The sequence below is a fragment of the Sander vitreus genome, chromosome 16 (assembly GCF_031162955.1).
Source record: "Sander vitreus isolate 19-12246 chromosome 16, sanVit1, whole genome shotgun sequence".
NCBI lineage: Eukaryota > Metazoa > Chordata > Actinopteri > Perciformes > Percidae > Sander > Sander vitreus.
This window is the reverse complement of record NC_135870.1, coordinates 26139871-26200818: the sequence shown is the minus strand read 5'-3', so window position 1 is coordinate 26200818 and position 60948 is coordinate 26139871. Positions and strand designations below refer to the sequence as shown.

Below are 60948 nucleotides of genomic sequence, written 5' to 3'. Positions count from 1 at the left end.
TTAAGGTCTCCAAATAGGGTATGTAACATTGGTTGGGCTGAAAATGGCCCGTGTGCTGTTCTGTGCGCCCTAATGCAACCCTGTGAAATAGCCCTAGAATGAAACGAGAGGTTTTCTGTCTTTTATGGTATGCTCATGAATATTTAGATGAGCTGCGCGCTGATTGGTACCAACCAACGAGCGAAGCTGCGGAGCAAAGACGTAACATGACCAACAGCACTCACTTAAAGCTACATTGTGTAAGAATTTCTCCCATCTAGCGGTGAAATCGTATATGACAACCACCTGAATATTACTTTCTAGCCCCTCCCGTTCCGATCCATTCCGATCGCGTTTTAACTCCTATACGGTGGCCGTATTATTCCAAGAAGTACAACTTCATCCGTGAGTGTTCCTTCCAGTGTAATAATAGTTTTACGTTTTTGTTATTTTGGTACCATTTCATTGCTAACATCAGCTATCAGGTTCCCAAACGAATGCAAGCTAATGTTAGTAATGTATCAGAGTGAGCCTCCATCTTCAACAGGCTTTCAAATCTGCCGGCAGATCAAGTAATCTCCCCCTGGCATTCGTCACGGTGCCACTGAGTGTAAAAGCGCGAAAGGCGGAGGTATGTCCCTCTTTGGCTAATGTATTTTAAAGATGGAGGATACATACATACGACTCGCTCTTATGTATTCTGAATGATTCTGAATGGCAGATTCTACACTTACGAGAATACTTTGATTAGTTTGTGGAAGTAATTACACATGAATATGCACATATTTGTGAAAGAACAAAGTTTTTTTTTTGCTAAGAATCAACTCAAAACATTACACAATGGAGCTTTGAACATTAAATATCATGGCTATTCTCCGAGTATATGTAGCTACGTACTTCCGAGGCATTAACATGGCCCTGACAAAAAACAAGCTAAAGCAACTGTAAAACTAAATAAGATATATATTATATATATATATATATATATATAACTCAAAAACTTAAACAAATAACAATGAAATTGAGAAGTCAAAACTAAAATAAAACCTAATTGAAAATTAAAACTCTAATAACCTTGGTTCACATTTTACACTTCTATACGGTAATAAAAAACAGTGATGTCAGTCAGTGCGTTTACATCCACAGCAATAACCTAGTATTAGTAACTCTACCTCCAGTACAGTAGCTCGCCAAGCATTTTCCTATTGGATGTTACATATATTAAGTCTTAAAATACTTGTATTCCTTTTTTTACAATCATTACAACACAGTATCCTACTGTATCAATCAAAAGACCCTTTAATAAAGCCAAAATTAGTCTATAAATTGAGTACCACTATGGAGAAATAATTCCTGTGAGCTCATATGAATGAACTGCTGTCCTCTGTTGGTCAGAATGTACAATAAGTGTCATGTCACACTGTTTACTCTACTGAAGGTTTTACATTTTAAAAAGTTTAAAATTTATTTTTTAATTTAATAAGTCATAATAATAATAATAATATTATTATTAGGCTCAAACACCAAAGCGGTGGAACCCTATTGTGTTTGTGCCAGTTTATTAGTATTATTATTATTTGAGTCATTATAAGAAAATGTGCCATTTTGTGTCCCTCAACACAGAGCTGCTCTGTAAATCTGCATAAACAATAAAACATTAAATGAAATGCTTTAAAAAATAGTAAATTGAAAATCAAACATTAAGAATGGGAAGTGGCACGTTTTCGTAATTGGAGCTAGACTAGCCTAACATAGAAACCTGAAACTTGTCACCATAACTGAAAATGATGTGCAAATGCTACACAAGAAATATAAGACGAATCGGCCACGTGGTGGTGCTGTAATTAATGCCCAGAAAAATGGGTTTTGCAAAGGCAATGTGCTCTAAAAAAGCTACTTGGACCATGAAAGTCCACAATTATGGATTTGTTGCTAATTTACATAATGTGATACAGTAATATGAATAGACTTTGGTCAATTTTGATTCTATTAACACTGTAAGAAAGCTTTTTTTGCACATCTCTTTTGTCGGGCAGGTGCGTAGGATATGATCAAAAGTAGCAGATCAAAAGCTTAGAGAAGAGTCCCGCACACTGACCATTACGCAAGCAATAATTTATTTAGAAAAATACAACGTTTCGGTCTTAGACCTTCATCAGGTAAATTCACACCTCAACCATAGTCTTAAATAGTTTGGTTGACTAACCAGGACCAATCAGGTCCGGCTCTTGAATGACGTCACTCCCATCACGGACTGTGAACAGGAAAAGGCAGAAAAAATGCCACTCAGTACATTTAAAAACAATGGATAATCAGACCAGTTATGTTATAGGCTCATAATCAATGCATTGTCATTAGGCCAATATTTTTCTACACTTCAGAGGGGACACAGTCCATTCAAAAGTGGATCATTACATTGGTTAAGTTACATTGTAGCAGTCCATATGCACCCGTACAACGAACAGTTCCTGAGGATAAACTAATAAGGCCTAACATTAAGGCCTTTTGGCGATAGCGTCTGCAAAGTAAATATCCAATATGCCTCGCGTCTTTATAGTAGCAAGTCGTGGTTGCCCCCCCCCCCCTTTTTGGAAGACTGACTTGTTCAATGCCACAAAAGCGCAATGATTAGATGTCATGCTTATGATCATTAAAGTGTACTGCGACCGGGTAATCCCGGTCGTTTCTGCGAATACGTTCGCTTATGTTCGCTAATGCGTCTCCTTGGCTTATATCTCGCAAAGTCAGCGTGAACTAGAAGATCTCTGAGATTCTTCTCACGTTTGTATACGAAGAGCGGCAAGTCATTCACAACATGTGAGAGTTCAGGATCTGATTTTAGAATGTGCCAATATTTTTTTTTTAAACTGGACGTATGGTATGTGAGAGAGGAGAGTAAGTAGTGATACAAGTGACAGAAAAAACGCTTTTCTTTTTTCTTGCTTTTCTTTAGCAAGTCTGACCGAGATATATTCAGGGCTGTTTTGTAAGATTTGTCAACCCATTCTATTGGATAACCTCGCTGTACAAATCTGTCTTTCATGTCATTTGTTTTTCCATATAATCCTCAGTGGTCTCACATATTCTTCTAAGTCTTCTGAGTCTAAAGTATCTATCTGTACCATTTCCAAATTCTGAACAAATGTGTGTTTTTTTCGACATTCATGACAAATTTGCATAATTAGGAGCACAAATAGACCCCATGCTTGTACCAGACTCCTGTAGATAAAAGTCCCCATTAAACATGAAATAGTTTTTCCTCATCACAAAAGCAGTTAGGTTGATTAAAAACTCACTAGGTGGAATAGCAGTGTTATCCCGGTCTTTTAAGTAAAAGTTCAAAAGCTTCCAGGCCACAATCGTGCGGTATGTTTGTATAAAGGCTAGCAATAGGCTAGCAATATTCTATTAATACCAACATTTGTTTACAGGACTGAGCTACACATCTCTACTATAAATGAGCAGGATGTGTGAAAAAACATGGCCAATATCAAAGAAGCAGGAAATTGGCCATAACCAACGGTTTGTCCAATCATCATACATTTTGGAACATATCTTCAGTCCATATTGAGGAATAGGTCTTCACAGTGATTTTGAGCTCAACCCATAGCGGACAGAATTTTCACCAAAATTGGTGCATTTGTTTGTTTGTCTGGGGTCAAGTATTTTCTTTCTTTTTTTGTAAGATTATTTTTTGGGCATTTTAGGCCTTCATTATATAGGACAGCTGAAGATGAGGGAGGGGAGAGAGAGAGAGAGAGAGAGAGAGGGGAAATGACATGCAGCAAAGGGCCTCAGGCAGTGGTGTAGTCTACGTGATACGCAGGTATACGCAGTATACCCACTACGAAAGCTCTTGGATTTCCGTATACCCACTTAAAAATGCTCAATGACATGCAACGACATACTTTCCATTATATTTTTGACATATTTAGAATTGTCATCTGTGTTTTTTTTTATCTTTGCATAGGCTAAATAAAGGAATTTCCACCGTAAATTGGTTCATAAAAGTGTATCATAATGCAGGAAATGAAGTCTTTGACGCTCAAAATTTCCCTGGTGGAGGGCACCCCCAATATGATATGCCCCCTCCATGACCCATATATATATAATACAGTATACCCACTGCAATACATTAGACTACACCACTGGCCGCAGGTCAGAGTCAAACCTGCAGCCACTGCGACAAGGACTGAGCCTTTGTACATGAGGCACACGCTCTACCAGGTGAGCTATCCAGGCACTTTTATGCCTTAATAGTCTTATGTTGCTAATACAAATAATTATTCACAAAAAAATATTCATTAGGTCTTAAAATTTCAAATATTATCATGAATGTTGCCACATTAATTGATAAGAGTATAAGCAACAAATGTAGGATTTTTTGTTTTTCAGATTTTTAAGATAATTAAATTCAAATTCAAATGGTTAAAAAGAAGTAAAAACTATTAAAAGGGACATTTTTGACAACACTGGCAGGCAGGGAGAGCCTCCCTGTTAAGGATCACCTGGTTTTATGAGCATTCAATTACACACCTTTACCTGTGGCACTGCGTCACTGACCAGAACTCCTCGCGCCCACTTCCGCAGCTCACCTGCGATATCCTCCCTGAATACCACGCGTGTTGTTTTTAAAGCTATTTATTGTAGTTTAGGCGTTTGACGTGTCGGACCGGTCCGGCAGGTTTGTGCGGTGGCAAAGCAGGTGAGGCAGCGGGGGAAGAAGGGCGGGGAGCCGCCGCCGAGCTCTCTACAAGCAGGAAGAAGAGGATAACATGGTGCGGTGACAAAACGCCTGGACACAGACTGAGAACAGGATTCAACTTTTTTTTAATTTTTTATACATATAAATCTGCGAAGGACACGGAGTAAGTTCAGTTTAATATATAAATGTGCTTGAGTGTGTTTTGCTTTGAGGTTTTAGGCTTAATAGTGTTAACACCGAGAGCAGATGAGTTTTTCAGCTGGGCGGCTGCTGCTCAACACACCTTTCCTATCAAAAGAGCATTCGCTGTTTGTAGGCTAGTTTCTTTGCGGCTAAAATATGAGCTCAAAACGTTCACTTTATAAAGTGAACTATAAATAGTTTGTGGTATAGTTGGTAATTTTACCCGCCTTAGTGCCCTGGCTCTGTCTTGAAATACGTTTTTCCTACTATTTTCTAGGCTACCAGTTTCTTGTATTTTGTCCATTTTGTCCATGTTCAATGAGTTTAGATAAGTAGCCTATTAAAACACTTCTCCGCCAATACAAATCACACCAGTACAAAGTGCATCGTTAAAACTGAACACCACAGCCTTCACGTTATCAGCACTGTTGTGTTAGGATGCGTTAGTTTTAGCTAGGTGTAGGTCTACCTAATAAACTGCCAACTGAGTGTACAATATATAGCCTAGGTCTACATAAAGGAATGCAGTGGCAAAAGTAGTGTTATACAGTAATGGAACAACTAGACTAATGTTTTTTTCTCGCCCTTCAAAAAGTAGCTAAGGGAGTAAGGAAAAATGTCAAGTACCAAAAGTTAGCATTGAATATCTGTTCAGATTCATAATCTGTTTGCTTATTAATTCAATTCAACTACATTTTATTTATAGTATCAAATCATAACAAGAGTTTTTTCAAGACACTTTACAGATAGAGTAGGTCTAGACCACACTCTATAATTTACAAAGACCCAACAATTCCAGTAATTCCCCCATTATTATTGAACAAATAGTTCCTGATTTAAAAGTAAGCTAATTTTAGACTGTATTGTACTTGTACAAAGCTCTCATATGACTGCTTGTGTTAAGACAACATTTAACATGGGAGAACGTGATCTTATTTTGTGAAATTTAAGACGTACCTCTTTTTTTTTTCCTCAAAGTATTGTTTTGGTAGGCCTATTGGTATCAGGTAATGTCAGCACTATTTAAAAGGATACCCAGCCCCACAGTTCCAGGGTTGCTGCTCAAGGCTTTACCATGATGACTACGGATAACATATCATTTGTTAAAAAATAATCTTCATCTGTTTTGCGCTTATACATTTTTTTTGAAAGGGAGGATAACATTGCTTTAGTTTGATTGCTCACTTAGGAAAAAAAGTTTTTCTTCTCACATCTTTAGGATGGGTGGATGGATGTATGGTGCCCCGGAAGGGCCATGGAGGAAGATATTTTATATGGGAAGAAAAAAACAAACAACTGTTGTGTTCTCTAGCAAAAGGTTTACGTCGCGCACACGTTTGGCTATGTCCTTTTTCTGCTGTGAAAATTTGTCCCCCTAGAGTGTGTTTTAATGACCTGAATCAACATTGACCACGGCTGCTGTTTTTTGTTCCGACTACAAACTGTTTACAGCCACCTCTTGATCTAAGGGAGCTACATCTTTCATAGGAAAAGGAGAGATTTTTTTGAAAACAGAAGCCTGTAAGACTTCCAGGTAGGTTGTGAAACACACCCACATAGTCTCAGTTGTAGCTGTTTTAACACAGCGACAGCTTCTTGGCGCATGTGTCTCACCAGCCTCAATGTTTTTGCCATAAACAAGCAATGGAGCTCTTCTTCTACAGCCGAAGAAGGCTTGAGTCCTTTTGATTAGGGAAATGCCCGTCTCCTTATGAAAATGATAGACCTTGAAACCAGTGACAGAGAATTTGAATCGTGACTTGAGAGGCAAATGGATTGATGGGTTGACTGCGGTTATGGCGTCATTGTTTCTTCTGTATGTTTTTCCATACGGAAGGTTCAAATACTGGATCTGTTTGGCGCTGAAGCTTTCTGTTGGCAGTTCAAATGTGGATTTCTTGTTTTCTTTCTACTTTATTTTGTAATTTTCCATGTTGTATAAGGGTCTCAGTTTCTATTAAGGATCTGTTTTGAAATCGCCTCAGAGCAGATCTGTGTGGAACATTCATAAACCCAACCAAGCATCAGTATTTGTACCAAGGGTTTAAAAAAAAAAAGGTTCAAATTAATGAAATTAGCCTGTGGAGTTATACTAATTATATTTTGAATATTTGAACTTCTGTCCCCTCTTTAGCTAGCGTATTATCATGGTTATTGGCACATTACCACCACCAACTAGGGAATAGTGTGAAACAGAAAAACAATCACCCTTTAGCATCTGTATGGTATTTCGCTTGCTTGACACACTGCTGTTTAGCTTTTTAGCCATGCAACTATTGACAATGGCTTTGTGGTGTGTGTTTTTTTTTTATTTATTTATTTTTTTTAAAGTGCTGATACAGGTTAGTGTTGCCCCGTGAGGTAGCAATGTTAGCAGGTTTTTCACAATACGGTACCTGATGCTGTGCAGCTCCATGGCATGGTTCACGGTCAATACATTTAGGACATTTTAAATAATTTGACCCAAATTTCATCAAAGTTACAATATTGTGGGTCCTACATTATGACTTTCTGATGGGCATGTCTTGTATATTGGTCCCTGTGTCAAAATCTAGGGGGCCAGTAGGAGCCCAATATTTATTTCTAATACGTTACTTTTGCCATAGTTGACCAACAGGAAACACGGGGAGATACTGGGGCATGCTGCCACATTCAGTGCTAAATGGCTTACGCTCCATAGCACAAGACCAGGGGATGCTTGATGAAGGTGTTTTTAAGAGGTTTTGTTTTCACCCTTTTCAAATTAATTGACAAACTAAGGAATCTCTGGCTCGATAAAGGTAGCCTATTTGGTATGGTTTTAGGGTAAAATGAAGTATTAATTATGCAAAATAGACCCAGTTATCAAAACATTGATCCATAGTACCACTAACAACACCCCCCCCCCCAGGCACCTTTTTAATCCAGCCACAACCACTTCCGTCAAACGTTTTTCGCATAAGCTCTGCTGAGGTTTCAGCCAACAGTGAACTCATATGTACTGTAAGCACAACACACTGTAGGCAAATTAGAAGTCAAATACAAAACAATTTGACTGCAAAGGGGATGATAGTTGTTGCTGGGGGCGCAATGCATAATTTCACTTTGTAAATGTCATTTATCATATCTGCCGAGGTGATACATAAGGACTGGCTTCAGACTGACATGAGAAAATCTAGAGAACGTCCTCATCATCCAGAGAGAGGTTGAACCTCTAACTCTGGCAGTATAGGTGCCTTGCTCAGGGACGGCCTGTTTATGGATTCATTTTCTGGACTCAGCTGTTAGTAAAATACCTAATAATCTTAATCAAGATTTGACTCGCTTTATTAAGCTCCATTAACACAGAGAGCAGTGATTTTATATTTACTAGTTCTGAAGCTACGGCAGGTAGACATGCAGCTTCGCCAGTATGAGGATTTGTAACTATTTCTGCCTTTCCCCCCCTGTTAACCGCATTGAAAATGGGATATTTCTGACTTTATAGACTAATAGAATAATTGATTAACAAACCGCTGTTTTCAGAGAAAAATCACTAAAAACCCACTGTAGACTGGGAACATGCAACTTTTGTATTTCTTATAACTGAGCACGGCCTCACACTAATGCCTTTTTACACTTATCTTCACTTACCCAAATACTGAAGATAAGATAATGGCTTAAGTGAAGTTTTCAGAGAGAGTACAAATAGTTGAATATGATGGATAAAGGAGATAAGTGGCAGATTGTTTTGGGGTTTACTACTCTATGTGCAGAGTCACTGTATTCAATGGCAATCCAGCAGAGAACAGTCATTCTTTTGGTTTTACCAATTGTTTGCCATCAGCTCAAACGGATTCCCGGCAGGTGCTGCAGAAACCTGACTCTGCATTAATGTAACTGATAGCATCTGTTCTGACTGGCTGGGATTCTTTCTTTCTTTCTTTCTCTCTCACTCACTCACTCTCTCACACACACACATCAAGGACAGAGGTGGTCAAAATCAAAACTTAAGAATATTTGTTCAGGCAATGGAACAAATGGCACAGAAAATAGTAGTAGTAGTAGTAGTAGTAGTAGCAGTCCTCCTCCAAAGATTGGTGAGCGTAGCAGCTTCAGTTGATTATAATAGACGCACTCTGCTCCATGTATTTCGACCGTAGTTTGGGTTGACCCTGCTACATCAGCTGAGCAATAATGTACAGCAGACTAGGGCAGGTGGATTTAATCTTTAAATATTATGACTTTAATGTCCTTAAATTATGACTTTAGTCTTGTAATTTTACAACGGTTTCTTCACTAAATAATACGACTATTCTCCAAATATCAGAACACAGATGGGTTAAGATGTATTTGGAATGTGCAGAAAGTTTTAAACATGAAACACATAAGCTATCACAGTCCAGGGGTTCATAAACAAATTAAAATGAAATAATGAATCCTTAACGTGAACAGGTGTCACGTGCACATTTTAAAGAGGTAACTTCCCCAAACAACACACACACACACACCATGACATATTACTCTGCTGTAAGCCCAGACCTCTGTCACAAAAGGTACTCATCCTGAAAAATATTAAAATGGTAAAATATCTTACTTTTCCTACAATTACCAGCTCTTGCTTCCATAAAGGATCCCTTTAGTTTGTTTTCTGTTCTATCCTTAAGTTTTTCAAAAACTATCCCACAGATTTCCATGAAATTTTGTTAAAAATTTGAAGTGGAGTAGGACCTCCTGCGCTCTTCCTCTCTCCTCTCTGCCCAGCCCCTCCCATCATACAAGCGCTAGTCATTCATTTCATTCCGATGCCGTTATATGAGGAGACATGGTAAAGCCCTTTGAGATTGCATACAGTGTTTTAGGGTTCTAGCTATAGCTACATGAACTTGAATTAGCTGCAGCCATGAGCTGCGTTTAGCAGAAGGCTAAACTACCTGCTCCTCTGCCATGTTTACGTTCCCTATCACACTAGTTCGGATGGCAGCAGCAGGCGGTGCCGCAGACGCGGCCTCTGGTTCTTGTAGAAGGCTAACAAGGGCCCGCCGAACAAGAGGCTGCCGGAGGCAGTGTTAGAGGAAACATAAACATGAAGAAAAAAACGAGCCAGTATTCGTGCTAGGCTGAAGCTAATCTAAATAAACGATTTTCCACTTCAGGGATTGTTCTGCTTTTTTTGTGTTGGCATTCTAAACTCCAGTGGATTTCTGAGGACTATGGTTAACTGCTCCTCAGATCTCTGCAGGGTAAATCCAGACAGCTAGCTAGACTATCTGTCCAATCAGAGTTTTCTGTTGGACGACTAAAACAACTTTTGAACGTACACATGTTCCACCAAAACAAGTTCCTTCCGAGACTATTTTGCAGAGGCACCGTCATTGCGTCCGGGACTCAGCACCGCCCAAGACAATTGCTCTGGTTTAAATGCCAATAAACCAGAGCACGTTTTTCTCCCATCCCGCAATGCTGTGTGGACCAGAGCCGTATATTGGAGAGAGTTTGGCCAACTAGGGAATTGAATGTTCTGAGCTATCCCGTTATGCGATTAGTTCCGAGGTGGTCACGTGTTTCGTGGACTCCATGTTGGTTACCAACATTCATCTGATTCCCATTGACATAGTGCAGGGAATAGTGGAAACATTTAATAAATTATTAAAAAAAATGACATAAATCACTGAAAAAATGTCCAACTGTTGCACGTTTAGCTACAATGAAAGACCGGGAAGCTCCCCGCGTGAACCAAAAAGGTGAAAAGGATGGGTGCGGAAGGTGAAAAGAGCAAACTGGAGGGCAAGTGACTACTCGTTTTTGTGTGAGGTAAATGTCAATTTCTCTCTTCGACTTATGATAACAAATGACATCGGACAAACATAGTAATACCATCGTTAATGTGTACCATGCTGTCAAAAAAGTTCTAACACTGCTTTAGAAATGAATGAAGTTTGAAGTTAGCCATGCCTTATGCTAACGTTAGCTTTTTCGCTAGCACTCCATGGACCTAAATGCTTAGAAATGCTTGTGATCTTGCCATAGTCATGACTTGAATTTAAGGTAGTCTGACTTCAGTTCTCATCTGTAACTCGGATGTAATATACTGTGACCACGCAGTATTGATGATTTAGATCACCAAATGGTATTAATACATAACTTTGCCTCGGTTACTACTAAGTTATTATTGCTAGCATGATAACGTTATGGTCCTGTCCTACCGCAATTTACACCTGACCAAAACACACTTTTTACCTGTATGCTGTCGGTCGCATTATCATTGTCTTATCGTGTATTTTGTCAAAAGACTGTCAGTAACTTTGTTAAGAGTTCAGGGCCCCATTTCAGAAAGCAGGTTTAGTGAAAACTCCTGTTTGTTAACCCTGAGATGAGGGAAACTCTGGGTTTTCTGTTTCAGAAAGAGAGGTAACTCCTCCCTCTGACACAGCGCTCATTCATTTCCTCATTCATTTCCTCATTCATTCATTCAGTCTGTATCGGGGCACTTTTAGCGCATTTATCGGCATGAATAAAAACAATTGTATATTAACCATGTTAGGCAGACTATAAAACGTATTTTTGTTTCTAAAAACATGGCATTTCCTTGTGTCGACGATCCCGTTGATGAAGAAGCTGCTTTACTTTGCAGGGTGGTGTTGGGAGATGATAATGAAGCCCCGACATTTTAGTTTTCAGATAACTTCCTATTTGAGCGGTATCGTTTTTCTTCCCATGCAGCCTAGGCTACGTAACCTGATCGGTCCTCATATCACTAACGTCACCCATGTTAGGGCATGCTCTATATTCCAGCAGATTATTTGTGTCACATAAATGTTTTTTGAAAACGGCAGTTTTCTTTACAACGTTAGTGATGCGGAGCATTTTAGTAAAGCCACTGTAGCGCCAACAGAAGAATGTGACTCGCTCTGAAACGTGTTTTTAAATGTTTTGTAGTGTTCCCTGGACACAAACCAGTAAGAGCCATTAAAAAGGAGTTCCACAGGATTGCAGGTGAATGATGTAAACCCTTTGAAATAAGAGTATGAATTATAATTCTGTTAATGATGATGCTGCAGCCTCAGTGGGATTATTAGGCCTAGTACTTTTTCACCCGCAGTATTGCACCTAAATGAAATAGATTATAGGTTCAATACCATTTCACCAGTAATATTAGGCTATACTTATGATTTAAATATGATATACACTAAATTGGAATATTTACTCTAGCAGCAATTTTCTCCCACGCAAATTCTCTCTTTTGCAGCAACCGCTGTTTTTTTTTAACTCGCTGTTTGTGCGCATGAGTGTTTACGCCGACCTGTTTGTTTATGGTTGTTACCATGGTGAATCGTAGTATCATGGCTCCATTCATGCTGCCTTTTTATTGTGGTGGTGCACGCGCGTGAACCTACTCTGAGTTGATTGAACCAACTCATATCGGCTGTTCTGAAACCGAAAACTCAGTTTCCAATCTCAGGGTAAATCAACTCAGAGATCAGGGTTAGACTCAGAGTTTGTCAAACCTCCTTCCTGAAATGGGGCCCAGTTGCTAGTCATGACGTTTTTGGAAGTACAGAAATCGTGTGTTTGTAGCACAACTAAGTTACTGAATGCCCTTCTGTATTCGGCCTGTCTTGCTCCTGTCACTCACTACAATGGGCATTTTTAGAGGCCCATTTACGATATAGAAGGAAAATATACACTGGAATATTTCCGTAAGGGCCTTTTACATATTGACAAATGTTGATCATAACATGTATATGCCTGTTTATGGTGAAAATAAGCGTTTTATTTCAAGCTAGCACACTCGCCCCATAGGGTTACACTGTAGAGTCATCTGACGATGGTATCCAATATGCCGCCCATGATTTGAGTTGGCCAAACTCTCTCTAAATATACGGCTCTGGTGTGGACTAGCTAGACCCTCCTCCGCAGCGCTGTGGAGGAAGGTCTGGCTATGCGAGACTAGGCTGAAACTAACCCCAGCAGACCAGCTCTTCCAACTGTTTTCACAGCAAATGAAAACTGGGCAATAAACTGGACTACCTTTTTACACGATTGTGTTCCTCTATGTACTGTATAGATGGATGGCAATAAAGTCTCTTATCTAATAGGTTAACTCTGAATTGGCTGCAGCCCTGAGTCTTTGGCTACGGTTAGCAGAACTTTCTCCGAAGGGACGTGCAATAGGAACGCGCTCTCTCCAAAATGACCTGTGATTGCCAAAGTCTCCTGTCAGAGCCTAGATATTCTAAAGCCTGAAAACGGAGCCAAGGAGAGAATACAGAAGCCTTGTTTTTTCTCAGACCACTTGAATTACAATATGCTGAAAGATAAGGATTTTTTTTGCCCAAGGACGCCAAAAATGAACTGCCTAACCCAGCTTTAAATGGCTGTAACTCAGTGGCCATGAGGTTTTGTCAATGAACCACTAACCTGTCCCCTAAAATATTAAAAAATGGAACTTATGTCAACGGACTATGATAGAAAAGTATTTTTTTTTTCTTTCCCCTTTTTGGATTAGTTTTATTAGCCAGTAAGTTTGTGGAAAACTGCCTTCATAGATCACAGGAAAGATGAAATACAAAAAGTGACCACATATATTTAAAGAGCTTATAGGAAATAGGCTTTTTTCTTTCTTTACAGGAGTGTTGGAGCTAGGAACTCTGAAATAGACTACAGATCCACACTGTGCTTGCAGTGTTTTGGTCATGACTTCCCTCCATAAGTTTTTCTTTTGAAGCCTCCGACTCACCTCAGTGGTCTGAGCGAGAGCTGCACCTCCTCCCTCCTCTCAGGTTTCACTGTCGTCGCTCAGGTATGCTCTCTTTTGTCCCTCCCCCCCCAGCCTGCTCTTTGTTGTTGCCATAGCGCAACCCTGGCATGAAACCAATAGACCAAAACCTGTTTTTCGAGACGTTGCTCTGCTGCTGCCGCCCTCCGGGTGGTTGGTTTTTGGAAGGTGGGCAGAGCAGTAAGTGTTGAGACCTCACGAGGAAAAAGGATGAATTTTTCTTTTTTAATGAGGCTGTTTTGAGGCTCGTTGGATATCTCAGGCAGTGTAATTTCTTCATTTATTTCAATACTTGCCGTTAACAGTAACCAGTAAATTTTTTTCTTATAAAGTTTTTCCCCATTACATTTCCTCGTCTTTTTAGTTCACTAAAGGTTGCAGCTTATCGTTTTTGTAGCAGTGGCTCTGCGATAGAAAGAATCCGACTCTTTGATGAAAGGTTAGCGGTATAAGCCTGCCTACATAAAAACTTTAACTATGACTCAAGGTGCTTTTTTAGTAAGACTTACGTTTTTGGTTCTGGGTTTATTTTGGTTAAATTTAGCAACTATGATGCCATGTTTTGCTCCCTACTATTTACACTACCGGTCAAAAGTTTGGGGTCACTTACAAAATTTCCACTCCATTCCAGACAGAATACCAGCTGAGATCAGTTGCATTGTTTTTTTAAACAGGGCAGCAGTGTTCAGATTACATTATGTGCTTACATAATTGCAAAAGGGTTCTCCAATGTTTTCTCAGTTAGCCTTTTTAAAATATTATCAGATTAGTAAACAGAATGTGCCATTGGAACATTGGATGACTCGTTGCTGATAATGGGCAATGTAGATATTGCATAAAGATCAGCCACTGCTTTCTACAACAGTCGAGAACCCTTTTGCAATTATGTAAGCACATGATGTAATCTGAAAACTGCTGCCCTGGTTAAAAAAAACAATGCAACTGATCTCAGCTGGTATTCTGTCTGGAATGGACATTTCTAAGTGACCCCAAACTTTTGACCGGTAGTGTACATCCGTATCCATCCATCTGTTTGCCAGACAGAAAAACAAAACATGATTTTTCAGAAACTAATTATTCAAAACTGCTGACCCTAACATAAGCACATTGATCATCGCATTATTTAGGAGAGTCCAGTGTGAAGTAAAACTGAGGCGATCATTTAAAGAAAAGTTCAAAACTGGAATACAGATTGGGGGGGGGGGGACCCTTTTGGAACCAGCGGCTCATCACACTCGAAACTCTATTAACATAATCAGGAAAACTAGACAAAACTAGCCAAGCCTATGCCGCGTTGTATTTACCTCGGAACTCGGATTTTCCGAGGTCAAAGTCGGAAACACGCCCCCTGACCTCAGATTTACGAGCTCGGAACTCGGACAACGTCGCAGTAGCCCGAGTTCAAAATCCACCATGGCTGCCCCCTGTATCAACAGTTGTGAAAGCTGCAGTAACATAAAGTTATAAGCACTTCTGTCTTATTTGTGTCACTAAATCAGTCGTTCACACAGGCTGGTTCAACTTCTATCTGTGGACATGTTACGCTGTTTGCATGCACAAAAAACGGCGTAATGCGTTGTTATCAACTGGTATTGCTAACAATAGCTAACCGGGCTAGAGCTAATGAAAACAATGAAAATCCGACTTTTAAATGGAACGCATTCAACTCGGGTATGACGTCATTCCCAGCTCCGGCTTCCGAGTTCCGAGGTAAATATAAATGAAAGGTTTTCTTGATAAACTTCTACTGTTTTTCCCTCCCTTGAATCTCGATAACCTGCCAGCATCGGAGCACTTATGTTTGTTGTTCCCACACAAATCATGCTGGCCCGTCCGTTCATGCTCTGTGTTATTTGTCGAGAAACGACACTAGAAACTAAAGGGGATTAATAGAATCAACCACAGCCTCTCCGCCTGGGCAATTAAGAAGGGCAGCGGTGTTTTAGGATCCAAACCGAAATGTCAAAGTGAACCCAAACTCCCAGTAGTTGGTCTCCTACAGGGTCTTCTCTCTGCCTGGCCCTGACATCATGAGCCAATCAGATGTATGAGTTGGCTGTAGCATTTCCCCTCAATGATTTAAGATATACTGTAACATTTAATTTATGGACAGGACGTGCATTCAGGCATGTCTTCAAGCCAGGTCACGGCAATTAATTTTTTCTTTCTTCTGTGTTTCACAATCAAGTAAACCTTTTTATCTTTTAATAGCGTGCATTCCTTCAATGATGGCATGTATAAAGAGTGTGTGGATGAATGCAGGTGTGACGCAGGGCTTGAGTTGACATTGTGTATTCCTTTGGTGTGGCAAGTTATCTGACGGGATGTTGATGCTAAAACACACATCTAATCTTCAGATGAAGACCGCGTCCTTCAGGACATCTTGTATCGAACTGCGTAAAAACGGCTCTAGACAACTAGTGTTTATTGTTAAGTGTGGACAAATTCTTCCTCTGGGAAGGAAATTAATCTTTATTTGGTTCATTGTTTAAAAGAAAACCTGTCATGTAAACCCAATTGTATTCCGGCTCAACAACTGTCAACAAGACCAACAATTAAAGAGTAAAGAAAGACGTTGTAATACTTTAAAATATCTTCTGAGAGTTTAGCCGTCATCTTATTTACTACTTCTCCAGGTGTAGCTCCTCCTCTCATTCTTTACCCCCCTCTCATAAGTCTTTAAACTTCTTTGTTTTCCTTCCCCTTCTCCCTCAGTCTTCATGTGCAGACCTGTGTAACCAGCCATGGACAGTTACATGAATGAACAGTTACAGGAATGTTCACTGGGCTGGATTCCTTAGTTGTTCTGCTCATATTTGATTTGAACGTTGGGAAACACTGACTGCACTGCTCAGTTAGAGCAGAGGTGGTTGGTTTCTCCTGACCTAAGGGGAAATAGTGTAAAATGTTTGCCACCCGTCAGCTTTCTGAAACATATCTGGAGTTTGACATTTACATCTATGTTTGAGATTGAGCCTCAATACTTAAGATCCTTGGCCTGATTGGTAGTCTTGTCTACTTATTCTTTGGTCAGATATTTGCTAGTTTTTCCTCTAGTTGCTTTGTGGTAAGACACGATTAAAACTGATATTGGGGTTAATTTCCGACATGATAAAAAAGGATTTTGTGGATTGTGCATTGAAAGTATTGCTTTTGTTTTGGTATAAAAATAGCATTGTATTGCTGCACTGGTATGTGAGTTCAAATGATAGCCGCCCTTCTGACATATTTTCCACTGCAGGAACTTAACCAAACATATCTGTAACGTGACGTGTTCCATAAATTAATTATGGCTCTGCTGACGAGGGGATGCTAACTATGAATTCCAGCTTGCGGAGGTTTTTGGCCGTGCTGTCAGTCATGATTAGTCAAACAAATGTGTTGTCACATGGTTACATCAAACACAAAGTCTGGCAGAAACCTCGCAGGGAAACATGTTAACCATGAAATGAGATTATAGACAAATAAATGAATAAACTATAAGTGTTTTGGTTTTTTAATATTGTCTGTCCGAAAGTGCTTACTTCACTTGCCTTCCCCAAATAGAGCATAATGAGAGTTACAGCCTGGGCACAGTGGTGTTTTGAGCTTAATTGCTGATGGCAGTAGTCTGCCTCTTATGCTCCTGTATCTAGGCAATAAATGTTAATCATCTGGCACTTGTCAAAATAAAATATGTATATATAATTTTTCCAACCAAGAAAATTAAGAACTGCAGTGATATAACAGAAATGGACAGATCTAGAGTAAAATATTGGGTCTGAACTTTAAAGTACTCCTTCTTTCTCTTCAACTCTTCCATTTCCCAAGTTTGAGTCCTGCTGTAGACCCTGTTAACCCCTACTAAGTTTTGATCAGGCCTTTAATCTGGAACAGGGCACCAGGGACCAGATGCATACAACTGTGTAGATTCACAACTAGAAAGGTGTGTTTACACAAACGCAAAAATATTCAGAAGTATTATTTTAGTCGGCTTTATAAAACGGTGTCTACCCCTGGTCTGAAGTATGAGCGAGGTGCGCACATTTTCATTCTTCCTTTTATAAATACCAGTTTATGTGTGGGAAATGGCTTACGCATCGTCTACACATCTGGCCTCAGGTTTCTTGTTCATCTCTGGTGTCGGGTTACTGCTAAGAACAGACAGTAAATGAGCTGAATAAAGCTCTTGTAAACACAAGGAACTGTCTCTGAGTGGAAGGTGACAATGATCAGGAAGGTGTGGGCCCATTCCTCAGAGTTGCAGATTTATGCTTATTCATTATGACAGTTAAACACACACTGCAACGTTAGGAGGTTTGGCAGAAACTGCTGGTCAAATCAGACCGTAAACCTGGAATGCAGCTCGTTATTTCTGTTTAAGTATCGATGGCTTTACACGATATATCAAGATGGATGTTCAGTTTTTATGGCTATGAATTTCCTGTAATTTTAAATGTTAAAACATTTTGAAGCTGACTTGAGTGTAACTGATCCATCAGATGGATCATCATTTATTCATTTCATGACTTAATTTCTAACCGCTGACTCATTTATTATCCTTCTTTCCTGATTCATTGTATCTGCATATCTTTTTCTATCTGTGCTCTTTTTTTGGCCATTTGTTTTAAAGTACAAAGTCATGATGTGACATTTTTAAACATGTAGGCCTTGTCGATGTAAAGAATGTCACTGTTGTCTTAGCGTTTATTTCGGTCTTCCTCACACTCTACATGCATTTGTTTTTTTTGATGTCAGTACGTGTATTCTGCCCATAAAAACATGGTTGCGCTGTTTGTCTGAAGGGGCATTTGCAGTCCTGGACTTTGGATTTACTGTATGCTCAACGCCAGCTTACTGAAACCATAAAATCCTTGAGGCCTTAGTATGCTTCAAATAAACTAGTTTGTACAAGTTGTCGTTTGACAACGTTGGAAGGTAAGGGCAGGGCGTGAAAAGCCTGCTATTATTATTATTATTATTATTATTATTATTATTATTATTAATATTATTATTAATAATAATAATAATAATTTAAAAAAAATACATTTTTATATAGCGCTTTTCAAGGACCCAAAGTCGCTTTGCAGGGCAAGGTAGAAAACAAAAACAAGGCAAAACAAGATTCAGGCACAGATGAAAAGCGAGGGGGGCGTGAGGCTACGGATAGGCAGAGGCAAAGAGATGGGTCTTGAGGCGGGACTGGAAGATGGTGAGGGACTCAGAGGTGCGGATCTCTTGGGGGAAGGAGTTCCAGAGCCTGGGAGCTGCCCTGGAGAAGGCTCTGTCCCCAAAACTGCCAACTGAGGTTGGACTTGTGGATGGAGAGGAGACCGGCTGAGGTGGATCTGAGGGACCGTGAGGGTTGGTAGGGGGAGAGGAGGTCAGTGAGGTATGAGGGGGCCAGATGGTGGAGGGCTTTGTAGGTGAGGACAAGGATTTTGTAGGTGATCCGGTGGGAGAAGCCAGTGGAGTTGTTTTAGGACTGGAGTGATGTGGTGCCAGGATTTGGTGCGGGTGATGAGTCCGGCGGCTGCGTTCTGGACCAGTTGGAGTCGGTTTGATGTCGGTAGAGCTGATGCCAAGGAGAAGTGAGTTGCAGTAGTCCAGTCAGTAGGAGATGAATGCGTGAATGAGTCTTTCAGCAGTGGGGGGTGTGAGAGAGGGTCTGATTTTGGCGATGTTGCGGAGGTGAAAGGAGGTTTTAATGACATGACGGATGTGGGGCTCAAGGGAGAGGGTGGAATCAAAGATCACGCCAAGGTTGTGGGCCTGGGGAGATGGGGAGACAATGGTGCCGTCGATGGTGAGAGTGGGGTTATTGATTTTGCTGAGTGTGGATTTGGAGCCTATGAGCAGGATTTCTCTTTTATCGCTGTTGAGTTTTAGGAACTTGTGTTGCATCCAGGTTTTAATAACGGACAGACAGAAGTTGATGTGGGAGAGGGGAGGAGTGAGGGGGGATTTGGTGCTAAGGTAGATCTGGGTGTCATCGGCGTAACAGTGGAAGTCCAGGTTGAAGTGGCGGAGTATCTGACCAAGGGGGAGGATGTAGATGATGAAGAGGAGGGGGCCGATAATTGTCTCCTCATGGTCGCAACCCACTTCCTCACTTATCTAAAAGAAGTAGTATAAAAGACTGAGTCTACAACCATGCTACTGGCTCTGTGAGGCTGTACTTGGGCACAGTGAGGCATTGAGCTAAATGCTTAACAGCATGCTAACATGCTGATGTTTTGCACCATGTTCACCATCTTAGTTTAGCGTGACATATGCTAATTCACACTAAATACAAAGTACAGTTGATGCTGATGGTAATCTCATTACTATTGGAAGTATTGAGTATTTAGTCCAGTATGGAAACATTGAAACATTGACGTGAAAACATTTATACATTTTACTCTAAACCACAAATGTGAACCTCGTGGCGGCCCTAATGGAAAAGTCAGGAGATCTCCAGAGTCATTAGGATGCATCCTCTGGGAATCGTGAATGTTTGTATCAGATTTTGTGCCAGTCAATTCAAAAGTTGTTGAGATATTTCAGTCCAGACCAACCAACAGACCGGCATTATCCCTTGAGCCACTGGTAAAATGGCTGAAGTGGGTGTGGCGGGTTGTTTTGGAAAGTTAAAAAAACTTGTTGGATACAGCCCTTCCTTCTCCCACTTTATGTGATTGCTTTAAAAATCTCAATACATTTTGTGTTACATTTATTGATCTCTTCTTCTTTCTTAGAGATACCTGAGTTGACAAGATGAGTCGTCCGCGTGCAGGCTCCGATGGTTCCCTGGAGCCTGACGATGAGGTCATGCCATACAGTGACGATGAGACAGATGACGAATTGGATGAAAGCTCTGAAGGGGAACCAGAGCCACCTGGAGCCGGAGCACTGCATCCCCCGGCGGATGCTAGACCCAGCGGTGAGTAACTAAAGACACTAATGACTTTGTTTTTATTTTGAATGAGATGACTACAGTGATAAAATATTCAGCGGTCAGTGCGTTAACATGCACAGCAGTAACCAGGGTCTTACCCCCCGGTTAAGTGAATAACTGGGTTATGCCAGTTCTCCCGGTATACATGAGCGGGGAAGAATGACAGGAGTAACTCTACCTCCGGTACAGTAGGTGGCGCTCTGTCAACGCACAACTGGCTTTTTTTTAATGTTTTCATTTACACACTCTTGTCACAGTGTAGGAACACACAGTGATCTCGCCAGATGACTGACAACCAGTGTCGGGTGAAATTTGCAAGCTAACTTTGTGAGCTAACTAACATTAAAGGAGAATTCCGGTCAATTTCAACCCGTAGCTCTGTTGTTTGGAAATTTGGAGTGCTGTCAGTAGCAAAAAAAACGAAAACAATCGGGGCTGCCTACACCGTGTTATCCCCCTGCTAGCGTTAGCACCCAACAGGCTTAAACAGGGCAAGTTTTAAACGTGCTTTTAGCCTCTAAACATGCTCGAAATGTCATTACAAGTGCCTACCCATGTGCAGTGATTCCTTCCGAGGGAACACAGCGAATCTGACTGCAGTAGATGTGACAGAAAGGCATACAAGTTGTGTTAATCCAGCCCGTGCACATACCTCTGTTTATTTCCTGTTTTCCGGTCAAGTCCACACTAGTCGATTGTCGAACTCATACAATCCAGTATTCCAGTCAAATTACCTTACCCCAGTTAAGGTGTATACACACAGGATGTATACCCCGGTTACTAAAGGAGTTCTCTAGGTCTGTTAACCGGGGTTATGAGAACTCCAAATTTAACCAGTGTAAGGTGTTTACGTGGCGTATGAGAAGTCGTTTTTTTTTTTGTTTTTTTTAAACCATGTAAACGCACTGACTGATAAGGTTGTGTGTAAAGCTCCTGTATGTAACTGTAGGAAAACGTGCAACCGATTAGGACACAGACATAAAAAGAGTAGCTTCTTATTGTATAAATGCTGCAGGGGTGGAGAAGATTAATTGAAAGTGGTTTGGAGCGCCCGCTTGCGTGTCACTCGAGCAGTCAGCAGCATAGCGCACAGAGCAAAAGTCTGCTGTCCTGCAGCGCGCTCTATACTTCTTTTACAATCCTCTTGTCATAATGTTTTTCTGCCGCAAACGTTGCCTCGTTGCATGTATCGCCGCGGCTTGCTGGTCTGGTGTGCAGGTGATCATTGGGGCGGACAGATCAGGCCGTGGGCTGCGCACTGGATCACGGCTGTGCCACTGTATCGGGTGGTGGCACACTACTTGCATCTTACTTTGGATCATCTTACTATTTCAAATTGCACCCACACTTTTAGATTTTCTTTTCCCGGGCATTTTCAGTTAAAGGTTTAAATCCCTGCCGCCAAGATGCTCCTCCGGTCACGGATCGTGGAAAGTGAAACTTAAATCTTAAAAGGGGCGGTTGGATGTATTATTCTTTCTTTTCACATTTTTATTTACAGCTTTATATGTTGAAATTGATATCATAATATGCTGTATATTAACTAACTGGGAGAAAACGGGTAGGTATATGGAAAATCCGACATTGAGCACCCCCAAATAGCCAAAATGACATTCTCCTCATTTCATAATGCCTCTGCGAAGTTTGACTGTAATCGGGCTCCTTCGATCGAAGGATAGAATATTCCACTATTTGGGGTCACCCCTACTTATATTTATGTTAAGTAACCAATTTTTTCATAATGTTTTCTTTTTCAGAGATGGCATGGAAGGTGAAAGCCAATGACCGACCTTATCACCACCTGCCAGAATTTAAGAAAAAAGTCTTCCTGTGCATCAAGAAGAGCAGATACTCTGTAAGTTGTCATAACACAATTTCATGGACTGACGGGGCCTTTATCCTCCTCCCTTGTTGGTCCTGGTAGAACCTGATCCTGAGCATATAGAGCTGAGCCTGGCTAACACACCCTGGGTAAAGAGCAGGACAAGTTTGTGTTGACAATTATTTGAATCTTCCAACAGTCATTGATTTTCTTCCTTTTAAGGCCACTATTAGTTTCAGGAAGTTTCCATAATAAGCTAGGGATGTCATGATACCAAAAATCTAGTAGTCGGTACCGATACCACCAAAAGTGCACGATACCAAAGTCGATACCACAGTGTATAAAAAAACAATAATTGGCTACTTCAACATTAATTCCTTTATTTTAACATTAGAGAGAGAGAGAGAGAGAGAGAGAAAAAAAACACTCCTTATACTATTATTGCAAGCATTAGTTTAAATTCGCTGACATGGTGGCAGGTCAAAAAGATTAATTAAAACCATTAAGATTTCAATAATTTAATTCCGGTGACATTAGCCTACATTTTGACACAGGCTGGTAGTGCCTTAGGAGGTAGTTTATAACATTGCAATGGGTTAGCGTTGTACAAATCGTTTGCACAATAGCACCCCAGCATAAATGATGTCCGTTGTCATCCGTCTGGAATGCGAAGTACTTCGATATTAGACCAAACTTGTCGCTATCTTCAGTAGTTTTGTCTGTGTCCTTGTAGACGTTCTTCTTCTTTACCACTTGTGGACCGACTAAAACACTTATGCGTATATCCTGCCCCCATCAGTTCTGGAAGAACTGCAACATCGGTACCTTCGTTACCATCAGTACCTATGCTACTGCAGAAAAACAAGTACCGTCATGTTTTAAGAATGTTGGTACCGAAGTACCGATTCTCGTGACCTCCCTACAATCAACCTGCAGAGAATTAAAACTTGGTGAAGAGAGTTGATGGTTAATTGATCACAGTCCACATTTCAGTCATACTGATAAAAATTCAAACCTGCAAGAGTCAGTAAGTAAATAAGTTTCTGTTCCTCAACTATGGAGGCTGAATTTATTTTTAACTGACCAAAATCATGTGTACGATGGGCATTAGTAAGCATCAACTGACCTACATACTACATGGCTATGATAGATTTTAGCCAGGTCTAGTACAATATTTGATCTGATCCCCAAAGAAAGTGGGTATAGAACATTAGTCCCAGGTTAAAATATGAACATGATGTACAACACCAACAAGGAAGCCTTCTGTGTTAATGTTATGTCGTACTATTTAAAAAAAAAAAAAAATTAATATGCAGATGAAATGTAAGATGAGGTGGAAGCATGTGAATTAATGTCAACTGGGTGTTGTATTTGATTTAGTGGAGAGCTTTCATACCCTCTAGGGATCATGGCTTTACTTGGTTTCTGCACATTTTCAGTTTACCACTCGACTCTTGTTAACATAGTCTACCCTACACATGAAAAACAAATACATAGTTTGTACCTTTTCCTATAATTTAAAGCTTTAGCTGATTGGTCAGAGTCGTTGCTGGGACTTGCCTAGCTCAGCAGTAAAAGTCTGTTCTTCAGTTCTGCATAAGGATTTAGATTTTTAGCCATAATGTCTTTGCCTTTTTTTGTTTTCTAAATGTATTTTTGTATTTTTTGAAACTGAATCAAATGTTTTATGGTCATGATTTGTCTTGTAGCTGGTTAACTTGGTTCCAGGCTTAAAACTCTTTATATAAGCCTTTAATATAACATCAATGGAGCAACTTTTCCAATTATTCCAGATCTCCAGTTTGTAAAACCGGACATAGTTTAAAATGTGTAGTATCCAAGCCCAAGCTGAAATTACCCAGATGACATCATCAGGGTTATTTTCTCAGAAGCTCCTCCTGAGCCATAACCTGACGCACCAGGTGGCTTGTTAAACAGAACCATCTGAGAAGCTATCATTGGAAACTGTTTGGAAAAGGGCAGGCACTTTAAAAAAACGAAACCTGGCAGGGGATTGGAGGAATCATTGGGCTGTCACATCCACCATTGTTGCAACAAACAGTTGCCGTCGTAATACACACGTAAACAATGCCCGTAGCTTCCAGTAGCTCCTCACAGGACGCCGATTGCTTTAAACGCTGGCTGTACGGACTGCGGACCCAAACGCATTGCTCGAAGCCTGACATGATGGATTTTCCAGTGATATGTCACCCGCGATTCTTGCCTGATCTCATTGTATGGCAAGGATCCTTCTGCCATCTGATGTGTGAAATTGGTGGACTTCCCCTTTTAAGGTGCATATTTGCTGCAGTTAAACAGCACAGGACAAAATACCAACTGCTTCTGTGCTAATCACTGTCTGCTATGTGTTTCTCCTCTGCAGGGAAACGCCATCAAGACGTACAAGTACAATGTCCTCACCTTCCTCCCTCTGAACCTGTACGAGCAGTTTAAGAGAGTTGCCAACCTCTATTTCCTGGTTCTGCTAATCTTACAGGTACAACTAAAAGAAAAAAAACATGAACCACCTGTCTTCTGACTTAATGTTACAAAAAACAAGGAACAATAAGTGCCGTCACATGTTTGTTTGTTTGTTTGTTTGTTAGATTATTCCAGACATTGCTACTCTGCCCTGGTACACCACACTGATTCCTCTAGTCGTGGTGCTTGGAGTCACTGGCATCAAAGACCTGGTGGACGATCTGGTAAGACTTCTCCCCTTTTGGAAAGGATAAAACCTTATTTATCCACAGTGAAATTGCTGTGCAGAAGTTGCAATACAAAGTGCAAGTCCAAAGAGTGCAAATCCAAAAATATAAATAATATGTACAATGCCAGATCAGGTATTGATCTGGTAACGGTATGGATCACAAATATACTGTAAATGTTTTTCTACCAGGCGCGGCACAGGATGGACAAGGAGATCAACAACAGGAAGTGTGAGGTCCTGCTTGATGGCAGGTCAGAACAAAGTTCATTTTCCTGTTGCTTTTGATTTATAAAACAAGATATCTTTTAAAACTGACATTTGTGAGAAATGTCAGTAGCTCGAGTCCAGGTTGACAACATGTTAAGATAATGAATGATAAACCACTAAGATTTATTGTAACATCCTAAAGAAGTACAATCTTCTTAGTTTTGATAAATTAATTATTTCAACCTCACACTCAATATAGCTTTACCCATTTTCAGCACTCATAACTATACTTCACTATACTGCTACTAACACTCAAAGTATATCAGAAAGAAATTGTAGAATTTGAAACTATAAGACCTCCTTTGCATAAACTGCATCCTCAATTAGAGGCGCAACCCTCTGGAATTCCCTACCTGCCAGTTGAAAGCAGATTCAGGATTCATTTATTTATATTTAGTGTAGCTGCGCCCCCCTGTTATAACTGCGGGCCCCACCAGAAACCACTAGGCAAAGTTCTGGTTAAAACTTTGCCGGAACTGTAATCATGGCATCAACTAGTCATTATTTGTGTACAAAAGTTGTTGCTATAAATGTTTAGCCTTCAGTTTTGTTTGATTCATCTGTCTGTTTGACTGGTTTTGTGTGTTATGGATGGTTGCGTTTGTTTTTGTTAGGACTTTCTTGTCCTTGTAAATCATTAAAAAGTGACGAGAACAGAAACTGTGATTCATCGCTGCCACAGGTTTCAAGAGTCAAAGTGGAGGAACATGCAAGTTGGAGATGTGGTTCGAATGAAGAAGAACGACTTTATTCCAGTAAGATGATTTAGCCTGCAGCAACCTTTTTTGCTGGACTGTGGTTACTGTTTAAATGTGCACGTGTGACCTCCTGCCATTTTAAGCTGACACAATTGGGCACCTTGAAACCATCAGGAAAAGTCTCTCAAACATCAAATAAATACATAGCCAACTTTGAGAAAAGTTTTCTTTTTCTTTTAAATTTTCACAAGCTTATAGTTATTTTCAGAACATTTTATTGTAAATAAATTATTACCTGGTTACATCTGTCCCATTGGTGTCCTGTGGCCTAGATAGCTAGTGATAACGTGGCTAACTGCTGTAGATCTGTTCAGTTTTATGGTCAGTAAGCTGATTGCAAAATACCCGCAAAAACAACATGGATTACTGTTAATATTTAACAAGTAAACTGACAGAAATAAAAGTACTTTTTAGATATATTTCTTAGGAAAAGAAAGTATGACTGAATCATATTGTCCAGTACTTGATGTAGCAGGGTTACAAATGATTCCAAGATTGTGCATGTGATAAATATATCATATAGGTTTTTTTTTTTTGAACTAGGGTAAATAAGTTACAAGGTCCAAAAAGTTTTCTTGCGTTTTCATTAAACTGCAGCAAAGTCTGTGATGTCCAACATTTGATGTCAGTAAGACACATTCTGAGAGGCATCATCTATGTAGAACTGCAGAGAATGTAACCAATTCAGAGCATATACAAACTAAAAAATATAGGACCCAAAATGGAACCCTGTGGCACTCACCAAGATGAGACAAAGAGATAAAATCACATTTAAACAAAAATGTGACCCAGTCAAGCAAAGACGCATTGAGCCATTTCTGTAAATGATCTAATGGTATTTGATGGTTGATGACAGCAAAGGCTGTAAAATCGGCTGATTTACAACAATACTCTCTATGGTTTGAGACAGGGATGGCCATTTAGAAATGAGGTGGTTGTCACCGAGCACAGAAGGATGCAGATTTTGACTTAAAGCAGGGGAGAAATACACCAGAATATGTGTGGGCAGATTTGAGTGTTAAACCCTTCAGAATGCTTGATGAATTCTACATTTTTAATGTGCATCTTTTATTCTCTTCAGGCTGACATCCTGCTGTTATCCAGCTCCAACCCAAACAGCCTGTGCTATGTAGAAACAGCTGAGCTCGACGGGTAAGTTAACCAAAATAAAAGATAATATATTTATCTTTTATCATAATTCGGTGTTATGACCATTTAGTTTTGAACTGTAATATCTATATTGATTGCTACATTCAAATATGAATAATGAAATATGTATGGAGTGACTGCTGGAGCAGCGTTCTTTGCTCTAAGTTTTTGTTTGATCTGTAGTTTTCTCACAGATAAGAGGAGAGTAAATGTGTAAAGAACTTTTGCCAGGCTCGCCCATGTGGCCAGTGTAAGCATATATTCTGTGATTAAGTGGGAAACGCCTTTAAATCAACAGACCTGCAGGAACTATTTTACTGTAAATGTACTAAACTGAAACAGACATCACTATTGCCTTTTGTGTTTTTCTGAGGTTTGTTCTATGCAACTTGCATCAGAGAATGTATTATGAATTAAATTGTTTTCATAAATAAGCTTTATTTATCCAGACCGATCAAGTTAACCTAACATGCAGAGTCATTTGTTTTTTTAATCCTTTCCGTCTTAATTGAAATTTTATGAACTTGAATTTGTTAAATTGTGATTCTGCTTTCCTCGGGGCTTGGTTTTCTGTCCTTTTTTAATTATTTGTCTTTTTACCCTACAGAGAGACCAACCTGAAGTTTAAGCTGGGACTCCGAGTGACTGATGAGAGACTGCAGGATGAGCGTCAGCTGGCTGAGTTCAATGGTAAGCATGGTTCACAACTAGCAAAATTATAAAATGAAAACATATGTAATTGTAAAAATATAAAATTACACAAATAAGTTGTTTGCATAGTGCAATGTGTACAATATTTTCTGCAAGATATTCTTAAGAATATTGGTGCGTTCATAACCTTGATATTTAAATGAAGTTTCCAGATGAGGTCTGGTAGTTTATATTTTGTACTCGTTAAATAAAAATGTTGTATTTGCTGTAGGAGTATTTTTCATTTTCATAACAAAATGTTTAGAAAAGGTAGTTTTTAATAAAAATAGGTCTTAGTTAACTTTAAGATTACCCCTGTTTTACAATTCTTTAAAAATGTGACTAAAGTGTACAGGTACAAGCCATTGTAGCTGAAGGAGACTTTAAGGCACTGTGGCAGATGGAAGAGGGTACTTTAGGTTACTTTAACACTAGTCTTGCTTTGCCAGACCCTCCAAAGCGCGCTGGAGTAGAGTCTGGCTAACCCACACAGCATTCCGGGATATGAGGAAAACGTGCTCTGGTTCATTGGCATTTCTTTAAACAAATCACAATCATCTTGGGTGGTAGAAAAGCCGTGGCAACAGAAAACTCAGATTGGACAGATAGTCTAGCTAGCTGTCTGGATTTACCCTGCAGAGATCGGAGAGAAGGTTAACCATAGTTCTCATAAATTGACCGGAGTTTAAAATGCCAACACAAAGGAAGCCCAAGGCAACGGATAGCCGGCCTAAATGAGTGAAATCTGGGGGATTTTCCGGCGGCAACGGAGCAATCCCGGAAGTGGAACGTCAAGGATATAGATTACTTTAACACTGATGTTGTCTTTGGTCCAGAGCAACACATCTCGATAGTTACTGACGGACTGATAAGACTTAGTGAGCTAATTCATGCTGCCCATGATTCAACACTTCTGATTTAAATAGAGTCAAATGAAAGCCGCTCTTGTGTCCTTTCGTCTTTCCCTTAGCTCTGATCGAGTGCGAGGAGCCGAACAACCGCCTGGACAAGTTCATGGGGACGATGCTGTATGAGGGAAAGCGTTACCCTCTGGACCTGGACAACATGCTGCTCCGCGGCTGCAAGATCAGAAACACTGAGGTGTCTCACGGCCTGGTCATCTTCGCAGGTGAGAACCCTCGACATGAGATTACCTTACTGCTAGAACTCAAAATTAGTGAAACTTTTAGTACTGACTGCATGCTGAAGTTAAACGACATCATCTTTGTTGTGCTCATGCACAGCTCAGATTTAGTTGATTGCAAAGTAATCACTTTTAGCTAACTTTAACACATTTATTTCATGGAACCAATCATTTTTCATTATTTAAAGTTGGTCTTTACATATAATATAAAAATCAGTCTATGTTTTTTTCTTGCGCTAGGTGACACCTGATCCATATGCAAGAACACTCCACATTAGAGCTTGAACATTTAGTTGTTTAATTTTTGATCAACAGAAAATGAATGGGCAACAATTTTGATAATTGATTAATAGTTTTGTTTTCTTTGTCTGATATGATATAAAATTGATAAAAAAATATCTCTGGCTTTTAAGATGTCTTTTATGGCGTTTGTCATTATATTTCGGACGAAAATTAAAATAATTGGAAGTTGCAGCCCTGATCAACATTTCTCATTGCCAAATTAAATTTGACCGTGATAGTAAATAAGTTAGAATATTATTGATGATTGATAACTAACAATGAATGGCTAGCATTCACCATTTTGATATATGTTGTTGTAGGAGCCGACACTAAAATCATGAAGAACGGCGGGAAGACGAGATTCAAGAGGACCAAAATTGACGAGCTGATGAACTACATGGTTTACTCGGTAAGTCTGAGACGTGAGGAACTCGACGCCATCAGAATTAATTTAAATTTCTTTGTCCCCTCTTGAAATTCTGGATTTCAGTCTTATCAGCCAGATGTCCGTTACCTTCCGTTTTGTTTGTGTTGGAGTTTTAAACTCCGGTGGATTTCTGAGGACTATGGTTAACTGCTCCTCAGATCTCTGCAGGGTAAATCCAGACAGCTAGCTAGCCTATCCGTCCAATCTGAGTTTTCTGTTGCACGACTAGAACAACTTTTGAACGTACACGTTCCACCAAAATCTTCCCGAGGCTATTTTTCAGCGACAACGTGGCTTTTTCCGGTGCTTAGTGCCGCCCATGAAGACTGTGATTGGTTTAAAAAAATGCCAATAAACCAAATCACGTTTTTCTCCCATCCCTGAATAGCCAGACCCTTCTGTGCAGAGCTGTGGAGGAAGGTCTGGCAAAGCGAGACTACACCAGCCCCCACTGAAATATGAATGCACCCCCCCAATCATTGGGTTAGAGTGCTGTCAATCTGACAATTGTGATTTCCATTGGATCAGAGTACTGTCACTTGGCTGCCTGTTGTGCCAATTTTCACAGTTCTTGTCACATGACCAATTAATGTTTCCATGATCACCATCCAAAATTCTGATACCATGGAACCAGCACTGGAATAGTTTTTCTAAAAAAGTGGTAGACTGAGCCTATAGGAAATGTGTATTGTATTCAGATCTACAATGTGTTTAAAATGAAAACAAGTGAAACTAATAATCAATGTGATGTTTTATTTAGCAGAATTACATTATGTTGTTCTATCCTATCCAATATGTCCTATATTTCAAAGATGATGTTCTATGGTTTATTCTGATAAAATGCCCCCCCCCTGTGCCACCCCACTTAAAAAATCCTGGAATTGCCCCTGGTGTAAGTGCGTTTCCGTTCCCTCCCTGTAGATCTTTGTGATGCTGATCCTGGTGGCGGCAGGTCTGGCTATCGGTCACACCTATTGGTACGAGGCTATCGGCTCTAAGGCCTGGTATCTGTTCGACGGCAAAACACAGGACTCCTCCTACAGAGGCTTCCTCATGTTCTGGGGATACATCATCGCCCTTAACACCATGGTGCCCATTTCACTATATGTCAGGTCAGTAAAACCAACCCACATATTTAGTAGGGGTGGGAATCACCAGACGCCCCAAGATGTATTATCACGGTACTTTTGTCACAATACAATATTATTGCGAAATTCTACGATTTATTGCAATTTATTACCTTTTTTCCAACTTCAAATTCTGCCCTAAAAGGGAAAACCCCAGCTGACCTCCCAAAAAAAAAAAAGTATGAATTAGTTCACAAATAAGCAAAATAAAACAAATTTAAAAAAAAATCGGGGAAAGAATGTTTGACCCACATTTAAGATACGTTTCGCCAAAATACCTACTGTTCTTTGAGAGCTTTTGAATAATGAGGGAAAGATGTCGTCATCATCATGGCTGAGAGAATGTATTGTTCCTTTTTCCTGGCAGTTTGGAAAACATCTATAATGATTTGCCATTGTGCAGCTTTAAACCTACAATTAGCACTTTGTTTTCAGTTAGAAATGTTCTTTGTAACTTCAACTAACAAACACCGAGCAACCTTAGCTGGTTCCAGGTCGGGTTCAATATCACTTTCACTCTTCTGTCAACCATTTAACATAACCAACTGCACTACAAGCCACTGCAACTGTCAGCAGACTATAGACAGTTTTACCACAGACTGTAACTTAACTGCCTATGTTTAAGTTGGCAGCAGAGAGGCTTCATAGTATACGTTTCCTTCTTTCACACTTACACACTATAGTCAAAGAGGAGCTCTGCCTCCAAGAAATGTCCAAATCAAACTTGTAAGTGTCATGTCCTGTTTGTGTGCTTTGTGTTCAGTGTGGAGGTGATTCGTCTGGGCCAGAGTAAGTTCATCAACTGGGACCTGCAGATGTATTTCTTAGAGAAAGACACACCAGCTAAGGTACATTACTACTGCTATTATAATATTTCCTGACTTTATTCCGAACGTAACACAATACACATACTGTCCACAGAGGATGTATTACTTTTTCCAAGAAAGAGAAAGAACCAAAGTTCTATTCCCTATTAACAACGTTTCAGTTCTTCAGACTGTAAAAACACAATGTTTAATTATAGAGAAATGACTAGAACTATGTAGATCGTATGTATTGCTGATATAAGAGATGATCTTTGACATCAAATGCTAAGTTTTTTTTGTTATAATGTATTACCAAAGTAGTACAATCGAATAATTTTGTAGCGATGGAACTTTTCTCAACTTTCTCCCCCCTCTAAACAATACGGAGCCAAACTGCAGCACCTATAGTAAAAAGTAGGACTTGTACCGGCATCAGATCAGCAGTGATATCTTGGCCTGTGCATCGTTTTGTATTTTTCTTTTAAATCGGTTTTTGCCCTTGCGCAGGCTCGAACCACCACCCTCAACGAGCAGCTCGGTCAGATCGAGTACATCTTCTCTGACAAGACGGGAACTCTCACGCAGAACGTCATGCAGTTCAAGAAGTGCACCATCGCTGGGCGCAGCTACGGTACAGATATGCTTTATTTCACTCAAAAAATACTAAAAAGTACTTTTTATTTTAGTGGTTTTGTTACCCCAAAAGTGGAGATACATGAGGCAGTGACAACTGCCTCCCTAACCCTGGCAGTAACAGTGACTCAGCGCTATTGAAACTCTGGCCTTTCTCGAAGGAACTCACCCTTTCAGGCACGCGAGGAAAAATGAAACCAGTAGATGTGGAGGTAAAGAGAAAAAAAGAAAGAAGAGACTGACACCTGCTGCCTTGTATTGCAATGGCAACTGTTTTATTGATAACAAAAACACCAACAGCGCACCTGAATATGCAGAATATTTAGATGAAATCAATGTTCCACACATACACCGAGTTTCTGCAGGAACTAAAGGGTTTGTATTTTTCTTTGTATGAACCTGTTGACAGCCTTGTTATCAGTAAGATCAAAAAATTTGCCTTTAACGATCCCTTTGGGGAACTGGTTCACTGCTGCAGGAAGAAGTGGGATTTTGATAAAAGCAGAGCCAACAGATTATGTAGCAGCTACAATAGTTACAGATCTAAAGTGTGCAAATGTCTTAAAGTGCTTCACAAAAGAAAAAGAAGAATAAAATGCAGAACCTAACAGGGATCTTATGTAGGCTGGTTAGGGCACGTATTAAAAAGCATGTACAACAAAATGTAAACCAACAGGAGACAAAAAGTAACAAATTGGAGGAAAAAAAACATGACTGGACAATATTCTACATCTGGTACTCCTTCTTTGCCACCGTCCATATGTGTATGTGTTCTTCTTTTGGTTTTACAGCCATGACTTGCTGCTGTACCCTGTATTGTAGATGTGCAGTTCAGTCATCCCAAGTTTTTGCTTTCCTTTTCCACAGGTGAACCGACTACAGCTGCGGGAATGGCGCTGGAGCGAGGAAGGGTAAAAATATATAGACTCTATATTTGCACATATACATATGGTTGCTTTAGAAGAAGAGTGTAGTTCCAAAATAAGATGATTCACATGTAAAATGTGACTCAATGTCAGTTAGATTCATCAAATGTTTCATTGGTTGGAGAAAATATGACAAACCATATTTATTTCTAAACGTATGTAAAGTGACCCTTACTCTAAATTATTAAAACATATTATTAAAATAAGCTGATATTCCTCAACAAAGCAGTTTTTTAGACATTGATTAAAATATTGATTGAATATGACTACAACACTGATACAGATAAATGATGATGTAAAATCTATCAGCCATGGCCCATGTTTCACAAATACTGAACTGCCCTTTTGTATTTCATGTGGTACATATACAACATGTACAGTACATATTTTATATGTATTGTACACACACACACACACACACACACACACACACACACACACACACACACATAATTTATTAACCAGGGAAGGGATTCACTGAGATTACAGATCTCTAACGCGACAATCTTGGCCAAGATAGCAGCCACACATACCACATGGAGATTACAGACATATTACAAAGACTACTTGGAATGAAACAGAACAAATATGAAGACATTTATTAAGGATCAACAAAGCTTGTTGATTAGATACAGTAACGGCAGTCAATAAATCTGCACTAGATTGAAATGATTAAATAATAATAATAAAATTGATTAAAATCATAAAGAATAACGTGGATGATCACAATATATGCTTAAATGACATAAATAATAAATAAGCAAATTATTTTTTACTGCTAAGCTAAGGAAGACAAATCTAAATGATTCACAACAAAAGGGATATTGATTTTGTTAGCTACTTCATTTGACAGAATAACTGCTGACTATTTGTACTGTAGTTTTCAATACCATTTTCCTGTTTTTTCCCTTTAGCCGGTGGACTGGAGCTGGAACCAGTATGCTGACAGAAGTTTCCAGTTCGTGGATCATTCCCTGGTGGAATGCATCCGATCTGGGAAGGACAAAGATGCTAATGAGTTCTTCAAACTGCTCTCTCTCTGTCACACAGTCATGGTGGAGCACAAAGACGGTACATTTCTAAAATCCCAGTTTGGGCAAAGGGAGTGGAGTTGAGGTATGATAAATACACCACAGCCACCATGTCTGGCTGACCTGTCAGTCAACCCCAACATACCCTAAAGCATAGGCACCGATACCGTGGGTGCCCCGGAGCTCGAGTACCCACGGAAAATACTGAGCACCCACATGTGCCAGACTGTAGGCTACGTTCATTAAACATTTAAACATTGTAGTTGGTGCTAAGTGGAGCGTCTGTCATAGTGTGGTTGGTTATGTCGGTGGCATTGATTCTTAATTTCCCTCGAATCCGACCCTTGGCCCTTTGCTGCATATCATGCCCCCCCCCCCTCTCTCGCCCCTGTTCTGTCTTCAAGCTATACTATCAATTTAAAGCCATAAAACCCCCAAAAATAATCTTTAACACTAAACAGACAGAAAACTAAATGTATTGCATTAGACATATGCTCTGTTGTTTTACCTTGTAACCTGTTCTGCTTTGTTGGTAACCTTATACATTCTGTGCTGTATCTGGTTTTGTGCTAAGGTCTGCTCTGCTTGCATTGTCTTTCTTTCTTGTTTTATTTGTATTTTAAAAAGCCTTTTTAACATCAAGGCCAGAGGACTACAGATGAAAAATAGCCTTTTGGCTAATTATGGGATTTTTAAACTCATGTACAGTGGGGAGAACAAGTATTTGATACACTGCCGATTTTACAGGTTTTCCCACTTACAAAGCATGTAGAAGTCTGTAATTTTTTATCATAGGTATTCTTCAACTGTGAGTGACGGAATCTAAAACAAAAATCCAGAAAATCACATTGTATGATTTTTAAGTAATTAATTTGCATTTTATTGCATGACATAAGTATTTGATACATCAGAAAAGCAGAACTTAATATTTGGTACAGAAACCTTTGTTTGCAATTACAGAGATCATACGTTTCCTGTAGTTCTTGACCAGGTTTGCACACACTGCAGCAGGGATTTTGGCCCACTCCTCCATACAGACCTCCAGATCCTTCAGGTTTCGGGGCTGTCGCTGGGCAATACGGACTTTCAGCTCCCTCCAAAGATTTTCTATTGGGTTCAGTTCTGGAGACTGGCTAGGCCACTCCAGGACCTTGAGATGCTTCTTACGGAGCCACTCCTTATTTGCCCTGGCTGTGTGTTTCGGGTCGGACCCATCTTCAATGCTCTTACTGAAGGAAGGAGGTTATTGGCCAAGATCTCACGATACATGGCCCCATCCATCCTCCCCTCAATACGGTGCAGTCGTCCTGTCCCCTTTGCAGAAAAGCATCCCCAAAGAATGATGTTTCCCCCTCCATGCTTCATGGTTGGGATGGTGTTCTTGGGTTGTACTCATCCTTCTTCTTCCTCCAAACACGGCGAGTGGGGTTTAGACCAAAAAGCTCTATTTTTGTCTTATCAGACCACATGACCTTCTCCCATTCCTCCTCTGGATCATCCAGATGGTCATTGGAAAACTTCAAACAGGTCTGGACATGCGCTGGCTTGAGCAGGGGGACCTTGATCAACCTGCAGGATTTTAATCCATGATGGCGTAGTGTGTTACTAATGGTTTTCTTTGAGACTGTGGTCCCAGCTCTCTTCAGGTCATTGACCAGGTCCTGCCGTGTAGTTCTTGGCTGATCCCTCACCTTCCTCATGATCATTGGTGCCCCACAAGGTGAGATCTTGCATGGAGCCCCAGACCGAGGGAGATTGACCGTCATCTTGAACTTCTTACATTTTCTAATAATTGCGCCAACAGTTGTTGCCTTCTCACCAAGCTGCTTGCCTATTGTCCTGTAGCCAATCCCAGCCTTGTGCAGGTCTACAATTGTATCCCTGATGTCCTTACACAGCTCTCTGGTCTTGGCCATTGTGGAGAGGTTGGAGTCTGTTTGTTTGAGTGTGTGGACAGGTGTCTTTTATACAGGTAACGAGTTAAAACAGGTGCAGTTAATACAGGTAATGAGTGGAGAACAGGAGGGCTTCTTAAAGAAAAACTAACAGGTCTGTGAGAGCCGGAATTCTTACTGGTTGGTAGGTGATCAAATACTTATGTCATGCAATAAAATGCATATTAATTATTTAAAAATCATACAATGTGAGTTTCTGGATTTTTGTTTTAGATTCCGTCTCTCATAGTTGAAGTGTACCTATGATAAAAATTACAGACTTCTACATGCTTTGTAAGTAGGAAAACCTGCAAAATCGGCAGTGTATCAAATACTTGTTCTCCCCACTATATAGTCATGTGTTTTATTAGTTTGCGCAGCCCCCTTCTTAAATAATCTGAATTGAATTCACACAACCTCCTCATGTATGGGTTCATATGTTTATCTCAGATGGTCTGGTGTACCAGGCGGCGTCTCCTGATGAGGGCGCCCTGGTGACGGCAGCCAGGAACTTCGGCTACGTCTTTCTGTCTCGTACGCAGGACACCATCACCATCAAGGAGATGGAGGAAGAGAGAACCTACGAGATGTTGGCGCTGCTCGACTTCAACTCTGACCGCAAGCGCATGTCTATCATCTGTACGAACACACACACACACACACACACACACATACACACACACACACACACACACACACACACTTGCACATTGCAAACACGTAATTTCTGTTAAAAATAATAGAGACCTGCCAGCTGCTTAAAACCTGCTAAGTAGCTTAACCCAATGGTAACGTATATACAAAAAGACAGACAGGGAGCTGCATTCAATGAACACGAGAAAAGACTGAATTAAAAAATCTTTCTTAAAAATTAAAATACCAAGTTAGTGGTTAAAAATGAATTGGCACTACAGTACTAACCTTGTGTATTATCTTCTTCCTCTGTCCCATAGAGCTCCATTGTTGTCTGAAAAAACTATTATAAAAACACAGTGAGCAACACTGTTGGATTGGGTGACATGTTTCTTTGTTACCGTGAACATACATTGTAGTTTATTTTGACCCGATGCCATACAACTTTATATTTTCATTAGACATGACTCAAAAATTCATAGCCAAAGGCTAAATACTTGCAAAACAATGAGTCTATCTCACCTCTGATCCTCTGTCCTACTGTCTCTTCTCTCACTTTCAGTGAAGTTTCCTGATGGTCGTATTCGTCTCTACTGTAAAGGAGCCGACACTGTCATCTACGAGCGACTTTCCCCCAAATCCAGACACAAAGAAACTACCCAGACAGCTCTGGATGTGAGTTTGCGCGGCTTCATTCTCATTTACAATGCTATATTTCATTGCTGTATACAGTAGGTCTTGGCAAAGCAGACACATGTAGAAACCATGATATGCATGAATGTAGCCGTTTCTCTTGATTCTGTGGAAGTAAACATGATCTGTGTCTCTTGCTTCAGATCTTTGCCAACGCGACCCTGCGGACGCTGTGCTTGTGTTACAAAGACATCAGCGCAGACGAGTACGAAGCCTGGTCCAAGTTACACAAAGAGGCACAGGTGGCCATGTCGAACAGAGACGCTGCCCTCGACCGCATGTACGAGCAGATTGAGAGCAACCTGATGGTGAGTGGAAAACAACTTCATTTTGGTGTGAAAACAGGAAACCGTAGAAGCGCCCTCCTCCAATCTGGAAATGGCCAAAGCACTAAAACAACAAAAATAGCATCTAATGCTGCTGATCATTTCAACAGATTAGGTGGAAAACATAATGGCGAAAGCTCATGTGTGGTTGTGTGTAATGTATGTCCATCCATCCATCCATCTTCACCCGCTTATCTGGGGTCGGGTCGCAGGGGCAGCAGCTCCCCAGGGGATCCCTTTCCCGAACCACATTTAGGCAAGATAAGATTCTTTGTCATTTCATTTAAATACAATGAGATTCAGGTGCACTACCTGAGACGGTGCTCAAAAATTTACTTTAAACACACATTAAATATACCTTTCAAACATCTCAAATTCACACACATGCAACTCACACAATTGTCAACATATGCATGTTAAAAAGTTAAAAGTAAAGAGTAAAAAAAAAAGTTTTGTGAATTGCACAATTTGTAATTACATAATAGATAACTAAAACATTCATATTGCCCAGGGAGGTGCTCCAGGCATCAGCCATTAGCCAGTTCTGACTGGGGGATCCTGAGGCGTTCCCAGGCCAGGGTGGAGATATAATCCCTCCACCTAGTCCTGGGTCTTCCCCGAGGCCTCTCCCAGCTGGACGTGCCTGGAAAACCTCCCTAGGGAGGCGCCCAGGGGGCATCCTTACCAGATGCCCGAACCACCTCAACTGGCTCCTTTCGACACAAAGGAGCAGCGGCTCTACTCCTCTAGTTCCTCACGGATGGCTGAGCTTCTCACCCTATCTCTACGGTAGACACCAGCCACCCTCCTGAGGAAATCTATATTGGCCGCTTGTACCCTCAATCTAGTTCTTTCGGGTCAGCACCCATCCTTCATGACCATAGGTGAGGGTAAGAACGAAAATTGGCCGGTGGGGTACAGCAAATGCAATGCTGCACCAATTCTCCGGCCAATCTCTCGCTTCATTGTCCCCTCACTCGAGAACAAGACCCCTAGGTACTTGAACTCCTTCACTTGGGGTAAGGACTCCCCACCCGAATCAGTTTCCTGCTGATAACCATGGCCTCAGATTTAGAGCTGTAATTTCTATTTATAATTAAATATTCAAAAAAGTAAGTGGTGGAGGCCCTTACTCTTCACAGGGCATTTTTGATGAACATCTGTAAAAGTTAAAAACAACAAGCCTCAGCCGTATCTAACCATCTGTATCCCCCTGTCCAGCTGATTGGTGCGACAGCCATTGAGGACAAATTGCAGGACGGAGTGCCGGAGACCATCGCCAAACTGGCCAAGGCCGACATCAAGATCTGGGTCCTGACCGGAGACAAGAAAGGTACTATCGCCTCTACAGAGACGAGTCATACTGTTGGGTGACCTGTACTAATATAATGATTATGAGGCATAAGAACCAATGTCTCAATGGAAAAAAAAACACACAAATGGTTACAGAAGGGCTGTACAGAATTATGATTTTATTTTTACATTTTAAATGCATTTTAAATATCTATTGGCATATTTTATAATATCACTCGAAAAAAATACCCAAACAAAATCATCACTTAGAATGAAGTGATGCAATGGATTGGATTGGTCTTTTTTTATTGAGTCAACTTTCTTTAATGAATAGAACTCGTCAGTTTCGTCAACATAAATACATGTAGACAGCAGGCTAATCCAATAAGGGCGTAAAATAATGGTGAAATAATAATCGTGCCCTTAGGCTTATAGCAACATTATGCTAAGACCGAAATAACTCTCTGGAGTTATTGGAAATGATTGGATCACACAAGTCAGAAACCGTCCTATGTAGGCACGTCATGGAATCTGCTTCTACAAATAGTATTAAACTAATATTAGTTTAGCCTAATCTTTATCTGAAACTTTGCAGGAATACCGGGTTTAAACAGAATTTACAGACATTTGAATGAAGCTTCGAACTATTCGCTACAGCTCTAGGATAAGAATGAACATACCTCTCTTTGAAATAACAAGTCCGTTTTTTTTTTTGTGCTTCTGAAATCCTGATTTTATAACCGCGACATCCTCTGACAAAGTCACGCAACACATAAGTTAAAGACAACAGCTGTGCTGTGAGTTCTGCTGTATTTACTTAGAAGCGATAGAAAGTATTTGTTACAGCGCCCAGCCCCTATCTGCAGTACTACACGGCACGTCCACTACATGACGCACCCGTAGGCTCGCTGCTGCTCCTCAGTCTGAGAGAGGTGACTGGTGGCCGAAAGGGAGAGAGCTCACGCTCGCCGGAACAAGCCCCCCCGCTGCTGTACAGAGGCTCGTAGGCTCTCCGTTGGTTGCAGAGCTGGTGAACAGCAGTCAGCAGTCTAGGGATGTAGCAACTGCCGGCCCCCGCTGCTGTACTGAGCACACACGCACACACACACACACACACACACACACACACACACACAGCTATAGTTAGATACATAAAACTGGATTGACACCAAGGATCCAAGATTAATTATGTTGCCTTTTAAATGGATGATACGAAAATGCAGTTACAGTTTAGAAGCTGCTTCTTCCTTGATTTGGCACGTAGGAAGTGAACACTGAGTTGACTTAATTGATAATAGAAAAATTATTGTGCCATGTTTTCTCCTCTTACTTTTAATGTGTTTCATCTTTCTCCCTAGAAACGGCAGAGAACATTGGATATTCTTGTTCACTTTTGACAGACGACATGCAGATCCACTACGGAGAAGACGTCAAGTGAGTTGATTTAAAATGGAATTGGAATGAGAGTTGCAGGAGATGTGAACTGTTTGGCTCAGGTGACTGTTGGTAATGCAGACTGTGGTTAGTTTTGCACATTCATTTATTATTCATTCAGTTCTAACCACTGTCGTTTAGCAATCGGAAACAAAACTGTAATCAGTCTGTCAAGCCGTTTCCTATCTGCCACTGCACCAGCAGACCACTCCTTTGAAAATGGCCGATGCCACCACAGAGTCATGTTCATATTCATCACTGGTCAAATTAACCTGCCTCTCTCCCTATTTTTGAAGCCAGTCGCTCCCTGTTATTTCAATCAGGAGCGACTTAATTTAAGAGTGAAATAAGTGTAATGAACATGGTGCATAATAGGTTGATAATGTTTAGAGTGTTTGGCGATTCGACTCCAATGTTAATTTATAAGGGGTATAGAGGCTGTGGATATATAGGAATATCCACCTAATGGAGTCTAGACACTAGAGGTGATGAAGGGATAAAGGAATCCTCAAGATCTGAATGGATGTGATGTGAAGCGGGGCTTCTGATGGAGGAACCTTGGGTGCTGGAAATGATGAGAACCGGAGGAGGGTCACATCGATTTTGCCTGAAATGACAACTGACAGCAGCAAAGAGTAGAAGAATTTAAAGTTTGAATGCAACGACGCGATGGCTCACGGAGATTGTGGCCAAATCTGGTTGCTTTAACTGAAAGAGTAACACGCCCACATTCAGCTGATGACAGTGCAGCTGATTAGGTTGGGAGAGAGAGAGAGAGACATGTGAAGCATAGTATTCTTCCTGAAAGAATTTACGCTGAGCTTCATATGTCTCACTTGAACATTAATGATCTAAGTCTGTCCCACTGAGTTGTGTAACAGTTTGTCTGTTGTTCCCATGTCTCCAGTGACAAGTTGAAGGTCCGTCAGGCCAACAGGAGACTCGAGCCTGCAACTTACCGTCGGGGCAAAAAGAAACCTGCGGAGGCTTTCTTCCCCGAGCCGGGCAAAAACGCTCTCATCATCACCGGAGGATGGCTGGTGAGTTCCATTCAAGATTGACACCGTTTTCAAACCATGACAAATGATACATTTCTAGTATTTAGTTCTTTTAAAATGTAGTAGTGCAGCTACAAGAAAACATGTTCAACATGGTGGATTGTCCTGATTCACTTTCAGTTTTTTATTTTTATTTTCTCAGAACGAGATTCTGTACGAAAAGAAGAAGAAACGCCGTCGTCTACGTCTGCGGCGTCTGGGAAAGCGACCGCCTCCCAGCAACCCTCAGGACTGCCAGCCGATGGACGACTGGGAGAAGGAGATGAGACAGGTACAGCTAAATGAATGAAACCTTTTATAATGAGTATATAAAAGAAAGATATGATTGCATTGACAGTGCAACATGTGCAAAGGTTTACATGATAACAAGCATGGTGGAATGTCTCTACAGATTGACTTTGTGGACATGGCCTGTGAGTGCGAGGCGGTCATCTGCTGTCGCGTCACACCGAAGCAGAAGGGTAACGTGGTGAGTTTGGTGAAGAAGTACAAGAAAGCCGTTACGCTGTCCATCGGCGACGGTGCCAATGACGTCAACATGATCAAGAGTAAGGACATGAATGAAAAGACAAACTCTTCCTCATCTTCTTCTGCATGCATCACATTCCTGTGACTCTACTCTAATCCCTCTCCCCGTCCTGTGTCCCTCCAGCTGCAGACATCGGTGTTGGTATCAGTGGTCAGGAGGGGATGCAGGCCGTCATGTCCAGCGACTACGCCTTCGCTCAGTTCCGTTACCTGGAGCGCCTCCTGCTGGTGCACGGACGCTGGTCTTACATCCGAATGTGCAAGTTCCTGCGTTACTTTTTCTTCAAGAACTTCGCCTTCACACTGGTCCACTTCTGGTACTCGTTCTTCAGTGGATACTCCTCACAGGTCAGCAGCCCTGCAGCTTTTGTCCAGGTGTATTTGAGGGTGTGTTAGGGTTGGGCCGATGGATGATGCCATCGCCCATTGGATAGTTGTAAATGCGTCCTCTGGACTGCATGCCCCTGAGAGAAAAAGACAGAGAAAGTGGGTGTGGGAGAGAGCGCGAGAGCAAGAGCCACAGGTACAATTATAAACACACATTTTTTTTTTCCAGTCTTTGAATGGCACTCATTTCTGAGAAACGAACGTCACAATCCATAAGGTGACAGACATCGTTTTGTCCGTAATAGTAGATATAGCTCCTGTAGCGGGTTTTGTGCCCATATATGTTATGTTCAATTCAATTGTATTTATAGTGTCAAATCATAACAGAAGTTATCTCAGGACACTTTCCAGATAGAGTAGGTCTAGACCACACTCGTGCAGTCCCAGTCCATCCTAAAAATGGTTTGGCCAAATAATCTTAATTCAAGTTCCACTCAACTTGCTTTTTCTGGAGCTTTCAACTGCATCTCATCTCCATTAGCGGAGGAAGTTGTTTGCTCACTTGTCATTGAGTTGGATTACTTCCATATTCAAGGTAAACGCAATGGAAAATAAATGGGTGGTCACTCCATGTAATATTTACTTTGCAATTATCATTACAAAACACTTAAAGTTTAACACATTTCTTGTCTTTTGAGATGGTCACTTTGTCAGATTAGGTGATCATAGAGTAATACGTTCTTGTGTGACCTGGCTGCGAGACATGACACGTTGGACCCCAACCAACCAATCAGAGCTCGCCATGCATCACAACTTGCGTGGCGTGCAGAGGTGATCTGTGAGGTGCCAGGGAAGCAACAGATCCACTAAATAATTGTTTCCCTGTCTGCAGGTCGCCTATGAAGACTGGTTCATCACTCTCTACAATCTCTGTTACAGCAGCCTCCCCGTTCTACTAGTTGGACTTCTTGACCAGGTAAAAACAGGATTTGTTGTAGAAACAAAGAATAGTACAGAGAAAGTACTGGCAGGTATAGGATTGATTTAGCAAATGAGCATTTTTGGCCTAAATCTCTGTCGAAAATATCAAAATTTTCACACGCAGGTTGATGTGTTAGGATTAGATGGGGGGGGGGGGGGGACAAAACTCATCCAGATCTCTGTTAACTGTTTGCTCCGCTTCGCAGGATGTGAACGACAAACTGAGCCTGAAATTCCCCAAACTCTACCTGCCCGGCCAGCAGGGGGCATTGTTTAACTACAGGAACTTCTTTATCAGCTTGCTCCACGGCATCTTTGTCTCGCTCGTCATCTTCTTCATCCCGTATGGAGCCTTCCTCCAGACCATGGGGGAGGACGGAGAAGCCCCTTCCGACTACCAGTCCTTTGCCATCGTCACCGCCTCGTCGCTTATTTTCACAGTCAATCTGCAGGTTAGTCAGCCCTGTTAAAACTTAGATGAGAACATGCTAGTATGGTAACGATAACATTCTGATTTTAATCGGCTACAATTTAAGCTTGAGTAAGATTTGATATTTTTTCTTGTTCATGAATGGAAGTATCTTGGCTTTAAATAACTAAATACAGAATAAATATCGATGTGGGTTCTGAGTGATTATTTAAAGCACTAAATCAGAAATTTAGAAAACATATGCACACACGTGCTGTCATTGTGGGAGACTAATTATTTTTCTAAACTTAAAGTTACTCAAGAGAAATTTAAGGGTGAAATTGGATTAAAGAGCTTTAGAAAATGTGCATGTCATGAATTTATTATGTGAACAGCCGGCTGATCTTTGTTATCTCTCACCTCCTTGTTTTTCCAGATCTCTCTGGAGACCTCTTACTGGACATTTGTTAACTGCTTTGCGGTTTTGGGCAGCATAGCCATCTACTTTGGCATCATGTTTGATATCCACAGTGCCGGGATCCACGTCATCTTCCCCTCAGTATTCACCTTTACTGGTCAGTCACACATTCAGCACAGTGTGACACAGTTAACTGGCTTTATAGTCAGTTAGAGTTGCTTCAGAAGCTGCAGGGAGTAACTAATACCAGCATTTCTTTCTTGGGAAATCGCTGTTCAAGGGAGGGATTCAGCGAAATGTAAATCGTAGCTTACCCCGCCTACTTATGCACGTCATAAGAAACAACAGACACAGTGTAGCTTACCCGCTGGTAGCATGCATCTAAATTCACAGGGTAGCAATAGCTTACAAGTAGCCTGCACTAGACTTTTTGGAATTGAAGGTGATGGAGAAACAAGAGAACTGGAAAATCCACCAACATTTTTTCCTCCCTGTGAGTTATGTAAACAAACAACAAAGGTAAAGCAAGTGGGCTGTGAGGGGACTTCATGGTGCGTTCATGTGCACCTTGTTAAACAAATGCATTCAATTGCAACTTGTAAACTCTGAGAAACTCTTGATGCAAAGTACCCTTCTGCCACTTTGCCGTTGCTGTTCAAAACATTTTTTAAATTGGATTTGGAGAATCGAGATTACTGGGGCTGTAGCAAAAGAAATAGTCTGCAGCTAGAGTTGGAGAGGAGTCTTTTTCTAACTTAAAAAAATACAAATAAAAAAAATTAAACGGCTTTGTGAGGAATGGATGTTAGCATATTTTCAGCTAACGGCAACCGCCCTCTTCACACCTCTCATAACGTGTATATTTTGCGTTTGTAGGTGCAGCGTCAAACGCACTGCGTCAGCCCTACCTGTGGTTAACCATCATCCTGACTGTGGGCATCAGCCTGCTCCCTGTCATCTGCATCCAGTTCCTCCATAAGAGCATCTGGCCCTCTGTAGGAGATAAGGTGAGACCTCTGGGAGTCAAGCTAATAACCTGCTGCTGGGCCTGCCTGAATAATCACAAATATCAGGAACAACTATCATTTGATATCATTCAAAGTTGGACATACCGTATACTTTACACAAGGGATCGGAACAATAATAACATGTCTAATTTGAAAAAAGGGGGAAATTGTCACAGTGTGGTTATTCAAGAAGCAACAGCAGTCTGTGATGAATTCCCATTTAAGATGCTAATTTAGAGGTTTTTTTCTGACCGATGGCTGACCCTCGTTAACCGATCATTAACTCTTAACCGACAGCAGACAACCGAGTCCCAGTTCACCCGTCCAGAGGGTTGAACATACTTTCCGCATTCTGTGTCTGTGGATAGCTGTGGACTTGTACAGGTTGCTCAGCCAAGATGTTCCGTACATTGTCGTAGACACATGCAGCCACTTTCCTGGAACGGCTTGCCTCCACTCATCCACCTGCTGTCAGCTGTGTGTGTGTGTCTGCCTGGCATACTCTGTGTGTAATGGGGCTGATTTAACCGCCAGTCCCCTTTTTTTTAGATATAGTTTAATGTCTCCCATAGAGCTCCGTTGTAAGCACAGTCCAGCAGAGAGCCACAAGCAGAAAAAAAGAGCAGCGGTAAAAAGGTTGCAATAAAACGCAACTTGCTAGTGCAAAGTTAGCACTAGCAATTTAAGTCATAGTTAAGAAAAATATAGTTTAGCCTATTTTTCTTTTATAATGCCAAACGTTTTTAAGAACTTTTATTTTTGTTTTAATATTGTTTTTAACTGATGGTATTAATCGCTCATAAATCTTATTGTCTGTTAATTAACATCTCTAATCCACATCTAAGAGGAAGACGGAAAAAGCAATACAACGAACACAAGATTTTGTGCAAGATTTAGTACAGAAAGTTTTGTGTAGGCCAATTTTTGCCCTTTTCCCACACAGCAGTGCTTCTCTAATGTTACCTGCTTATTTCCCACCATGCCCCAGATCCAGAGAAACAGGAAGAAGTACGAGATGGAGCTGTTACAGGAGGAGAAGAAAAAGGCACCAGCCTTCGAGCGTGGCCGGCGTTCCCGCCGCTCCGCCTATGCCTTCTCTCACTCTCGTGGCTACGCCGACCTCATCTCGTCTGGGCGGAGCATTCGGCGGCGACCGGCGGCTCGTGGCTTATTCCAGGAAAGCATCAGAGAGGTTCCCCAGACATCAGCCGAAAACATCTGACGGGGCTGAGTGGGAGATGGAGCAAAACTAGCCAGAGGCGTTGTAAATATTTGGCGAAAAGTTCAAGGAGTGCTTGGTTTATCTTCATTTTTATCTGTGGAGTTGCTGCTGGAATGGTCAACGTTGGAAACTCTGCACAGGACAGACAGCCTGGTCGGAGTTTAAAGGGACCTCTTTCTTTGTGGTATTCAAGTCCCTTAGAAGAAGGTAAAAGTATAGCGCTCCTAAAGTCACTCGTCTTTTAGAAATAAAATGAGCGGCTTTGCAGAAAGTTAAATGAAGCACTATTGAATGTGTCTTTGCTGCGGTCTGTGACTCACTGCATGTTATCCTCTGTGCACAAACTCTTGTTAAAATGCAAATGGAAAAAAAAGCTCACCGACGAGACAGCCTTCGTTACCGGGGTTTGAGGTCATGCAGCGAGTGTGTGACTGACAATGTTGTTTAACTCAGGATTTAAAAAAAAAAATTTAAGTCATTTTTCCAAGCTTACCACTACTGTGGCTGGATATGGAGCTGTAACGTTATTTAATATGACACTTTCTTGACATTCAAAGCTTTAGCCCTATGTCTGTGAAGCACTTGATATGTTGGTGTTTTATTAAAGTTTAAAAAAATGCATATTCCAGTCAAGCTGTCCGTTATCGCCATGAAATCAGATCACATCTGTTAGGATGCAAATCCAAAGATGTTCCTTCACATTAAAACAATGGGCTAAAGCTAGACATGTCAAAGTATCCTCTTTTAATGTTTTATTATGAATAATGATGGGATGTTACCATGCCAGGCTGTGCAAGGTGGTCAGATGTTATAAAGTTTCTTAATTTAAAAATAAGTTGTGATATCTCCTCTGCTGTATAAAATGTCCCAAGTGTCCTTACAGATGGATGTTGAACTCAATATTTGGGGGATTCCAGCCTTAAAACCTTTTTTAAATACCTATTTCAAACCCAAATTCTAACCAGTTATTTGTTCTATACCTCATCTTCGTTCTTTTTATTTACCTAAGATGCTGTGAACACACTGTAGGGACTACCTACCTTCAACAGTGGGAAAGAAATGCAGCAAAAAGGTCTAGGTTTATATTTAAGTGTGTGTGTGTGTGTGTGTGTGTGTGTGTGTGTGTGAACAAGCCCAAAGCAGATGTTTTGACATGCTTTTTCCAGTCCTATAATTTAGAATATTCGCTAATCAGTGCTAGGCCAAAACTGACAAATTCCTGTTCTGACTTTCACTACGTCACCTTCATTCTAGTGTTAATGTATGCAGATGATGTCTTTTTATTACTGTATGAATGGAAGTGGTATGGAATGAACCGTTTGCTCTGTCATCTGATGGTGTTTTATCATGCGGTTGTTAATAAAAGCCAAGGGCACATTTAGCAATCAGAAACAAGTTTTTATTTTACTAAAACCTTGAATAACCATTCAAGGTTTTATGTATGGATGTGGTTGTTTGAATTTAACATAAGGTCACGATGCAGGAGGACGATTGGTTCAAGGTAGGTTCACGCAGATGTATCTTCAGGAAGGAATACGGTGTAACAATTTATGATACAAATATATGATACCAATTGAAACAGATGAGAGGCTTTGTTCAGAGTTTTTACAGAATGGAATGTAACATTTACAACAGTACCTGCGTTTCAGTCCATTTGACCAAACGGTCTGTTTTTAATAACGTTTTGATGCATATAGTGATGTTTTTCCACAAAATTTTTTGTGTTTTATGAACACAGAGATTTGGTTGGGACAGCTATGTAAATACATTTAGATATATATTTGTCTATCTGCATTGACTAGTGCAATAATGAGTAGGCCTAAAGCAAAGAATGAATACAATGGAGGGTAACATTTCTACAGATCTCACTAAATGGATTTCACAAGAAAATTGAAGGGAATGCAGAATGCGAGAGCGATTGAGAGGAGAGGGTTAGGTGGGTATTTATAGCAACACCGGAAGAGGTGTGGCGCTGCTCCTGAAATTATGCTAGTTAGCTTCAATTCACTAGCAAGGACCAAACCATCAACTAGATACGTTTGAACAATTTAATAATTAAAGATGACTGGAATGCGAAACGTGAAGTCGCTTGTAGTCATCAGTTGACTTGGCGTTCTCTGCATTGTGGGAAGGTTCGAAAGATTTTGTTGTGTGGGTTTGCTAATCCTAGAAGAGGTTATTGTGTTCCAGATGGTGAAAAGGCTGAGCCAAGAATGAGTTAGGCGTGCCTTGAAATGTCTTGGGAGATGGAATTAATGGGTGATCATGAAGCCTTCTTTGTCTTCCTTAGTGATCAGACGATCAATGGACTCTGGCTCGTGTATGGATAAGAGAGTCCAAGGTGGAAATGGTCTAACACTTGATCAGATTTGCAAAGGGGGGGTTGTAAGAGCGTGCCAAGTAGACACGAAGGGAGCGGCAGTGGGTTTCAACCTGCATGGTTGAAGTAATTAGGCAACGGAGCAGAGGCGTCATCCCGGCCGCTGATAGAGCAAACAGCTGCGGTAGCTAAAAGTGCGTGACATTGGGGTCGCTGGCATTCTAGTGCCAGGAGCACTGGCTTGAGCGAGCTGCTTCGGTTGCTCGAAGTGTGTGGCTTGGGGGGGCGCTGGCGTCCCCGTGCCAGAAGCCCCTGCTAGAGCGAGCTGCTGCGGTTAAGCACAGGGGGGCACTGGCATCCTGGTGCCAGGAGCCTCGGCTAGAGCGAGCTGCTGCTGTTACTGGAAGTAAGTGTAGCGGGGGGGGCACTGGCATCCTGGTAAAGCTACTTGAAGTGTTTGAACATTTGAACTGGTGTTTGTGTGCTCTCGGTTTGGTGAAGAATGTGAGAGCGAATCAGAGGAGAGGGTTAGGTGGGTGTAACTGGCAGGTTAAGTCCTGCTTTCTCACACTCACTCCATTAAGATTCCCCCCACAATAAACCAATGCAGTGAGTTTCCAGATCAGTCCCTCGGAAATAAAGATCGGTAGTTAACCCCGTTTGTCCGCTCTGCATGGTTTACTGTTTCTCCTGTGTGAGGTATGTAGCGTGCTTCGGTAAGGTTCTGATACTGCCTTTGCTGTGAATTGTTTTATTGCAAAAAAATCTTTTTCCCCTTTTGTTTGCCATGTTTTGCTAAGTTTTAGGCCACTTGTTTTTAGGTGCTCCTCCAGTGAGTGTGGCTTTAGCTCCTGTGTTGCTTTTAGTACCTCCTCCATTTTCTTTAAATATTTTTGTGTCTTTTATTTGTGGTTGTTTCAAAATCCAGGCATAAGTGTTTTACAGCTTTTATTTACCTTTTAATCTGGTTTTGCTGTGTATATTTTTTTTACTGTTGCTTTAATATATTTATATTTTTTTAATCTACGTCTCTGAGTTTACAATTGTAGACTTGCCTGTGTGAGGGAACCCCTGGTTTAAAGGTTTTAACGGTTTTAAAAGTAGTTAAGAGTAATACATTTTTACTTTTTACTGTTTGCACCCTGGATTTTGGTATTCTTTGCGTGAAAGTCCCAAGGTGGCGTAGTCGACATTGTTACCTGTAATACAATTTAGCCGACAACCCTCCAAGTGTCCGGTTACATGAGTATTTATAGGAATACCAGAAGAGGCCAGTTTGAGCTGTGGCTCTGCTCCTGAAATTATGCTAGATAGCTTCAATAACTTTCAGCATGCTGAAAATACTCTAGACAGCCACGGAGTACACCCGAGCAGCCCCTGGAACTACTTTAACCACTTACTGGACAAAAACAACAAACTGAAACAAAAAAGGGTAAATGGGGTCAACTGGTGTCCCTCATTGCGTAAACCTATCAGTAAAAAAATAGTTCCAAATGACTTACCAGCCCTCAACTCTGCCTAGCCGTTCAGAAAAAACATGTTAATATTACCAGGCCAAAGACACAGAAACACACTTACTGGAATATAGCTAGTCCAGCAACATGAAGTCAGCCTGTTAACCCCTACAGATATCAGAGCCAGTTGAAATTTGTGTGAAACACTCCCACAAAGAACATTTTACATTTAACAGTTTCCCAGAACTAACGATCCCGGACGAGCCCCCATTTGTTACCGCCTGGCTCAAGGCCGGCAAGAAAAAGGGAGGTCACACACAGATATGTCATCAAAAATGTTTAACAAAAACCTACTAGACATATTAACAAAAACTAACTAAACATAGCCTTAATGGTGGGATGTGTAAGTATGAAAGACATTATATATCAAGCAATTCTGTTATGTTTACATTATTGTCTTTTCATAGTCATAGTTAATATTTAATAATAAGCTATTGCACTGTTCACTTTTGCACTACCACCATTGCACACACTCTACCATAGCACCTTATCATGGTCATTGCATCACATACCAGACCTTAAATTGTTAACTCTTTAAATTTCAGTGAGTGATTTTTATGTATGTGAGATATATGTGTATGTGTGTGAAAGAGACTTAGGTCGTTTTCACCCCTATAGTGTGTTTGCTCTCGTCTGATACAAAACGAAAAGTTGATGAGTTTGTAAACTTGGAGCGATTTCCCCTTGGTTCTATTTCGTTTCACACCTGGAAAATTCCAAGCGTACCAAAATGATCCACGCAAGAACGTTCACTCCACTTTTTGGTCAGATGTGTCTGGGGCAGGAGCAAGAAAGTAAATACAGGAAGAAGGTCCTGTGTTTTTTGGCTAATGCATATTTCTTGCATCTCTGTGTTCAACCTGCTCATTTCATTTAAATAATCAGACATTGTTTCGCAAGTGACCTTACTTTGTCTGCTTTGCTCACCGAGACTTTGCTTTGCTCTGCCGGTGTCTGTCTCCAACTTTAGCGGTGGCTGGTTTGACCAGGAAGATGCGAGTGATGGCAAGCTTGACTGCAGTCTATTTCTGTGAGAGAAAGATTGCAAGTTGCTACAGTCCGCATGTTCTGCCACATGGCAGATTGCAGAGCACACCTGACTACAGGAGCCATTTAGCTCAGACTTGTGGAGTACACATACAATAGTTGGGGGGGGGGGGGGTTGGAGGTTGGATCACGTTCTCACCACAAACCAACCGTTCCAGAGTTCGATTGAATGCGTACCGAGACCTGACCACCTCCTTAACCCTTGTGTTGTCGTCCCGTCAACCTTGCTTTTTCCAACATTTTAAATTGTTAAATTTTTCTTCTACACATTTTCAACGCTTATTTCTACGTCCCATATTTTCTGATATAAAACAAAAATTGAAAACGGGTCAACGTGACCCGAAGTCAACACAAGGGTTAAGCAGGTCTCGGCAGGGTTGTTTGGTCTGCTTTTGGTGCGCATCTGAGCGCGATTGCTGCCTTCACACGTGCCAAGGGGTAAAACAAACGATGCGATTCAGCCAAAGTTAATGAGGCAGGTATGAAAGCCCCCCCGAGTCTCCTAGAAGGGCAGTCCTTCCTGGAAGCCACGCCCAGATTGGCAGGTACAGACGACCCTCCCAGCTCCACCTTGCCACCCACTCCCAGTACCTGCAGGCAGAGTGGAAGGAGTTGTCACACAAGCAATTCAATTGGCAAAGTTTAGACTTCAACAAACAGGCAATAGTCACCATGACAAAAGACAGAAACTGATAAAGTTTCTGTCAGGTGAGAACAATAATCAAAACAATACCAAAGCCATTTTGACATGTCACAGTAGGAGAGCAAAGGTGTGAATAATAAAATATGTGATGTGAATTTAACAAAACAGTGTCTCTGTTAATGTTATTATGACACTTGTGTTTCCTGCTTTGACAAGTCAAAATGTCAGCTGTGAAAAAAAGGCCTTTAACTGTCACAGAGGGAAAACTAGGCAAAGGGGGACACCTGGTGGTGAAAATTTACATTAGAAAAAACAAATCCAACCAAACTAAATATACTCGGCAAAAAAAGAAACGTCCTTTCACTTTCAACTGCTTTTATATGTGAAGCAAACTTAACATATGCAAATATTTGTATGAACATTAAAAGATTTAACAACTAAGACATAAACTGAACAATTGTCACATACATGCGACTAACAGAAATGGAATAATGTGTCCCTGAACAAAGGGAGGTCAAAATCAAAAGTAGCCCTCAGTATCTGGTGTGGCCACCAGCTGCATTAAGCACTGCAGTACATCTCCTCCTCATGTACTGCACCAGACTGGACAATTCTTGCGGTTGTTTTTGCCATCCTGTACCTGTCGGTGTGATATTCGGATGTACCGATCCTATGCAGGTGGTCTGCCACTGTGAGGACGATCAGCTGTGCTTCCTGTCTCCCTGTAGCGCTGTCTTACACACGGTAGGGACATTGCAATGTATTGCCCTGGCCACGTCTGCTGTCCCCATGCCTCCTTGCACCATGCCTAAGGCACGTTCACGCAGATTAACAGGGACCCCGGGCGTCTTTCTTTTGGTGTTTTTCAGAGTCAGTAGAAAGGTCTCTTTACTTTCCTAATTTTCTTATAGCTGTGACCTTAATTGCCTACCGCCTGCAAGTTTTTACTGTCTTTTCGACCGTTCAACAGGCACATGTTTGTTAACTGTTTATGGTTCATTGAACAAGCATGGAAAACATTGTTTAAACCATTTACAATGAAGATCTATAAAGTTATTTTGATTTTTACAAAAGTATCTTTAAAATACAGTGTCCTGAAAAAGGGATGTTTCTTTTTTTGCTGAAAAACGGGCCAAAAGTGGAGACAGATATTTCGAAATAGCCCTTTCATTTGCTTCCCCCCCTGACTGGCTCATTTACTGGCTTTCATGCTTAAGTTTATAGGACAGAAAGAGGAAACATAAAGTGTGGCGTTGTCCTTTTAAATCGCTCACAGCACAGTGGAAACAAAACCACCACAGAAAGGCTTCAATCAGTAGTGACCCAAAAGGGTAACTGTGTTTTCAAAACGCACTTAAGTATTCTGCTGTATCATCTGATCAGGATCAATGTGGTTAAACTGGTCCAATTTAATGTGTCATACCAATATTCAAAAAAACATTTTTGCGGTAATAAACCCCGGAGGATCTGAAGAGTTCAAAGCCACGTCACTAACAGCACCAACATTGTTGGTGTTCTTCTACATTAGCAGGTCAACACACTGTTCATAATTGATTAAATTGGTGTGGGGTGTGTATGTTTAATCATGTCACACTCCAAACAAACCAAAGTGTACTAAAGTAGAGAGGAATTGTTAGGGTTGTGGGTTTCTGTTGTTATATTTCCTGTTTTATTTTGTTAACTCATGCCCTGTTTTTGATTGATTCTTGTTTCCTTGTTATTTGTTCAGTTTTTTCCTGTGCTCATCTTTTATGTTTCGCTTGGTTTACATCCTATATTATTTTGTAGTGTTTGGTTTCATGTCTTGATCTAGCTTAGGTTCCTGTTTGACCCAGTTTCTACACAACTACCCCTCGCTGTCGAATCTCACTGACTCTAAAGAGTCACCCAGCATCAACATCCGTCCTGTACGATACTTTAAAGATGTGACTGCAGCTGTGTCAGAGGTCAGAGATAAACTACAGGACATCAGTAGATGTTTTACAGCCACAGGCAGAGCCAAAGACCAGAGCTGAATTCTATTTAGCTGCTTCAGTTTCAGGGTTGTGCATGCTGGCTCACTGTCACACTGTCATGGTTTACTGGTACACTAGAACAGAACAAGGTCTCTGTTAATGTTATTACCGTGAACAAGGCCTTTAAATGTCACCAAGGGAAAACTAAGCCAAATGGGACTGGGCTGATGGTGAAAAAATGACATTAAAAACAAATACAACCAAACGTAAAAGAGTAAATGGGCCAGAAGTAGAGACAGATATTAGAAAAATAGTCCTTTCCTGACTGGCTGCTTTACTAACAGGCTGCCATGCTGAAGTTAAAAGGATAGGAAGACAAAATATAAAGTGGGGCGTTGTTGTTGTGTCAACTGTATGTCTTTAGTAAAGTATGCTCACTGTGTTATTGTATTTTGTTCATTTTATGCTTATATTGCAAAACCTCCTTAGACTGAACCCTGTGGCGCACACTTGTTGATGAAGCCGGAAGTTATGGTTTGAACGGGATGAATAAGCAGAAACGGTCTTGTTGGACATCTCATATGACTAAGAATCTAAGAATAGCTTTAACTTCGCAGGGGTTACAGAGCTCTGTCCTTTCAGCTGAAACTATTATCTTCCTGAATTCTATTTTATTTCTTGTTGCAAAATAAATAGACAAAGACAACTCTGGTCTCATCAAACTATTATTTCTTCACTCCTCACCGGAATTTCCACCACAGTTGTGCTTCCTGATCCCTCACAGCACAGAAACCACCACAGAAAGTTTTAATGGGTAGTGACCCTAAAAGTAACTGTATTTTTAAAACCCTAAAGTATTCTGTTTCGTTGTAATGACGGCTCTCTGCTGCTGATGTACTCAGCATCAATGTGATATACATCAAGATGCACTCTGCAACATATGTAGCTCAGTGTAAATTCTTTCAGGAAGACCTAACTTTTTATCAATGCTCTCTTCCTAAATTGATCAGCTGTTGCAGGCGTTCACCTTCCTGTTAAACCAATCAAAAATCGGCCACGAATTCCAAGGGCCAATCACAGCGTCACAACCCCGCTTTAAATCTGTTTCTCTCCCTGTGCTATCAGCTGTCGTTTCAGGCAAAGAGTACAACCCTCCACCTCCCCTTCCACCTCCAGTCATCGTCTTTCTCCGGCTGACCGCTCCGGAGCCTCCTTCGGTCTGGTCTTCGGGCTCCTTCTCCGCCACCACCGGTGTCTGGATTCCATCGGGGGGTTATGATGGTTCTCTACCCCTATAAGAAAACTATTAGTATAAATGATGGAGTCTAATCCCCAAAGACTCTGTACTCTTTATTATGCTTATGTACAATAAACCTTTGCATGTCTGCAAACAAGTCTCTCCTGTGTATGTGTGTGAGTGTGTGTAAAATGCAGTATGTATATAAGGAAAAGTTCAAATATAATGTTTAAATGTAGAGCTGGAATGTGGAATGTGTCCCTGGGGTGATGCATGGGGGATTTGGGAGAAGAGACCTTACTTTGCAGCCATCTTAAATGCATGTGAGCCAGCCGAACAGGTGCGCCACATTCCCTCCTGACAACCCTGGCCTTGGCTCCGCCTACAGGCACTCTGGAACAAAGTGAAAAAAAAACACACACACACACCCACACACACACACACACACACCAAACCAGGACACAGCACAGGCAACCACATGGTCGTAAAAATTGTTTGCCAGTGAACAACTGGTAGACTTTACCTATGTCATATTAATAGTGCAAAAAAACATTTTCCTGTCCCTGATGTGGAAATAAACCCTGGCAACACATTCTCACTCCCAACTCGTAAAATACGGACGCTTGGTCGTTGGCTGTCAGCGTCAGATACAACACAAAAATCACCCTTCAGCATGTGTACGGAACGCACTGGGGAGAGCGGCAGCTTCGTGGCACGTGAAGATGACGTAGTATTAAGAGCGGCAGGTAGCAGTGTTATAGTCCGAAATTCCATGTGGGGAGGTTGGTTGGGGTGGTAGATGGGTCAACCAACACAAGACTTTCAGCCTGTAGACTGAGGTTTGTGTCCCGTGTGTCACAGATACGTGCATTTTATAACCCCACCCACGATCTTTCCTAAACCTGTCACGTTTTTCTTTTCCTTAACCCAACTGTCCTGTTACTCTTTTCCTTAACCCAACTGTCCTGTTACTCTTTTTCTAAACCCAACTGTCCTGTTTTTGTCCTGCGTGTCACATAAATGCACCTTTTATAAGCCCACCCATTATCTTTTCCTAAACTTAACTGTCGCGTTTTTCTTTTCATTAACCCAACTGTCACGTTATTGTCCCACATGTCACGTAAATGTACCTTTTATAAGACCACCCACGATCTTTCCCTGAACCTAACTGCGTCAAAAGTAAGTAAAGCAATAGTCCCGACCCAACGCGTTTAGATAAAGTGCGTTTAGATCTGAGTCTAAAGGAGACTTTTAGCGTCAATAACAACGTCAAAGGCACATGTCAATGTCAACTTTATTTATATAGCACATTAAAACAACTGTGGTTGACCAATGTGCTGAACAAGGTAACATATCAAATACAAAAAATGATCACGTAAAATACATCATTACAAATAACATGAAACAACAAAACACATTAAAGACATTTGACGCCCAGACTCAGCTAGGACCAAAGGCCAGAGTCGCAGCTTGTCAACAGGCAAGCCAGCCAACCAGCAGCCAACTGCTTGGGGCCCCAGGCCAAAAGAATGAGGCAGGCCTTCGATGAACTTCATTTTTTTCTTCATTTTCTTCATTTCATCATACATGGGTTGGTAACTTGTATAAATCCATACAATGTTCTGAGGTACAATAGCCATCACACGCTCACATTTTTCCAGTACAGATTTCAGAAAATACGTCTTGCCACATCCATTGGGGCCAACTATCAAACATAAAAATGGCACCTTTAACCTCAGATCAAAATCAATCTGTTCCATCATGTGGACCTACAAACCAAAAGGTGGAGTTGTACCATCAGGAAATAGCCTCCTTTTGTCGTACACTACCCTAAACGTTTTCTGGAATGTCAGGTTTTTCAACAGGAACCCTTTTTTATCGCGTTTAATAACATGTTGCGGAGTCTCAAGGGTGTCCTGGTAAGATGTCTGAGGTTACATCCACTATATATATATATATATATATATATATATAAAAAAATAAATAAAATGCTATAAAAAGTGTGAAAAACACTACCTTTACTTCAGTAAAACCTAAAAGGTGGAAGCAATGGAAACACCACGATCATTTGTATTTTTAGATGATGCAGGTGCATGGCAAGAGAGGACATCCAATGTAGTGATGAAAACTTGTGGCCTGATGCTGGAGGATTAGCCCCACAATTATTTGTTTCTATTACGTACCTTTAGTTTGTAACGTTTTTCCAGTATGTACGTACATGACTACATACAAAAGAATTGATCTATTGACGCAAACAGATGATTTTCGTTCCTTCATGTTCACCTAAAAACTAGTACGTTATAAAATAAAATGAATTAAGGTGAAATCATTTTTTCTTTAAAGAAAATATTGATTTGTGTAAAATCACTCAAATTATCCAAACTGTAAAGATTAAAAGTTTCTACTTTCTGTATTGGTGTTTGATGCTAGTGTTTTTACTTTCAGTGTGTTCTGAGTGCCAGTGTGTATTGTCTAGATGAAGATTGACACTGGTGTTTAAATCCTTTCATATATTTTCTTGTTCTTGCGGTGCTTTGCATTTGTAATTGGATAGATATACCCTACAATTGTCGTTACGAAAGTGAGAGAAGAATTGCTACATTTACAGCTTAACAAGGTTTACACAGGGCTAACAAATAAAAACATCCTGTGTATATAGTGAGATGAAAGGCTACAGTGGGACATGTGGCATTTAACACTCAATGCTTTTTAGCTTGAGTGGTTCTGGTTGTGTCTGTAAATTATTTTCCTACGGGCATTTAATCTAACGACATATCCAATCTAAAGATAACTACTAAGCGAGAACGTATGTGGACATAAATGTACAGCTGTTGACATACCACTGGTGTCTGTGTGTGTGTGTGGGTGTGTGTGTGTGTGTGAGTGTCGGTGTGTGTCTGTGTGTGTGTGTGTGTGTGTGTGTCGGTGACGGTGTGTGTGTGTGTGTGTGTGTGTGTGTGTGTGTGTGTGTGTGTGTGTGTGTGTGTGTGTCGGTGACGGTGTGTGTGTCAGTGTCGGTGTGTGTGTGTGTGTGTGTGTGTGTGTGTCGGTGTCGGGGTGTGTGTGTCTGTGTGTGTGTGTGTGTCGGTGTCGGTGTGTGTGTCTGTGTGTGTGTGTGTGTGTGTGTGTGTGTGTGTGTGTGTAAGCGCTGCAGAGCAGAGGTTGACCTTTGACCTTAGCCGACAACTACAAGCATTTAATCTAACGACATAGCCAATCTAAAGATAACTACTAAGTGAGAACATATGTGGACATAAATGTACAGTTGTCGACATACCACTGGTGTCTGTGTGTGTGTGTCTGTGTGTGTGTTGTGTGTGTGTGAGTGTCGGTGTGTGTCTGTGTGTGTGTGTGTGTCGGTGTGTGTGTGTGTGTGTGTGTGTCTGTGTGTGTGTGTGTGTGTGTGTGTGTGTGTGTGTGTGTGTGTGTGTGTGTGTGTGTCAGTGTGTGTGTGTGTGCTGGTGTCGGTGTGTGTGTGTCGTGTGTGTGTGTGTGTGTGTCGGTGTAGTGTGTGTGTGTCTGTGTGTGTGTGTGTGTGTGTGGTGTGTGTGTGTGTGTGTGTCTGTGTGTGTGTGTGTGTCGTGTGTGTGTCGGTGTGTGTCTGTGTGTGTGTTGTGTGTGTGTGAGTGTCGGTGTGTGTCTGTGTGTGTGTGTCTGTGTGTGTGTCTGTGTGTCGGTGTGTGTGTGTGCGTGTCTGTGTGTGTGTGTATGTCGTGTGTGTGTGTGTGTGTGTGTGTGTGTGTGTGTGTGTCGGTGTGTGTCTGTGTCTGTGTGTGTGTGTGTGTGTGTGTGTGTGTCGGTGTGTGTGTGTGTGTGCGTGTCTGTGTGTGTGTGTATGTCGTGTGTGTGTCTGTGTGTGTGTGTCTGTGTGTGTGGTGTGTGTGTCGGTGTGTGTGTGTGTGTGTGTGTGTGTGTGTGTGTGTGGTGTGTGTGTGTGTGTGTGTGTGTGTGTGTGTGTGTGTGAGTGTCGGTGTGTGTCTGTGTGTGTGTGTGTCTGTGTCTGTGTGTGTGTGTGTGTCTGTGTGTCGGTGTGTGTGTGTGTGTCGGTGTCGGGGTGTGTGTGTGTGTGTGTGTGTGTGTGTGTGTGTGTGTGTGTGCGTGCGTATGTTTGTACATAACAATAAGTAAAATCCATAGTACAAAGCTTTGAGCTCAGGTTGAAATGCAGATAACATGAGACTAAATGCAAGGTAGTACTACTTACTTTTAACGTTGGCGTTTTACAAAGAAACACATTTGGGACAGGGTGCAAAGTTGAATCTCGTCTTACTTTTTTTTTCTTTTCTTTTTTAACACTGATCACATAAGGTTTAAAAATGTTTAATGTTTGTATTAGGGCTGTCAGCGTTAACGCATTAATTGCGATGCGATTAAGGACCGACCCGATGCGATTATTTTTTTTTAATCGCATTAAACGCATGCCGGCATTTATTAATTTATTTTACACTTCACTCGGCTTCGCGTCGTGCCTAACAGGCTGCTATTTTGACCCTTTGCAGCACCGTTACTTATCATCAAGCTGCCACTTCCTCGTAACACATCCTGCTGCTGCAGGCTGCAGGCATGATGGAGAAAGACAGCAGCAATGAAATCCTGAATGGCGCTTTTTATTTTCCAAAACTCCCGGACGGCTCGTAGACAAGTCAAAAGCCATATGCACGTTGTGTAAAGCAGAATTAAAATATCACCGAAGCACGTCAAGCTTGAGCTACCACCTAGCAGCTACCACCTTGCGGTGGCCGGAGCGGGCAGCGGCCGGAGCGGGCGATCACGGTGAAAAGCGAACGGGGGCTGGAGTATAACCTAGCTAGGTGGAAAGCTAACGCTAGCCGGCCACCTGTTCCATCAATCCTGCTTGCAAGTGTCCGCTCATTAGACAAAAACTGGACTACATCCAACTTCAACGAAACTCCCAACACGAGTTCAGAGACTGCTGTGTTTTTGTTGAAACAACAGTGTATCGGACTATCCAGCCTGTTTCTCTGTCGCCGGGTAAGAGTGGAGATGGGCTGTGTTAACACGGACTTGTGCAGAAATGAGCTGCTCATTAACCGGTGATCACTGGACGTCAGTGAGTAATCAACATTATTTAGGAGTTACTAAACACTATATTGACTCTAGTAAGGATAGGGATTTTTAGTTTTTTAGTTAGGTACTTGGAGGAATTGTGCAATAATGACAGATTCACACATTTTTCTTTTGTTTTACAGTCAATAAATAATTACAAATCTTAAAATCAAGTTCATAAAGTAACTTTCTTTGCATTCATTTGATTCCCAATCAAGATACACTGGTAAAAATTGCTTTCGATTGTTAATATGTACTTAAAAACTGTTCTGAAATACAAAATAATAGAATTTGAATCATGTGATAAAATATGCGATTAATCGCGATTAACTATAGAACTTCAGCGATTAATCGCAATTAAAAAAAAAAGTATTGTTTGACAACCCTAGTTTGTATATATTTAATATAATTAGCTAGACTATTTCCTGCTATGTATCATATCATATCATGTATGTGTGTGTGTGTGTGTGTGTGTGTGTGTGTGTGTGTGTGTGTGTGTGTGTGTGCAGAGATGCATTGACCTTTGGGCTTAGACCATTCACGCTTATTAAAGCTACTTCCTTGGGCCTGTTGTAAGAGGAGCCCTTACACTTTTACCACATTCCTTTTT

At 41.0% G+C, this 60948-nt stretch overlaps 1 protein-coding gene across 1 annotated transcript; it reads left to right on the top strand.

Moving 5' to 3' along the window:
- The first annotated feature begins 4672 nt into the window (after positions 1–4672).
- atp8b1 (ATPase phospholipid transporting 8B1) lies at positions 4673–47950 on the top strand. Its single transcript, XM_078271819.1, has 30 exons — positions 4673–4847; positions 20321–20505; positions 22278–22375; positions 24726–24839; positions 24949–25047; positions 25242–25303; positions 26002–26074; positions 27159–27229; positions 27834–27916; positions 28887–29045; positions 29663–29751; positions 30691–30881; positions 31660–31744; positions 32210–32333; positions 33203–33246; positions 34176–34332; positions 36677–36865; positions 37422–37534; positions 37696–37860; positions 39100–39211; positions 40530–40605; positions 41513–41645; positions 41806–41934; positions 42055–42211; positions 42316–42539; positions 43411–43494; positions 43706–43951; positions 44345–44483; positions 45203–45333; positions 46322–47950. Exons 2-30 carry the CDS (start codon positions 20340–20342, stop codon positions 46553–46555), a joined length of 3747 nt encoding a protein of 1248 aa, XP_078127945.1. The 5' UTR covers positions 4673–4847; positions 20321–20339; the 3' UTR covers positions 46556–47950.
- The last annotated feature ends 12998 nt before the right edge of the window (positions 47951–60948 follow it).

Bases quoted from the DNA above. Each gene is read 5' to 3' on its own strand.
- atp8b1 (XM_078271819.1), top strand. From the start codon at position 20,340: ATGAGTCGTCCGCGTGCAGGCTCCGATGGTTCCCTGGAGCCTGACGAT. The intron at 31,745-32,209 runs GTACATTACTAC...GCCCTTGCGCAG, and splicing joins AGAAAGACACACCAGCTAAG to GCTCGAACCACCACCCTCAA. The intron at 41,935-42,054 runs GTACAGCTAAAT...ATGTCTCTACAG, and splicing joins GGGAGAAGGAGATGAGACAG to ATTGACTTTGTGGACATGGC.